Source organism: Haliotis rubra, unplaced genomic scaffold (assembly GCF_003918875.1).
Source record: "Haliotis rubra isolate DU_JTF1 unplaced genomic scaffold, ASM391887v1 Scf230, whole genome shotgun sequence".
Lineage (NCBI taxonomy): Eukaryota > Metazoa > Mollusca > Gastropoda > Lepetellida > Haliotidae > Haliotis > Haliotis rubra.
Genome location: NW_025766337.1, coordinates 353305 through 421509, shown reverse-complemented (window position 1 = coordinate 421509; position 68205 = coordinate 353305). Strand labels below are relative to the sequence as shown.

Sequence of the window (68205 nt, the reverse complement as noted above, 5' to 3'; positions counted from 1 at the left end):
GAGGTTGAACGGCATGAAGTATGGTCCTGGCAATTCTGGCCTTGTGACTACCCAAAAAGCATCAGGTGTTGGGGACCTTTCCTTAGCAGAACTCCCTGTATGGAGACGAGCGTTCTTGAGGCCTTTCGGATCCGGAATCCAACAAGGGAGACAAGCATGCCGACCTTCTGACCCGAAATCCCTAAAGAAAGGCAAGCATACCATAAAATCTAACTCGGAATTTCCATTGCAAAGAATGACAGTTGTGGAACCTGACAATACATTTACCTCCTTTTGTACCCTTTTGGTTGAAACCAAATATTGACATGAATAATGTTATCATACAGAAAATACCCGTGAAGATCCGGGTTAGAATTGATCTTCAGTAACCCATGCTTGTCGTAAGAGGCGGGTGGTCAGGCTCGCTGACTTGGGTGACACGTGTCATCGGTTCCCAATTGCGCAGATCGAAGCTCATGCTGTTGATCACTGGATTGTCTTTTCCAGACTCGATTGTTTCAGGGCGCCGCCACATAGCTGGAATATTGCCGAGTGCGGCATAAAACTAAACATAAAAGGAACTCTTAATTTTAATAAGTTTAGAGTCAAGCTATGCTATAACCCGAACGTAGCTAACCCACCTGGCTGATTGGAAAGTCCTGATGACTCCATGTTAATTTTGTCAAGTCAACAGCTGTAATTTCATCTATTTACCGTATAGTTTGGGACTTTTAAGGTCAAGGTCGCTAGCAAGCAATACAGTGGTTGAATCAGGTGTTTTCAGATAGTGCTGTGTGCAGTATCTTCTGCTTACCAAGCGAACAAAACCTGCTTCAGTGACATGTGAGAACAGAGCTTTGTGGTGCATACTTCAAACTCTCACAGCAGAACCCTGTGAACATCAGTGAATAAAAGCGGACGTACTCTGGTGATTTGTGAAGAATTTGCATTCGTAAGAATATTTGTAGGCAGCATAAGCGGATCCAGAGGGGGGGTGCAGGGCACCCTTTTGTGCTGAAAGTTTGTTAAATGACCATTGAAACTCGGGTAAAAATGAAGTGTGCACACCTCCTTTTCTCAATAGTGTCTCGGATCCTGCTCCAAACACCAGACCATAAACACAACTCGGATCCTGCTCCAAGCGACAGGCCACAAATAACTCGGATCCTGCTCCAAACACCAGACCATAAACAACTCGGATCCTGCTCCAAGCGAAGATACTTTTCAGTAAACTGTGTGTCTTTCTTCAACCCCTGACCGGGAGTAGGGGGAAACTTTGGACAGTCCAAGAATCTGACCAGTTTCTTTTTATAAATTCTTAACATTTCGGTAACACTGTACTTACCGGGATGTCTTTCCTCGCCCCGGCAGACACAATATACAGCTCACAAAAATAAAATAATTTTTCCTACAACTATAGCTCTTCATGTCATAATCATATGAAGAAATCGTCTTTGAGTAGAATAACTGGATGTTAACTAGTGACCCTGGGGTCTATATACAGGAAATACGGTATAATGAATGCATCATCGGTAGACATTGTCTTACGTGCACAGCGACATGTGTGAACGAATTTCGGAATCTTGACTCATTTGTTCCGAGTTGGTTAAGTACACGACTGTTTGTCTCTTCCCTTAAACACCATTTAATTCGGCTTGTCCCGGAAATACACATAATATAAAGTCCCAATTTCCGTGAATATATGTTACATGTAGGAGCGGCTTGACAAACAGCTTGTACAATCACATGGTTGTGTCACCACACTCATACCTAATAAAGGACCGTTCATACTTTATGGGGGCGGTGGGGTAGCCTAGTGGGTAAAGCATTCGCTCGTCACGCCGAAGGCCCCGGTTCGATTCCCCACATGGGTACAATGTATGAAGCCCATTTCTGGTGTCCCCCGCCGTGATGTTGCTGGAATATTGCTAAAAGCGGCGTAAAATCAAACTCACTCACTCATACTTTATGGTTAGGGGAGGTGATGTTAGGTTTGGTGTGCGTGCGCGTGGTACACATGTTGTTGGATGGGGGGTGGGGAGGGGGTCGGCAATTTAGTATTTATATACATTAAAAAAGTTATGCTTAAAACTATGGGATAGGGGGTCATTGGTTTTCTAAAAACCCAGGGTGGGGGGTGTCATTGCCTGTGCCTTTGGGCATGAATTGTAGGGGGGTCATTGACATTGTACATGCTTTTCCATAAAGATCGTCATCAGACGTGACATGTGTGTGACTATTGACCTATGCTGGTGCGGTGCAGTGTGTATGACAGTCACGCAGTCACCGGCTGCCCTAACCGCATTGTGGACATGTGCAGCATGTCTCAAATAGTGATCAGGGTGTTGAATTGAGCAAGAGACTCAATGGACTTGGCACACACACACACACACACCACCTCAGATATGTAAACTTTTACCAAGGCACGTGCGAACTATGCGGTGATGTGCTCTGGCTTCGGAAAAAGACAGACTAACCTGTCTCTTTGTATCTGTACCTGTATTAACTGTCTCACCTGTGCCAGTATCAGCTGTCTCACCTGTATCTGTATCAGTTGTCTCACCTGTATCTGTATCAGTTGTCTCACCTGTATCTGTATCAGTTGTCTCACCTGTATCTGTATCAACTGTCTCACCTGTATCTGTATCAGTTGTCTCACCTGTATCTGTATCAACTGTCTCACCTGTATCTGTATCAGTTGTCTCACCTGTATCTGTATCAGTTGTCTCACCTGTATCTGTATCAGCTGTCTCACCTGTATCTGTATCAGTATCTGTATCAGTCTCACCTGTATCTGTACTCTGTATCAGTATCAGTTGTCTCACCTGTATCAGTATCAGTTGTCTCACCTGTACCTGTATCAGCTGTCTCTCCTGTATCTGTATCAACTGTCTCACCTGTACCTGTATCAACTGTATCTGTATCAACTGTCTCACCCGTACCTGTATCAACTGTCTCACCTGTACCTGTATCAACTGTCTCACCTGTATCTGTATCAACTGTCTCTGTATCTGTATTAACTGTCTCACCCGTACCTGTATCAACTGTCTCACCCGTACCTGTATCAACTGTCTCACCTGTATCTGTATCAACTGTCTCTCCTGTACCTGTATTCACTGACTCACCTGTATCTGTATCAACTGTCTCACCTGTACCTGTATCAACTGTACCTGTATGTCTCACCTGTACTGTATTAACTGTCTCTCCTGTATCTGTATTAACTGTCTCTCCTGTATCTGTATTCACTGTCTCACCTGTATCTGTATTAACTGTCTCACCCGTACCTGTATCAACTGTCTCACCCGTACCTGTATAACTGTCTCACCTGTATCTGTATCAACTGTCTCTCCCGTACCTGTATTCACTGACTCACCCGTACCTGTATCAACTGTCTCACCCGTACCTGTATAACTGTCTCACCTGTATCTGTACCTGTATTAATTGTCTCACCTGTATCTGTATTAGCAGTTGCGCACAATGTGTCGGTCTTGACGGCGTGATGTTACTAAAGGTCGTCCACTGCGTGGACGGTATTGGATGCTGTTAGTGGCCTGATACCGCTCTTGCAGTCGGTAGATTGTCCGAACATTAAACATATTTGGCTACCCATCGTGCAGTCTGGCCACCTTGCAATCGTCCCAAGGCTTGATTCCTCTGATCTCTCTTCAGTCGTGGCATGGCGATTGTGTTAAAACAAGAGTGATTTCAGGCGAGTAAGGGACACGCTTTCATTGGTAAGGTTGTCACATTATGCACGTGCATTTTCATTTTCACGAATGTCATACAGAATATTTTACCACGTCTGCCGTTTTAGGTGCGTTTGGTCGATATGCTTTTTCATCAGAAAAAGAACACACTGACGTTGGTAATAACTGTCAATTTGGATTGAAAACATGTTAACAAAACGGTACAATCATAATAAAAACACCACCTTGTACGAACCAAATTGTGCATTTGGTTTTGTAAGGTGACGTTTCTTTTGCGGTTCAGTATATATGTATATTGTCACACATTGGATGTAGAACCGGCCTGCCATGTAGGTGACGCATATTTTGGCGAAATATGTCAAAAACTGTTGTCAGGTGCTCACGTGAATGATTCGTTTACGGTTTAAATGGCTGCATACATACATAATTGTTCAAACTGTCTGACTTAAGCATTCATTACACACACGGTGCCATAATAAATGATGGGATCCTATTTCTTTCAGGAAATTATTCATAATCACTCACATGGATGCCACAACTTGCACCGTTAACCTCATATACTCAGTTCCAAACGAAACGCAAAATCACATACAATGCGATACAGTGAGTGAGTGAGTTCAGTTTTACGCCACACGCAGCAATATTCCAGCTATATGGCGACGGTCTGTAAATAATCTGGACCAGACAATCCAGTGATCAAGAGCATGAGCATCGATCTGCGCTATTGGGAACCGATCACATGTGCCAACCAAGTCAGCGAGCCTGACCACCCGATCCCGTTAGTCGCCTCTTACGACAAGCATGGGTTACTGAAGACCAATTCTAATCCGGATCTTCACGGGTCAAATGCGATACAGTGGTGTTTGCTTACGAAAACAAGCAAAGATAACAACGTAAGTCCATACAGTGAACACAAAAATGCAAAGATAATAACAACGAGTAAGTCCATAAAGATGAACACACTCTTCTTTATGGAATTGTTCTTTATTCATAATCTTTATGGAATTTGTGATGTATAACAAGAGTAGGCCTATTGGCTCTTCTTTAGGGAATTTGTAATATATAACAACAGGAGTATTGACTATTCTTTATGGAATTTGTGATGTATAACAAGAGTAGGCCTATTGGCTTTCTTAGGGAATTTGTAATATGTAACAATAGGCCTATTGGCTCTTCTTTATGGAATTTGTGATGTATAACAAGAGTAGGCCTATTGGCTCTTCTTTATGGAATTTGTATTATATAACACGAGGAGTATTTAATCTTCTTTAGGGAATTTGTAATATATAACAACAGGAGTGTTGACTCTTCTTCGGAGAATTTGTAAGATACAGTCGAGCACCGTTGTCTTGATATCCATGGGACCAAGAAGAAATATCGAGTTATCCGAACTTCGAGACATCCGACCAGGTCATATCATCACATATCACTATGAAAGAAAACAAAACAAAAAGGAGATTTCATATATATATCTTATATATGTACTACTGTACGCTCGGTATTCTCATCACTTTCTTTATATATATGCATATACATTTTTATTCACAGGGATCGCAGTCACACACGACACAGCTCATGTTACAGTGTCCATCTTGAATGATACCTCATCTCGCCCTCCATCTCTCGACTCCACAAATCTTGTGAACGCATCTGCCGTTCTCAACTGCGATTACACAAACCCTCATTGGATTCTCAGTATGTTTTGATTCGAAACTATAATCCGTTATCAGTAGAGTTTAGTCGTAACAGTGAGTACTTCCTAACTAATTCCTTCTTAATTAAGATATAAGAATACTATTAATGACACGATTTGTAATATATAACAATGGAATTTGTAATATATAACGATAAGAGTATTTAGTCTTCTTCATGGAATTTGTAATATATAACAACAGGAGTGTGTATAACAAACACCACTGGAGAGACCTAGATCTATGTGCACATACCTAGGAACACAATGGCGGAGTCCACGGGGAGCGTGAGACTGTTCACGTCATCCCTGGAGCTCGTGTGACCTGGCGTGACACGGGAGATGGTGTTATTGAAGCACTTGACACATGCATACATTAATCCAGATTTATCGAATTTTCATTGGGCTGTTTTTTTATGACTTTTTGTTCCTGAATTTTATTTTGAAAAATATAAGTTATGACCCGAAATATTGTTGATTCCCAAAAATATGCGTGAAATATGCGTGAAGCCCTTTTGTGATGTCCCCATGTCGTGTTATTGCTGGAGTATTGTTAAAAACTGTGTAAACCTTAACTCACTCACTCACTCTACTGTTTTTAAATGCTTTGTTCCTGGATTGTTTTAAAAAATATAAATTATGACCCGATATATTGTTGCTCGATATGATAATGTCTTGAAAAAACGTGTTCCGAAAAATCATTTGCACGACTCCTTTTTTCCACCCCTAAAAGGTGCGTGCGTGCGTGCGTGCGTGCGTACATGGGTACAATGTGTGAAGCCAATTTCCGGTGTCCCCCGCCACGTTATTGCTGGAATAACCCGTGAAGGTCCGGGTTAGAATGTACCTTCAGTAACCCATGCTTGTCGTAAGAGGCGACTAAAGGGATCGGGTGGTCAGGCTCGATGGCTTGGTTGGCACATGTCATCGGTTCTCAATTGCGCAGATCGATGCTCATGCTCTTGATCACTGGATTGTCTAGTCCAGACTTGATGATTTACAGATCGCCGCCATATAGCTGGAATATTGCTGAGTGCGGCGTAAGACTAAACTCACTCACTCACTCACTATTGCTGGAATATTGTTAAAAACGACGTAAAACTAAACTCAGTCATTCACTGACTCTACTGTGTGGGGGGACTCTATCGCCTTCCAGTATGACCTGACTCACACACCATGAGCTTTTTGGGGGCGTGTCCTATCACAGCACTATAGGCAAACTGGCTGTTGTCGACGTGAACCTTTTGAATGAACTGTTTAAACAATCTTTAACCTTTGCATACATTAATCGAGTTTCCTAAAATAAGCCCAAAGTATGCCGCGTGGCGCTTAGTCCATAAAACAGTTCAGCAAGTTTCAACTTAACATTCGATCATGCACCGTAATAGTTTAAAAGGGACAGTTTGGGAAAGCTTAAAAGTATCAAACCGCTGAAGCGCAAGACGGGTGTTCTGTAATGTTACGTGTTTGTAAAGGATACTAGTAATCATTTCAACTGTGAGTAGTTTGGAGGTGAAAGGTATCCGCAGTACTACAGCTGACACAATAGTTTCGCGTCCTGAGATTATTTTTTAATTTCATTAAATTTTGAAACAAGTTTCAGTTGCGTGTCTTGCGGTCACCTTACTTACAAAGTATTTCGAGCGTTTGTGTGAAGGTATTCAATACTTTCAGCACGATCACAGTAACCTGGATAGTCTGACCTACGGCCAACCAGGACCTCACAGCACGATCACAGTAACCTAGATAGTCTGACCTACGGCCAACCAGGACCTCACAGTCTCACAGTAACCTACGGCCAACCCAGGACCTCACAGCACCTCACAGCACGATCACAGTAACCTGATAGTCTGACCTACGGCCATAGGACCTCACAGCACCTAACCACCAGGATAGGACCTCACAGCACGATCACAGTACTGACCTACGGCCAACCAGGACCTCACAGCACGATCACAGTAACCTGGATAGTCTGACCTACGGCCAACCAGGACCTCACAGCACGATCACAGTAACCTGGATAGTCTGACCTACGGCCTGGATACTGACCTACGGCCAACCAGGACCTCATAGCACGAGTCACAGTAACCTGGCACGATCACAGTCTGATAGTCTGACCTACGGCCAACCAGGACCTCATAGCACGATCACAGTAACCTGGATAGTCTGACCTACGGCCAACCAGGACCTCACAGCACGATCACAGTAACCTGGATAGTCTGACCTACGGCCAACCAGGACCTCACAGCACGATCACAGTAACCTGGATAGTCTGACCTACGGCCAACCAGGACCTCATAGCACGATCACAGTAACCTGGATACGGCCAACCAGGACCTCATAGCACGATCACAGTAACCTGGATAGTCTGACCTACGGCCAACCAGGACCTCACAGCACGATCACAGTAACCTGGATAGTCTGACCTACGGCCACCCAGGACCTCATAGCACAGCACGATCACCCAGTAACCACACCAGTAACCTGATAGTCTGACCTACGGCCAACCAGGACCTCACAGCACGATCACAGTAACCTGGATAGTCTGACCTACGGCCAACCAGGACCTCATAGCACGATCACAGTAACCTGGATAGTCTGGCCTATGGCCACCCAGGACCTCACAGCACGATCACAGTAACCACCAGCTGGATAGTCTGACCTACGGCCGACCAGGACCTCACAGCACGATCACAGTAACCTGGATAGTCTGACCTACGGCCAACCAGGACCTCATAGCACGATCACAGTAACCTGGATAGTCTGACCTACGGCCAACCAGGACCTCACAGCACGATCACAGTAACCTGGATAGTCTGACCTACGGCCAACCAGGACCTCACAGCACGATCACAGTAACCTGGATAGTCTGACCTACGGCCAACCAGGACCTCACAGCACGATCACAGTAACCACCGGCTGGATAGTTCTCCGTAGTAACCTGGAGAGCTGTGATACAGTGTCGGAACACGGCGCATTCTCATCCCCTGGAATGGTACCATCGGCAGAGGGGTGGGGTGGGGTGGGGGTGGTGGTGTTTGGATGCAATGCAGCGGAAGGAACCGTTGACGTGTGTTGACTCGAAGTAGGCAACCAGGTCATCTAGGGCTTCTGGAACTTGATCCTTGATGTATACACCCGTGCATTAATTAAGCACCACCCTATTTTGAAAACAAGATGTGATGCTACAGAAAAGTTAGGGTATAGCCATAATTTAATCAACCTGTAGTTAAAAAAAAGCTTTATCCTCTGACAGTTTTACATATACCATAACCTTTCTATTCTTTATGAAAGAATATGTCGATGAAAATGTGATGGGACTGAATTTTTACCCAACATAACTATTCTTCTCCTGCTCAAACTACACAATTAAATTAAGTTTTGACTAAAAATAACAATAACGTTATATACCAAGATTACATTTACACATCAAGTAAGCTTTAATTATGCCTAATCAGGAAGAACCCGAATGTCAAAGATTCAGACCTTTTCCCAACAATTCAGATTGCTAATTGACAAAAACCGAAAAAGGCCACAATAATAAGATTTTGGAATAATTTTTTATGATTTTGAGTTTATTGTAGTAAATAAACTCTTCCCCTTTCCGGATATTGATAATTACAGCTAAAATATGTTTGTTTTGTTTGTAAAGCACTTTTTACTGCATTTTAAATTTTCCTTTTTTTTCAGTTTGACTGTAACTTTTCCTAAATCTCAGTTTACAGACTTTCATCCATTCACAATAAATTACGAACTTATAGGCCACAGAACAATCGATTATTACTTTCACTTTTCAAAATAAGGTAACTTGTTTTAGAACAGAAAAACACCTGTTTTAAATATAGCCAATTATCCTAATTAAAATACATGGTAATTTCAATGATGTTTTCGTTTTTGAAATGTTAAATGCTTGGCTTATCAAATTATAAAGGCTTGGCTTATTTTTGGAAAGAGTTAAGAATTTCATTTCAGACAAAATAAATTTGTAAAAATACAGGGTGGGGCTTATTTTATGCACAGATGTGTAGTTCATGCCAGCAACAACACCTTCAGCTGGTGAGGAGGCCAGAGCGTCGAGCATAGCAGAGAATTTACAGATATCATCGTCTTCTTTGTACAGTGAAGATAGTCCCAAATTCTGGGGTTTGCGCCATGCGCTGTGTGTCAGGTGGTAGAAGCAGCCCTACAGCCTAACGTGATCACCAAACACAGAAGTTAAATCTCGTAGGATGCCTTGCTCAAAGTCAGAAACTATCACTGATGGGTCAGTATCAAATCCAAGTTCCTGGCACTTGTTGGTGATAGCTCGGACAAGTTCTTCATACAAAGTTCTTCATACAAGGCTTGGGACTTGCCGGTAAGACATCCATATGCACAGGTGATAGCACTGTTGCCCGATGGAGCTCGGATACTGAACAGCTGCTGACACAGATGGAGCTGAATCGAACGTTCCATCCATGAACCAGGTTTTGGCATGAGCGAGGTGCAGCAAGGCTTTAGAAGTGGCATAGACAACAACTCGATTGCTGGATTCGGAACCACTGTCATGGATGAGGAAAGGCTCTGGCTCTGATGCCCCTGTTGTAGTCCGGTGTCCTTGAGTCTTTCAGACTTGCTGGAGTCTTTGGGACAGGCACCTGTTGACGGCGCATAATGGCTCCGAAATTCTCCACGAACAATTCAACGGTATTTCTAGATTTTACATAATGAATATTTCACATTATTTACGGTAACATGGATTAGCTAATAGCGCATTGTCGGGAGAGCCACATTCACACGATCACTCAACCATCACCATTGCCGGGAGAGCCACAACATTTTCAACTCTTTTTTTCTTACACGTGGCTTTCACGGGCTCTAACAACTCACGATCTACAAAACCGCCTGAACCTGCTGTAATAGTGAACTGACAATACTTTATCTGCAGCAGGTGCGTATCATATATCGTGCAGGGCTATCAGTGACAATTACCTACGCTGTGTTGCGTGGTTACCGGTTCTACCTCGTCTCCCAGAGTTTTTCAGCATTTGTAGAAGTTTATATCTTGTAATGCGTCATGACTTTATATGTCATTAAAGAATAGTTGCCTCATGTTGTGCTTCAGTGGTTGTGTTTGACACAGATGAACTGCACGGGATAACAATCACTACTTGTAGAACGTCAGCAGGTCAACGACGAGTCTAAAGTTACTGTGAAGTTGAAATCTACCTGTAAATGTTTAAGAAAACCGAAAATGATTTTGCGAATTCATCCAGCGCAAGATAAAAACGTCAACCCATGTTCAGGGTACGGAGGCATAAGTTTATTCAGTGAAACAACTCTTATCCTCCTGGCTTCTAAAAGGAATGTCCATCGTGTTGTAGAAGTTTATGAGCAGCCTCCGTTCTCGATCTTCGGTTGTCTTCATATAATTTTGTATATATAAATATGCTGCTCTGCTGTAATTAAACAAAAGTACATGTTGTTGAAAGAGGAAAAACAATGCCAGGGATAAGATTCCTGGCGTGACGAACGAACGCCTTAACCCATAGGCTACCCCACCGCCCCCGTGACGAACGAACGCCTGAACCCATAGGCTAAACGCCCCCGTGACGAACGAACGCCTTAACCCATAGGCTACCCCACCGCCCCGTGACGAACGAACGCCTTAACCCATAGGCTACCCTACCGCCCCCGTGACGAACAAACGCCTTAACCCACAGGCTACCCCACCGCCCCCGTGACGAACGAACGCCTTAACCCATAGGCTACTCCACCGCCCCCGTGACGAACGAACGCCTTAACCCATAGGCTACCCCACCGCCCCCGTGACGAACGAACGCCTTAACCCATAGGCTACCCCACCGCCCCTGTAACGGAAGAGGCGACTAAGACGTGGATTGGGTGGCCTAAATGGATGACCTGTCGTGCATCGGAGTACCCCACGTAGATTGTGGTGTATGCTGACGATCGTGGAATATTGCAGGTATGTAACGGTAGTCTGTAAAGAGTCAAATCTGGGTCAAACAGTCCAGTTATTGACATCGTATCGTGTTACGTAGTTGTACCCAAAAAACAACATTCATCTCGCAAAATACGGATGGACCGCTGAGTGAGAAACTAAAGTCCAATACATATATGATTGTGCATTAGTCCGGGGCGTAGCTACCATTATAAAAAAGCCCGGGCTTACACATGATTGTTGCTATAAAGGTTGGGCAAGTCCTCAATACTATCTACATAATAAGCTTTCCAACCTATCGGGCTTACACGAAACAAATGGCTTGATACGCGCCTGTTAGTACGAGTGTTACACGACAGGTTTATATTTTTAGCTTGACGGGGGCACAGTGTCACAACTCGGAAGTCAGTATAAAGAATACGGATTGTTAACAATTTAGACATTTCATTAGATCTTTTTGTCAAAGTAAAATCATAGTAAAATCATGTAGATGTAATACTGAGGGTAACGCTGGAAAGGAAGCTACCGTTATAGGTATGTCTCCCCAGGTTCCCCCACGTACCACGGTGCATACATGTATACTGCTGCCATTATCAACTAGGGCTGGGACGGGTCCAAATTTTCTACCCGGATAGCCGTTATGTGAATTCCTGACATCAAATTTGTAAGAAATGGCAATATGTTCTTCAGATCGGAGGCTATAATATCGAGTTTATTCAATATCACAACTATGTATTAAATCCAGACAGGTGACTGCACAATCATGTGTTAATCCTCAAAGGCAATACAACCCTTTAATCTTAAAAGAATAACATATTACATTTTTTAATCTGTTAGTCACATGATCATAACGGGTCGGGGTAATGAGATGGGTACGCGGGTCGAACTTATTACCCACCCGTCCCGGTTTTCGGGTTACCCGTCCCAGCCCTATCATAAACTAATTAATTGATATTCTCTGAAACATGTGTTTCCACACCACACTGTATTAAAACGTTACAGGTGAGGTGAGGTGAGGTGAAATTGGGTTTAACGTCGTGCTTGAGAATATTTCGCTCATATGACGACGTGCATGCGTGTGTATGTGTATGTGCGGCTGCTTGTACTAGCCCAGACTTAAGCTGGTTTTATAGTGCTAGCCCACTGAGATACCATGCCGCAGTGAAGCATGAATACCCCACTCAGACACATTATACTGACTCTGAGCCGACCAGTCCTTGTTGTACCCATTAATGCCGAGCGCCAGGCAGGGACCAACAAGTACCATATTTTAACGTCTTTTGGTATGACACGGTCGGGGATTGAACCCGCGACCTTCCGCTCTCCGGGCGGACGCTCTAACCACTACACCACGGAGGCGGTCCTTTTTAAAACGTTACAAACAAGACGATGTAACATATCTGAAGAGTTGACCCACGACCTACAGTTCCTGAAACAGGATGCTATTCACTAGAGGTCAAAGAACACCAGATTCTTTCATATAACTGTACTTAATCTGCCTTCTGTACAGGATACACCATACGAGTACCCTCCTTCACGCGATCTTTTTAACTCCGCGCCGCGAAACCAAACCATTGAAAAGGATTTCTGTGAAAAAATCCAAAGAAAGGCTTAGTTGACTCAAATACCACGAGGTGTTTGAATAATTCTTCATTTCCATAAGCCTGTTCTGTCGGTTGTTGTATAGAAGGCCCTCAACAATCCAGCGCCCCACTTCATTTGTTGGTTTTAAATGTATACTCTCGCTGTTTCTTGTTACATATCACCCCCGTGTCCAAGTCATTCTGTGCGGGTTCGCAACGCTCACTGGTCGTGAATGACGGTGGACCAGAAAGTCGACAGGGTGAAGGACATGAAAGAGAACTATGTCACAGGTGAGTGTAGGCTGCAATACCACGCAGCCACACAGTCGTAACTAACACGACACCGGGTTAAAAGCTAAGTGTGTTTACCTCCTGTTTATTTTGAGAAGTAAGGCGACGACATATTCGGTGACAGTAAACAGGTGCTATAGGTGACACGACTGGAGCTGGGCTGTGCCGACAGTGTTAACGTTCCTGAGCTGATTTACATTTAGTCCCAGAAGGAAGGGCATGGTATTTACATATATATATCTACAAAAGAAAAGGTAAAATCCGATTGGAGAATGTTAGCAAACTTTGATGAGGGGACACCAAAGTTTGCGAGAGACATAATAACCAAGAGGAGAATGGACTCAAGCCTTTAACTCAAAGAGTGACGACTTTTACCACCAGGCGCCAAGATGACATCCAAGATGATATCCAAGATGATAGTAATGAGCATGCGTGTTTGTGCGTGTGTGTACGCATTCGTTTGAGTTGTAATCATTATGGGACCCTTCATAATTTATGGCTTGGGGGGTGATGATTTTTTTGCGGGGTTACCCATTTTGTTCTGGGGAGCTAGGGGGCATCAATTTTGTACACATGTTCTAGGGGTCAGCAATTTTGTACATAAAAATATTGTAAACTATGCTTAAAAAATATGGGAAGGGGAAGGGGGGCTCATTGATTTTGTACATGACATACAAGGGGGGGTCACTTATTTTGTACATAAATTTTAGGGGGGTCATTCACATTGTACATGCCTCTCCATAAAAATCATCATCACCCCCCTAGCCATAAATTATGAACGGTCCCCAAGTTTACAACTCATACGTTTCATATGCACTACGATCCTGGTTGGATGTGCTCCTCAGTATCCTGTAGCTGTGGAGGGAGGCAACTGATGGGTTTAGCTGATCAAGACTCATACTTCCTTGACGTATGTCATTGTGCCCCAATGTCCTAATTGCCTTGATCAGCACCCAGGATGTCAACCAGTACACAGTCTGGTCCAAACTTGATTATTTACAGACAGCAGTCATATAGCTGGAGAATTGCTGAGAGTTGTGTTTAACTAAAAACACCTGTGTTGGTAGGTTTGTTGTTTTAGGCCGCACTCCGCAATATTCCAGCTCTATGGCCCTGGTGTGTAAATAAATCGAAACTGGACCACACAATGCAGTGATCAACAGCATGAGCATCGATCTACGCAATCGGGATACGATGACACGTCAACCCAGTCAGCGAGCATGACCACTTAATCCCGTTAGTCGCCTCTTACGACAAGTGTGGGTTGCTGAAGAGCAATTCTAACCCAGATCTTCATGGGTCCTACTCTGTTCAAAGACAGGGCGGTGGTTATGGCTCTGAAACACCAAGCATCTGATCAGATTTTTCCTGGGATAGATTGTCACACAGGGCGTGTCACGCTTAGAAACAGCGTTAGAAAGACATATAGGTATATAGACCCTACCCTAGTACTATCCTCTTATATAGTACTAGGGTAGGGTCTATATACCTATATGTCTTTCTTACGCTGTTTCTAAGCGTGACACGCCCCTTTGGATTGTCACACCACTGCTAGATCTATACTCTAGACTGTTCACATCTCATGTCGACTCTGCATTTCATAAACACTACAAAAACCTAAGATAAGAATCCCAGCTCTATCCTGATTGTTGGTTTGGTTTGGTTTGTCCGAACGAAACCTTCAGGATTTAATCCATGTGGTCAGCTTCCTTCACATCACTTCCGATTGTCCCCCTCAGTCACCCCACACCTGCCACTGTACAGTAAGCAGTAAGGTCAAATGACTGCTGGAAAGTTCAATGATAGATACATGTTTATTCATTATTTACAAGGAACAATATATATATAAACTGGTTTTCAATGAAGGTATGTACACATGAAAACAATACTGTCTGGAGGACTGAGAGGAAACAAACAAAACCGGCAACATATCTATACAACAAAACCCATTGCAACACAACCAAAGTAGGAAACAAAGGCATCCTGTACAAGCCCTGGTGCTCTGGGGCAAAGTTCCTAAAAATAACCTAAAAATAACGTGTCACAGCTGATTTCCACAAAAAGCAAATGTTCAATTGCCCATCATGTCAGACATTTTTAAACCTTGGTTACAAATCTGTTAAACTTGAAATGTGAGAAAAAACAACCTTTAAAGCAGAACGATTCTATTCCTGAAATAAAATATAATGTTAAAAACAAAACAAAACCCATTCCTGTTTCAATCAATATAAATTATTCAAAATACTACAAGTGTAACCTTTGTTCCAAACACTCCCATCTTGATTCGATATATTTTTCTTGCCTACTTTAAATTTTGAAGAAAAAAAATCATCATTCTTGCCTTACATAAATGATGATGCTGCCAATGAAATATCTAAACAACCAGTATCTAGGACCAGTGAGTTTGGCACCAATTAAATGGACACATTATTATTATTATTATTAGTTGTAGTTGTAGTAGTACTCTTAATGCACAAAATCACAAATATTCTAATAATAGAACAGACTGTGCTGGCTTGCAGAGCATGTCCTCACGGTCGTGATTTCATCATTTAAAGAAGTAATTCTCTTCATATGGTTAGAATAATTTTTATGTATATTGTGTAGAACTAGCTTTCAATGGCACAGGTCTGGCTTACGTGGATTTTCAATTAAACACATATTCAGTCATTTGTGCTAATTGGTAACTATGGTTACTTGGTTGCCATGGTATCAAAGGAGGAGGTGGGAAGAAAGTAAGTGTAACCATGAATAATAAGCACCGATGTAATAACAAAATATTTACCACTAAAATAGAACATTTTTAACCCAAGAAGCAGTTAACAAGATTCACAAATAAATGTGACAATCATATAATTTGCACCACTATCCACCATCTTGTACCAACATTCCCGATAAGCAACAATACCAGCAGGAACACCCCAGATTGGATGGGGTTCCTTAATTCTGCTTCAGATTCAACAGAGAAAAGAAAGACTGAAACTAAGAAAAACATACCACTTTGGCAGTAGTCTCCCCAGGGAGTTGAGAATGAAAACTTAGTAGACACTGATCCATTGCATGATGTAATAAAAAGCCCTTTGAGCATGCCATTGAGCAATGTTCATATACCGTGCAACATAATTATACTTAATATTAATTGGGTTTCTGGAAAACAAACAAAAAATGACCAAAAATACTAACATCAAAATGGTGAATTTTAACAATACAGAAAAGAAATCTTTGGTTTAAAGCCAATTGAACACAAATTTACAACATTTAATATATCGGCCCTACATGTCTGAAGTAGTGGAAACTGATGTCCCGGAACTGATTGTCAACACAGTAGCATCGTCAGTCCAGTGTAAGACCTGACTTACATTTGTAAGTCTCTACATCCCATGTAAAGGTATCCACAGACACACTAGCGCAAGTCTAAACTACAGCCTACCCTTGTCAGAACACCAAACTGGATGTACTCCAAAGGCTAATTTTCCAGTACAGATTTCCCACCATTAAAATTCCCCATATAATCCTAAACTTTAAATAATGCCACCACCAATCTTTCTCAGACTGACTGAGTGAGTGAGTATGGGACTACGTCGCTTTTAGCAACATTCCAGCAATATCCTGGCGGGGGAAACCAGAAATGGGCTTCACACATTGTACCCATTGGGGAATCGAACCCGGGTCTTCTGTGTGACTAGTGGATGGTTTAACCATAAGCCTACCCCTCCGTCCCACATGGTTGTCTTGCTTCAGCCCACCAGGTGCTGTGATTAGGGGATTGATTATTGAGTAGTGCAAAGTTATGCAAGTTGCTTAATCCTTCCTTAAGGTGATTAAGGGTTAATCCTTCATTAAGGTGATTAAGGGTTAATCCTTCCTTAGGGTGATTAAGGGTTAATCCTTCATTAAAGTCATTAAGGGTTAATCCTTCATTAAGGTCATTAAGGGTTAATCCTTCATTAAGGTCATTAAGGGTTAATCCTTCATTAAGGTGATTAAGGGTTAATCCTTCATTAAGGTCATTAAGGGTTAATCCTTCCTTAGGGTGATTAAGGGTTAATTCTTCCTTAAGGTGATTAAGGGTTAATCCTTTGTACTTGTCTCACTTGTAATGTTTACCATGACTGACTCAACTTGACACAGGAAACAAGAATATGTTTCCTGGTTATGCTGCCCATGACTTTGTGGAAAAATGTTGGCAGGGTTAACTTGTACATGGCCCTGGTGTACATGCAGCTGCACGTGCACACGCACACATGCACACACAGAGACCCACATGCAAGCACGCACGCATGCACGCACACACACTCACACATGCACATGTGCAGGCTCACTTACTAAATAAGTGTAACAATCTTAAAGCCAGGTTATTAGCCATGTCAACTCAAATGACCCTCTGTAATAGACTAGGTCCCCTCTGTGCTTGCACTGCATCACATTTGCATACATGTGGTCAAGATGGAATCTGGGAAAACGATCTAATTTATCCTTTTTGTTACAAAAAATATGGGGATTTCCTTTTCAAAACAAGTTGGTTAAAAATTCAAAAGACTGGAAAAAATCAGATCTTGTTTCTTTTACACTGGCTTGTTATTCCTACAAATACACAATAATAGAAGCGAGAATAACATCTAGGTAAGTACTAAATGATCAAAGTGGTATTTGCAGATGAATAATGGTAAGTGTAATATATATTCAAGTCACAGGGAAAGGTGTCTGTGGTTGAAGACAGAGCATACAGAAACTTAGATAAGTCACAGAGAAAGGTGTCTGTGGTTGAAGACAGAGCGTACAGAAACTTAGATAAGTCACAGGGAAAGGTGTCTGTGGTTGAAGACAGAGCGTACAGAAACTTAGATAAGTCACAGGGAAAGGTGTCTGTGGTTGAAGACAGAGCGTACAGAAACTTAGATAAGTCACAGGGAAAGGTGTCTGTGGTTGAAGACAGACCGTACAGAAACTTAGATAAGTCACAGGGAAAGGTGTCTGTGGTTGGACATATTACAGCTGATAATGTCTCAAAGTTATGTGAAATAAATGTGAAACACACACTGACCTACACTGGGGATGAACAGGCTTCCTGATTCACTACTTCCAACTTCATGACAGGCTGATTACAGGCAAATTGAAATTTGTAAAAACTATTTTTATTACTAAATACACTACAAAGCCATGCATGACCGACCATGCGGATACCAGTAATCTCCTGTGAGGTTGTAGCACTTTGAATACTGTTTGAATTAACTCATTAGAATAATGATAAGATGACAAATGATGATATCTTCACAATATGCTTTTACTACTTCAGTTGACAACATCTGATGATGCCCAGTGACAAATCTGGTTTCAACTTCCAGCAATAGGATGTACAGGTATACCTATCATCATAATGAAGAAACACTCATGACGCAAACCAAGAGATAGTTTTATAAGTGAGCGAGTGAGTGAGTGAGTGAGCGAGCGAGTTTAGTTTCTGTATACAGAAACATATCCAAGCCAAGTTCTGTACACAGAAACATACCCTAGCCAAGTTCTGTATACAGAAACATATCCAAGCCAAGTTCTGTACACAGAAACATACCCTAGCCAAGTTCTGTACACAGAAACATACCCTAGCCAAGTTCTGTACACAGAAACATACCCTAGCCAAGTTCTGTACACAGAAACAAACCCTAGCCAAGTTCTGTACACAGAAACATACCCTAGCCAAGTTCTGTACACAGAAACATACCCTAGCCAAGTTCAGAATACAGAAACATACCCTAGAACGGGTCCATTTCGCATTGTGCCGTTTTTCTTGATCGGAACTGATACTGCTGTGTTAAATGCATTTGACTTCGTTATATAAGTAACAAGCAAACACAGTAACAAATATTTTGTGATTCATAATACCACTCGCACTCAGCTGAACAGGAACAACTACAAACTGTTTCAGTTTAGGGCCTCGTCTGACGTTTGGGGTACCGGGGACGTTTCTGTATTTTGACTTTGTTTAGGTTACATACATGCATACAGAAACATACCTGGGTACATATCTGTAGTACCTGTGCCTACAACGACGCCTTCAGCGTCACAAGCATGTAAAATCCTGAGTCTCCCTGGAAGTGTGTTTTATGATACAGACACATTTATTGGTTACGTATGTACACAGACAATCTCCGGAACACGACTTTCACTGAATAGATAACCAAAGTTCCTACCATCAAAACTGAGATAAAGAAACATGTTTATTATTTAAATAGTTTCAAGTTACCACGGTGATAGAAACTAGTGCAATGCTATGCAAAAATTGAAACCATGAGTCACAAACACTTTACCCACGAGGCCAAGGGTGGCCATTACAATCCATAAATAGGCCCTGGGCCTAGATTTTCATAGCTCTCTTAGCGCTAAGATAGTCATAAGTTAATGTATGGTACTTATGACTATCTTAGCACAAAGAGAGCATAAATAATCTTGGCCCTGTAGCATTGTTTTCATTATCGTGTAGTATTTGTGAAGCTCCCTGCATATACTTGTTCTGGGCCCTAAAATTACATAGTGTGCCCTGGAAGTAGTGTAGATATCGTCAACCCTTATTCCCTCTCTGATAGCAGGAAAGTGTACTTGAACCAATTTGTAGACTTGTTTATTGTTTTAGAGCTCCACTGACCCAGAAAAAGCAGCTATATCTGATAAAACTCTTCACTTATACATATCACTGGAGACCCATGCACTACCTGCCTGTATTCCACACAGATAATCACAGGTAATACACACCAACACTGCTATCTGGGTCACACAACATGTGCATGTCAACATATACTACCCAGCATAAGTTTAGACACACTAGTGCAAATATAGCCACTTACTTAAGTCAACTGTTCTACACCAGATTTTGCAAAATGTTCCATACTGTTTAAAGGTACTGTTTACACATGAACTGATGTATTGTAAAACAAATTCATAACGTTGAAAAGATTATTGTCATGAGTTCAATAAATGATGAAACTCAGTGAAAATTGGCGAATTCTTAACAAAACTTTACACCAAAGCGCAGCTGTTCACATGCACGATATTTACACATGCATTTCAGCAATTTGATGATTGATCCTTGTGCAATTCATCTGCATAAAGTTTGCAGTTGGTTCCCCCAAGTTAGTGGAGAAATTCATCTTCGATGTAACCATATAAATATACATAACATATAGTGAGTGCTTTAAGTGAGTCTAAACGTTTCATGGGTAGTATAAATAACTGTTGCATCAATAACTATTCATGGACATGTGAATTAATAATTTAATGGATTCTGAATGTTTTGGCTGTCTCCCCGTCTCTATACTAATGGCTTATGGGGATGGAGGAATTAGTTATGAGTAAATATGTAATATGCTCAAAAAGTACAACTGTCCTTGGAGTGTATAAGTACATTTTATTGAACACTGACATTCTTCATGGCATCCATTATACGAGAGATGACACGCGATTACAGGAACATTAGGAAGAAACCTGGAAACCATATTTATATATTCCGTCTCAGCAGTATATTTAAAGACATGACTGACTGACTGAGTTTGGTTTTACGCCGCTTTTAGCAATATTCCAGCAACATCACGGCGGGGACACCAGAAAAAATGGGCTTCACACAATGTACCCATGTGGGGATTCGAACCCGGGTCTTCGACGTGACGAGTCAACGCTTTAACCACTAGGCTACCCCACCGCCCCTAAAGACATGAAAGGAGTAGCATTTTCAGATATCAGATAACATATTCAAAAGCCTGTCTCCTATTTTCATAGGATAGTCATGTCCATTGTTTCTATGTTGATATGTCCCTCATGATCAACTCTAATCTCTATCCTAATCTCCCACGTTCTTCTACTCGACCAGATACTGGCTGTGATGTATTAATTAAAGGAAAATTTGCAAGTAATGGTAAGTCAAAACCTGGAATCTATGGTTACCATATTTATACTTTCAATTTCATCAGCTTTTGTGAAGAAATGAGAGGAATAGCATTTTCAGATATCATTTAGAAGAACTATAAGTTGTGTGATTCTATGTAATTCTAAACACAGGTATCAAATCCAAGATAGCACATTCAAAATCTACAACAACAAAAGCCTGTTTATTAGGATTGTCACATCCGTTGTTCCCATGTTGATAAGTCCCCCACGATCAACTCTAATCTCCCATGACCTTCACATGACCAAACACAAGCAGGTGATATCATGATATCAGAACAAATGTATAAACCACATCAAACTGAGCATTTGTACAGGTGATGAATATATTTCAACACAAGTTATTATAAATATTATTTAAAGTTCAATTTAGGCATAAAATAAATATAGAAATGAAACAAAAATGAAGAAATGGTTAATGTAACTGTTTTTTTGTAAGATCACATTTAAGCACATGATGCTAAGGTATTAGTGTACAAAAAATATATCTTTTTCTTTGACCAGCTGTACATTTTACTAAACGTTACTAAACCTGGCAAGATTAATTGTTGTTTTCATCTTTTTTCATGATATTTATATTGCTTGGCTGCATGTCTCTCTGAATCGCTGTAACATGTCTCTCTGAATCGCTGTAACATGTCTCTCTGAATCGCTGTAACATGTCTCTCTGAATCAACATGTCTCTCTGAATCGCTGTAACATGTAACAGAGTCTAGTTTACATGGAGGACGACCATGAACTCCATGAACCTCTAAAAAAAGTGAGTGAGCGAGTTTAGTTTTACGTCGCACACAGCAATATTCCAGCTATATGGCAGCGGTCCATAAATAATCGAGTCTACACCAAACAATCCAGTGATCAACAACATGAGCATCGATCTGCATAATTGGGAACCGATGACATGTGTCAACCAAGTCAGCGAACCTGACCACCTGATCCCGTTAGTCGCCTCTTACGACAAGCACGGGTTACTGAAGATCCGTTCTAACGTTAATTGGATCTTCATATGTTTCTGGAGTACAAATTGTCAGGCAACATGTTTTGTTCTTTTCACAAATTATTGGGAAATGTGTTTTTGTCATACACCACAAGAGGTCTACTGAATTTGGATAATAAACTGATTGTGATTGTAATCTTTTCTTTCATCTTAAATTCACTTGTGTCCAGCATCCGAGCATCTGTCTCGACATAGTCTGTCTTGACCAGCAGTAGGGAGTATACGCTGGTCAACAGGTTCAGCTAGACAATGTCCATATCAGCAGAATTAGAGCCAATTCTCAGCTCAAAATACATTTACAAGATCAGGTATTTCTGCCTTACAACATAAATACTCAAAGTACATGATTATCACAATTATACTCATTAGATGAGTAAAATAACTTCAAAATATACCTTCCAGGCTGTACAATTACTGCCATCTTGTGGAATGGCCATCTTATTAAAGCACACGGCACCACAACCCACGTACAAGGTAATATATGTGACATAAGTGACATCCTTGCCATCAATGTCATTATGGTCAAGGTAGTAAGTCACAGGAGAATATCCAGTACCATAATCATCATAATACATGTAATACAGGAAAAGCAAGTTCTATGGATAGTCAACTTCTTTATTGCAATGAGTGTGACGTTTCAGTATAGGTACTAACACTGTTGTCAATGCATCACTTGCGTGATAACGGTGTTAGTGCTTACACTGAAACGTCGCACTCATTGCAATAAAGAAGTTGACTATCCATAGAACTTGCTTTTCCTTCATCTATACAACTTCTAAAATGCCTCTCAAAGAGGATAAAAATACCTTTGGGTTTCGTTTGATTTTTATACCTAGTATACCATACCAAATTTATCAAAATAAAATTCAACACAAGAATCATTACAAAAAGTCTTTTCCATTATTTACACTATCTAAATAACCTTTAAAAAATCTCAAACAGGATAATATTTTCTATTTCAAGAAATAACAACTGGAAAAGTCTTTACCCAAACCACCAATCTTTTTTTTTCTCTTTTAAATCAGTGAAAGTTGAAACTAGTCATAAGTAAGATCTTACAAACAAAACTACGAGATGTTTAACAAATTGCAATCTATTCTAGCAGCAACATTAAAGCAGGTGGGTTAGGTACCCCAGGGACAAATCTTACTCTTGTGTGCAGGTTACCGAGGTAACAGGGCAAATCTTTGGCTTCTTCAAGCATCAGTTTGAACTTGAATTATGAAAATATACTTGAGCATTGTAAACAAAAAGTGACATTTTTTGTGTGCATTAACAAGCACATCAAGGAAGATGTTAAAAACAACGCTATCCAATTATTTCCGATGATTGATCGAATGTAATGAACCAATCATCAATTGTGACATTCAAAGCAATTCCAGGCCCTAATTGCAACCCTTTATAAAGATCACTAACTGCCATGACAGAAGTAACTACATCTACATGGTGCTGTATATACTAATACATGGTAACTATAAATAATGGTAGCAATAATGTTTTATGTGAAACAGACAATCCCATGATCCAAATCTAGTAAACAAGGGTTGAAACCGACGTATTTCTATTTTTATATTAATTGAGTATTGAACAGAAAAGTTGCTTAAACCGTTACAACAACAACGTGGCATAACCCAGTAAAGGTTGTACGGGGTAGATGGGAATGAGTATGGTTTACACCGAGTTTAGCAACACTCATGGTGCTGGGCTTCATACATGGTACCCTAGTGGGGAATTGAGCCCTGGTCTTCGGAGTGACCAGCACATGCTTTAACCTGAAGGTTACCATGACGACCAGGTAGATGGGAACTGCTGGAACACAGCCTTCAGGACACCCAAGTCATCACACAATCCAGCACGCCACCCTTGCACACCACTCAGCACGCCACCCTTGCACACCACCTAGCACGCCACCCTTGCACACCACCCAGCACATCACCCTTGCACACCACCCAGCAGGCCACCCTTTCACAACACCCAGCACATCACCCTTGCACAACACCTAGCATGCCCTCCTTGCACACCACCCAGCATGCCACCCTTGCACACCACCCAGCACATCACCCTTGCACACCACCCAGCACATCACCCTTGCACACCACCCAGCACGCCACCCTTGCACACCACCCAGCACATCAGCCTTGCACACCACCCAGCAGGCCACCCTTGCACAACACCTAGCATGCCCTCCTTGCACACCACCCAGCACGCCACCCATGCACACCACCCAGCACATCACCCTTGCACAACACCTAGCATGCCCTCCTTGCACACCACCCAGCACGCCACCCATGCACACCACCCAGCACATCACCCTTGCACAACACCTAGCATGCCCTCCTTGCATACCACCCAGCAAGCCACCCTTGCACAACACCTAGCATGCCCTCCTTGCACACCACCCAGCACGTCACCCATGCACACCACCCAGCATATCACCCTTGCACACCACCCTTGCACAACACCCAGCACATCACCCTTGCACAACACCTAGCATGCCCTCCTTGCATACCACCCAGCACGTCACCCTTGCACAACACCCAGCACGTCACACTTGCACACCACCCTTGCACACCACCCTTGCACACCACCCAGCACGTCACCCTTGCACACCACCCTTGCATACCACCCAGCACGCCACCCTTGCACACCACCAAGCACGCCAACCTTGCACGCCACCCAGCACGTCACCCTTGCACACCACCCAGCACGTCACCCTTGCACACCACCCTTGCATACCACCCAGCACGCCACCCTTGCACACCACCAAGCACGCCACTCTAGCACACCACCCAGCACGCCACCTCATACAAAATAACGGACGCAAGACAATGAAGACCAAACGCAAGGATCAACCACAAACCAATCAGTTGAAAACAGGATAACAAATACACATGTATCCAGCTCCATTTTCGGATCCATAAAGTGCTACCCAAATCCAATCAATACTGTTTCATGCTATAGATGTCAAAACAGCATTTGTCTTTCCTGAAATGTGATAATGGAAATTTCCAACCTAGACAAGAAATAATCTGTAAACAATTACTCCCCCGAACATCCAATGGTTGGTCCAAGTCAACGTCCTGGTCACTGAGGATATGAATGAGTGAGTGAGATATTCCTTGATCCAGCGAGATGTGATTCCATAATTTAAATATCTCCAAGATATTGTCACATGACTTGTGGTGCAACATGATGGTTCCTCACAGAATACTAGTCTTCCCACAATGCAAAGTCCTACACATCGTGATATTTGAGGAACTCCTTCAACTTGATGGGGATGGAGAGATGGTCTATCTTGGGTGTGGGCAGATTTTTCCTGATTTTCATTCTTGTGAGATGCAGTAAACTTGTGACCTCCCGATCACTTCTGTAGAACGTAACTTCGCCGTTGCGTGTCCTGATAAATAGAGAGATAGAAGCTTAGCACAGGGTTTTATCTCAACTGATAAATAGAGAGATAGAAGCTTAGCACAGGGTTTTATCTCGGCTGATAAATAGAGAGATAGAAGCTTAGCACAGGGTTTTATCTAGGCTGATAAATAGAGAAATAGAAGCTTAGCACAGGGTTTTATCTCAACTGATAAATAGAGATATAGAAGCTTAGCACAGGGTTTTATCTCGGCTGATAAATAGAGAGATAGAAGCTTAGCACAGGGTTTTATCTCAACTGATAAATAGAGAGATAGAAGCTTAGCACAGGGTTTTATCTCAACTGATAAATAGAGAGATAGAAGCTTAGCACAGGGTTTTATCTCGGCTGATAAATAGAGAGATAGAAGCTTAGCATAGGGTTTTATCTCGGCTGATAAATAGAGAGATAGAAGCTTAGCAAAGGGTTTTATCTCAACTGATAAATAGAGAGATAGAAGCTTAGCACAGGGTTTCATCTCGACTGACAAACATGGGGGTCCCAGAGACCCCTAATTATTACTTTTAACTGTCCCTAATGGCAATATAAGGGTCCTGTGAAGTAGCGGTGTAGAGAACTGTATGTTTTGATAATTTCTTTAGAGCCTGGAATGAGCCATTGATTATGTGGACTGATTGATGAAATGATACATGTATCTGCTCTGAAAGAAACAACAAAACACTTAGCAAAGTCATAAACAATCTAAAAAAGTTTTCTTGTAAGGTTACATTTTTGGCCATTTTTTTGGCCAATAAAATAATTCATTTTTATATCTTTCTTATTCTTGAAAAAATACGACCAGCGGATCTGTAAAATAAGAAATAAAATTGGTCTGGCCTGAGTATGTTTTGATACAACACTTATCTATCACTCAGTGGGGACTCCAGCAACCTGTCCTTGTTTGTCATTGTTTACATACATTTAGATGGAATATGATGAAAAACCATCAGAATCAACTGAGTGAAGGAGAGCTACAAACAAGCTGTCTTCAGAGGACAACCGGATGACAGTGTCAAGGTGTGCTACAAACAAGCTGTCTTCAGAGGACAACCGGATGACAGTGTCAAGGTGTGCTACAAACAAGCTGTCTTCAGTGGACAACCGGATGACAGTGTCGAGGTGAGCTACAAACAAGCTGTCTTCAGTGGACAACCGGATGACAGTGTCGAGGTGAGCTACAAACAAGCTGTCTTCAGTGGACAACCGGATGACAGTGTCAAGGTGTGCTACAAACAAGCTGTCTTCAGTGGACAACCGGATGACAGTGTCGAGGTGAGCTACAAACAAGCTGTCTTCAGTGGACAACCGGATGACAGTGTCGAGGTGAGCTACAAACAAACTGTCTTCAGTGGACAAACGGATGACAGTGTCGAGGTGAGCTACAAACAAGCTGTCTTCAGTGGACAAATGGATGACAGTGTTTAGGTGACGAATTATCATGCCTACCCCACTGCAAGGACGGCACCACCGGGACTGTATGCACAACAGAGGGCGTTGGTGTTCTCGCTGATCACGGGGGGATCACCCAGAGTGTGGAGGTCCCAGAATCTCACATACCTGCAACAAATCCAGCACTCATGAGATCGGATCTTTCAACCGTTATGTATAACTTACTTACACCTTATCACAACTTACTGTAAAACCTCAGGGGTAATAACGGCAGTGTTGAAGCTATCGCCTGGTTCCCACAGCCCCATCTTTAGTGAGTGAGTATGGTTTTATGCCACTTTTAGCAATATTCCAGCAATATCATGGCGTGGGACACAAGAAATGGGCCGCCCCATAAGAGCTGTAATGTACATGGTGTTCAAGAAGTGTCTGTAGTACCTGTTACCATTGGTTACACAATGGCATAGTTGATGTGTTGGGTTTACAATGGTTTGCTGTTCAAGTTGTAAAACTGTCATCCTACTGGCTATATTTCACTTCTTTATTAAAACAATATATTTTCACAATTTAAAAAAAATTCCTTAAAGCAATTTTCAAGAACTAAAAAAGACAGGCCTAAGATGTGTGAGGTGCATTAGTCAATGGGAGGTATGGCTATCACAGACCAAAATAACATAATGGAAGGAGGCCTAGCTCTCTTCTTGTCTGGCTTTCCCTTACTGGTACTACAGGTAGTTATGTTCAACAGCTCCAGATGATATCAGTTTGTTTGATATCAAATTGGTTTGTAACCATGGTTACCACAGTCCATATATACAGTCAACCCCTATCAGTCGACCCCCTTCAGTCAACCCCCATCAGTCGAACCTTCAGTCAACCCCTATCAGTCGACCCCCATCAGTCGAACCCTTCAGTCAACCCCCATCAGTCGAACCCTTCAGTCAACCCCCATCAGTCGACCCCCATCAGTCGAACCCTTCAGTCAACCACCATCAGACAACCCTTCAGTCAACCCCTATCAGTCGACCCCTTCAGTCGACTTCTTCAGTCAACCCCCATCAGTCGAACCTTCAGTCAACCCCTATCAGTCGAACCCCCATCAGTTGACCCCTTCAGTCAACCCCCATCAGTTGACCCTTCAGTCAACCCCGATCAGTCGACCCCCATCAGTTGACCCCTTCAGTCGACCCCCTTCAGTCAATCCTCCCTCATCAGTCGAACCCTTCAGTGAACCCCCCATGAGTCAACCCCCATGAGTAAACCCCCTTTAGGCAACCCCCATCAGTCAACTCCCTTCAGTCAACCAGGACACTTTAGGTAGTCAAACTGATGAGGAAATATGACCTCTGTACCCACTATGGTGTTCTGAACATGATTATCAAACATCTTACATAGATTTTTTTTACAAATTCGTATAGATTTTCTCATACCCATCATCTGAGACAGAAGCGATGTGACCGCCATCACCGGCTAGGGAGACACTTCGGACATAGTGGTCATTGGCGCCGCCAGCATAGATCGGCCTCGGGGGAGGGAACAAATGTCTGCAAACAGAGCAGTAAACTCACTCAAAGCATTTACCAAGATTCTCTTAAAAAAACACACACACAAAGCAACACATTATGAGATATTTGGTGTGGGAATGGAACACATCAATGACATCAATTGATGACAAACTGCAAAAAGGACATTCAACAGAAAATGACAAAGGTCAAGGTCATATCAACCACTACGTGTCCATCATTAGCATCAAGTACTGCCCAAAACCGATTCTTTTCAAGATCCATCAATGGAATTTATTTTAGCCATAACTTTGTTTGGATTACCCATTTGTGTTCCAGCCTGAATTTCTCCTTAGGCAGGTAACAGATATCATGATAGTATTTCCACTATGGATAATACAAAACCATGACAACTTGACTATGCGTCATAAACTACAAGTAACCAGTTCTCAATATAAATGATGCATATAAAACAGAGAAAATGTTATCAGAACACAGCAATGGCGTATATACATCAGGACTGTATATAACTGTGTCTTACCCGAATTCTCGGAGCGAGTCCCCAGTATAGGGGTCCCAGACAATGACCCGGGTGTCGTAGGACGCAGTGGCGAGGAGGGCACTGTCGGGGGAGAACTCACAGCAGACGACATCATGGTAGTGTCCCTCCAGTTTGCGCAGCACCTTCATGTCGTAGGGATCCTCCACGTCCCACAACACAACCTGCAGCGAGGAGTGAGTAAGTGAGTGAGTTTAGATTTATGCCGCAAGGCCGGAAGGAAGTCCATGAGGAGACATGCTGCAAGTTTACAGATACGATGACGAGTCATTTATGTCATCTCACTATGGAGAATTATCTCCCTTTGGCATTCCAGGAACCTATGATTATGGGTTGAGTGAGTGAGTGAGTTTAGTTTTACGCCACACTCAGCAATATTCCAGTTATATATCGGCGGTCTGTAAATAATCAAGTGACAACCAAGTGATCAACAGCATGAGCATCAACCTGCGCAATTGGGAACCGATGACATGTGCCAACCAAGTCAGCGAGGCTGATCACCGGATCCCGAATTGTGGGTTGATATCACAGGTACAGGTAATAATGTTTCTTGGTTTGTTCAGTGTACTGTGTTCTTGTGTTTCAGGCAAGTATTTGTGTGAGACATGGTCCGCCCCTACTGGCACCGCAAGTTGATGCGTCTGATGAAACTGGAATACCGTTCAAAGCCACATCAAACCAAACTGACTGCAAATTGATTTTTAAGCAAGTACATTTTCTATTTTCTACAACAAGATATGTTATCGCTTGACACTGGCACTTCTTTCACCGATATGTTATCATCAAGTGGTTCAGATGTTATCACTATTTGGTTCCTTAAATACTGAATTCATTGAAGGAAATATCATATTTTTGGGCTGCACTTGACTGAAACCAAACATGGTAGTACAGACTGTGATGACCCCATGCCATCTAAATAACAGTCTGACAGCAGCACCTACCAACAAGTATGTGAGAATGGACCGAATTTGAAATATGGAGTGCTATTTTGTTGCCCCTTTACGTTTCGAGGCATACACTTAGCCATTCCAGGAGTAAAACGTGGTCTGTCATGGTCTTAAGCACTGAGTTCCACATGATAAAGAAGCTGACATCAATGAGTGAGTGAGTGAGTTTAGTTTTACGCCGCACTCAGCAATATTCCAGCTATATGGCGGCGGTCTGTAAATAATCAAGTCTGGACCAGACAATCCAGTGATCAACAGCATGAGCGTCGATCTGCACAATTGGAACCCGATGACATGTATCAACCAAGTCAGCGAGTCTGACCACCAGATCCCGTTAGTCGCCTCTTACGACAAGCATGGGTTACTGAAGGTTCATTCTAACCCGGACCTTCACGGGTAGTGACATCAATGAATTCTCCCCGAATGTGTATCACACATATACGTTCCCATGACATCTTAAAAAGGCAATTCTTTAAATAAAATTCTAAAACAGCAAAAGGCATCAGTTAAGATCATGTGCAATGCTTGTACAAAGTTTTGTTGAAAAAAATTGCACTGTGTTCAGCAAAAAGCAGCTAAAAAACTAAACTCACTCACTCGGTTAAGGTGCGACATTTGTCAGGAACATCGACACCACAGACCAACAATGTCTCCTTCCCATCTTGACATTGTTAAAATTTATTGAAAGAATCAAATACAGAAACATATCAAATTTCTAACATGCAACGGATCAGTGCGTTAGTCTAGTGGTTAAAGCGTTCGCTCATCATGCCGAAGACCCGGGTTCGATTCCCAACATGGGTACAATGTGTGAAGCCCATTTCTGGTGTCCCATGCCGTGATATTGCTGGAATATTGCTAAAAGCAGCGTAAAACTAAACTCACTCACTCACTCACTCTAACATGTAACATTTAAAGATAGCAGAAGGTATTACTCAAGAAACCAAACAACTACACTACTGAGATATTGATAAAGACCACACGCAGTCAAACTGATGCTCACATAAAACAATGCTTTCATTGTCAGCATCATCCATGAGGTCTCCGCTAACTGCTTCAGATACATGTATATATAGGTCACGAGTCTATGTATGTCACATATCATATTCCTCTACCGAAGATGTTTATCAGACTTGTGTCCATGAAGTTGTCTTCTGAGTCTTACATATACAAAAATTTAATGGAACCTTTCAGCAATTACATAGATATATTTAATTTCAGAATATGCATAATAATTAAACATTTCAATCAAAACAAAAATATACATTAGAGTAATTAAGCTTTTGTCTTTCACAAATTTGAAAAAATCTTTAAAGCATCTTTGAAAGTGTCTTAAAACCGAACTCTTTATATAATTTACCAAAATTTACTCGGTACAAAAGTAGAACCTATTTTCATAACAAGCATTATTTCAGTCAAGCTATGTAATGTCATATTAACATTTATACTTATTTGACATATATTTTTCATATTTTCACAAAAACTTGGTCAAAAAAGTAAAAAGGTGTGTCTCCTTTCCAGGAATTATCTTCGACCTGGTCAAAGGCATGTCTGTTATCTCATGTGATAAAGAGGGCATTGTTGTTAAATATTAGATTACTGAGGTCAAATTGTTTGGGCTAAATATACACATAAATGTTCTCATTTTTCATTTCAAGTTAATTCCTCCTAAATAGTGCCTCTGTTCACCAGCAGGAAATGGGTACCCTGTGGGATAAGTCATGTGATAAGTCAACCTTCTCGCACCTCACAGGCAGCTTGAGTTATCCGGGGTAATAATAATCAGATTGTTATTCCACACTTTGAACAACCACAATGGATAGAAAATAGCGCATAGCAAATACACTTATTATAACATTATTACTGAACAAATAAAATTGTCTTCCAGTACAGTGTAAATATTTGTAAGCTTATTGTTAGTTGGATGACCTTAACCCCTTCTCTGTCATCAAACACTTGAAGGAGCCACTCAGGCCAGCTTTCACATGTCGAAACTCAGCATGAAACATATACTGCCTACCTAACAACAAATCTTTTGATCAATGTTTTTGAGCTTCCTATTCATTCCCACTGACATATGATACAGCAGGTCTTCAATGCACCAATATGTTATTACCTTAGGGTAGACTTGAAAAATATCCAAACATACACTTGGTTAAAGGTTAATACCAAATTAGGTCTACAAACCTGTCATCTACTTCTCATGTGACAAAGAGTAGATTGTACCAGCGCTGACAACGACTTTCAAGATTCACAAAGTCTCTCGGCTACCAAACAAACCCGCTTAGAAATCATGGAATATATACACTCCTTAAATATGAAATGATTTTGAATTGTTTGTTAGTTTACTGTTATGTATCGAACCCATTTGCTGGTTGGTTGGTTGTTGTTTAAAGCAGTGCTGAGCAATATTCCAGCTATATGGCAGCAGTCTGGACCATACAATCCAGTGATCAACAGCATGAGCATCGATCTACGCAATTGGGATACAATGACATGTGTAAAGCAAGTCAGCAAGGCTCACCACCCGATCCCGTTAGTCACCTCTTACGACAAGGATAGGCTGCTACCAATTCTAACCTGGACCTTCATGAAGACAAAAGTGGGCTGCTGAAGACCGATTCCAACCCGCATCTTCACGGGTTAAATATGAAATAGCCACACAAATTACAAAAAGAAAATTCTCCTAAAGATAGCATCATACCAAGAACATGGCACATTGTAGTCATCGGTCTGATGTATTTATTCCATGTCATACGAGCTGGGTTGTTGTCAGCGATGCAGACTTCAATTGTCTGGTTTGTAATTTGTGTGGCCATATCTATTCAAAATGTGTCTATCGGCATATATTCCACAGTTTAGTAGCTCACAACGGGTTTTCATTGGTAAGCCAGAAGCCGTAAAAACTAAAAATGGCAATGACATTTATATCTATATCTATATTCTTCAGAACTAATGTCATTTTTTCATCAATATTTAATACCTATCATGCATTAATGTACCAGTACAAAATTGATCTGATCATTTTTCCTTGATGTATTTGAAATATTCCAGGCAGCTTGCTCATACTGCCATAACCTCTGCTGATGCTTAATTCATGACCTCAAATTCATGTCATGATAGACCTTGTTGGAGTGAACTCATCGCTTGACTACCAAACTGACATATTTATGTTAGTGACTTGCGCCATCTGGTGTTGGGTGAGGTGAGGTGAAATTGGGTGTAACGTCGTGCTTGAGAATATTTCGCTCATATGACGACGTGCATGCGTGTGTATGTGTATGTGCGGCTGCTTGTACTAGCCCAGACTTAAGCTGGTTTTATAGTGCTAGCCCACTGAGATACCATACTGCAGTGAAGCATGAATACCTCACTCAGACACATTATACTGACTCCGAGCTGACCAGTCCTTGTTGTACCCATTAATGCCGAGCGCCAGACAGGGACCAACAAGTACCATATTTTAACGTCACATTGGTATGACGCATGGTCGGGATCGAACTCACATCTGGTTCCGGTGTACTCTCTCGGAGGCGACGCTCTAACCACTACACCACGGAGGCGGTCCCTGGTGTTGGGTGTACTCATGGGAGGCGACCAGAATCGCATCTGGTGTGGGGTGTATCTACCGAATTATATTGTTAGTTGGGAGAGGTGTTGTCTGTACCTTGTGAGTGAGTGAGTGAGTGAGTGAGTGAGTGAGTGAGTGAGTGAGTGAGTGAGTGAGTGAGTGAGTGAGTGAGTGAGTGAGTGAGTGAGTGAGTGAGTGAGTGAGTGAGTGAGTGAGTGAGTGAGTGAGTGAGTGAGTGAGTGAGTGAGTGATGAAGCGGGGGAGGGAGGGAGCGACACAAGGTGCATTCTACTTACACATTTGTAGTTCCCGCTGCTGGCGATGAACTTCTTATTGGGTGACCAGCTACAACTGTAGACCCACTTGCACTGAGGACGGAGAGTACGGTACATGTTGCCGTCCATGTTGAGATCCCACAGCTTGAGCGTGCCATCACGTGACGCGGACACGAGGTGGAGACTGCCGTCAGGGGCGAAGTCCATGTCTCGGACAACATCCTTGTGGTCCAGCAACTCCAGCAGCAGGTGCCCTGTCAGAATCAACAACACAAAATTATGTGTTTGAATGAAATAACATACGTTTACAAAATTGTTTGGTGTACAATGTTATTTCAGTAATGACAATCCATGTTCACATAAGAGCTGTCAAGTTAACAAGAACACAATTTGTCTGAATTTTCGAAAGGAAAACTTACTTATATATTTTACAATCATTCAGTTAAATTGAAAATATGATATATAAAATCAAATTTCAAATAAATACTGTTAATAAAATCAAAGTACCGACTCAAATTGGAGAGTGTGGTTTTACAACGTTTTCAGAAATATTCCAGCAATTCACGGCGGGGACACCAGAATTGGGCTTCACACATTGTGCCAATGTGGAGAATAGAACCCGGGACTTCAGTGTGACGAGCCACGCTTTAACCTCTAGGCTACCCCACCGCCCATTAAAACACAGTGAATCAGGCCAACTAACAGAACCTGCTGTTACACAGATACACCAGAATGATAAGGTGAGGTGAGGTGAAATTGGGTTTTACGTCGTGCTTGAGAATATTTCGCTCATATGATGACGTGCATGCGTGTGTATGTGTATGTGCGGCTGCTTGTACTAGCCCAGACTTAAGCTGGTTTTATAGTGCTAGCCCACTGAGATACCATGCCGCAGTGAAGCATGAATATCCCACTCAGACACATTATACTGACTCCAAGCCGACCAGTCCTTGTTGTACCCACTAATGCCGAGCGCCAGGCAGGGACCAACAAGTACCACATTTTAACGTCTTTTGGTATGACGCGGTCGGGGATTGAACCCGCGACCTTCCGCTCTCTGGGCGGACGCTCTAACCACTACACCAGGGAGATGGTCCAGAATGATAAGGGTGATGATTAGGTGATGATTAGGTGATGATTAGGTGCTGAGATGTGTCCGAAACATCAGCTCTGTATGAGGTATATATACTGTAGGGGATCTTGACTACAATCAGTGATTGGTTAGCTGTCAGTGATTTGATTGAAACATTACAATAAGGTGTTGTAGCTCAAGTAATGGGAGCCATGTTTGCAGTCACATCAAGATATTCTGTGCCCTCTTTTAGAGACCCTTTCTCTGATCATTCATAAAGTTTCAAAGTTTCAGCCCAATAGTCCTTGTAGTTCTCAAAATGAGCGGATGTCACAAATGCAATAATATAAAAAAAAGGTCAACAGTCAAAGCTTGATCAAAATTAAAATCTGCCAATAAATGAATTATGCTATACCACAAACACGCTTGTGCCAGCATTTAAAATTCCCGCCTGGTTGACCGTCCGGAACGGTCTGACGAAACGGTCTGTTTCATCTCGGACAGTCAAATTTCAAAAGTAGCCTGTCCGGTGGTCTGGTAGATATTTTTACCCCAAACAGTAAATATTTCATAATATCAGACAGGTTCTCTTGTCGTCAGTTTGAGGTGTTTACGGTATTATGATGATTATGTTAAACTACTTACAATTGGACAGTTCATGTTAAGATAACCAATCACAACACATGTACTTTCAGTTTACCTAAACTCGGTGCATTGCCTGTTAGTGCTATGTTGTTCATTGCGATGCCTACAAACAGTAACCTGACTAACCTGACTTTGTTTGTTTTTTGATTGTTGAAAAACGGACAGGCAAGTTTGTATCCGGCTGTCTAGCTTGGAATTTTGGGAGTTTTAAACACTGCTTGTGCCAAGGTAAATTTCATAATGAGACATGTGAGAAATGTGTAATGATAAGAACATGACATTTTCAATATGGCTGTGATGGCGGCCATAATGAATTTGTATGAGTCCAATGGAATCATTATTCTAATGTTGAAAGTGAGTACAACATTTTTAACTGCTCTCCACAATTAGTTCTCTTAAATCAAGTTGACCGAGACACTGTACCACCTGTTCTGACTGTACTGGAGATGACCACTCATCCTGCCAGTCCTGACCTACAGTAATAATCATACCATGACTAAAACAGGCTCTGTAGTTCACCTTTCACCTTTCTGGAATATTTGTAACATAAGATCATAACGATGCATGTTGAAACAGCTGCATAATGGGCCAGATGACAATATGGCTTCCATGGAGGACATGTTTGAATGTTAGAGATGCCACTGACAGAATTATCCATGCTGAGGCCCAGGTTCTGCTAGAGTTTATCAAGAAACTGCCTCAACGTATAAGCTCTCTAAAAATTGTCACTAAAATTAATTTTAGGTGTTATAAAAACTTGGAAAGCAATGAGGCAAGGATATATTATGTTAAAAGCAGACCTACAAATAAACAACAAAACATGGAATATTGCGACCTGTTGCTTATTGTGATCAGCACAAAGGCATGCATGCTTACAACAAAAATCTAAATACTGAAGAAAGGTTAACTACAAAAGCACTTCATATCTTGAAGTAAAACTTACATTCAGATTCTGGAACCGATATTTGGGAGTAAAAGAAAAGAACTGTGTCAGTGTCTCAACACAAACATGAGCGATGGTGATTTAGGATGAAGATGGACCAACATTGTATGAGTGAGTGAGTTGGTTTAACACGTCTTTGAACTCTCCATATGGGAAGAAACCCAGAAGGGATGTTACCATGGCACCCAAAGAGAATAAGTATGGTGCTGACAAACAAATTTATGATTCAAACCCATTATCATTGGTTTCCGGCACATCAAAGGGAGGCAACTCAGTACTCTAAGTAACATCAACTATAATACCTCACAATCATTTCTCAGGCAGGAGAGTACCACAGTCACCTACTGAACATTTCCATTTCTTGACAAAACCATAAATACTTTCAATCATGAAAATATGGAAACACGTGAAAATCCACCCACCTGTTCCGCAGTTCCAGAGCTTGATCCGGCCACTCTGCAGACCAGTGGCTAGGATCAGGTTGTGGTCAAGTTTAAGCCTCGTCCACACGTGAGCGTTGTCAGTCTTGGAAGTCCCGGACCCAAACGCAACTGACCACACAAGTTCCCCACAGTCGATTGTGAGAGTTTGTCGAGTCTCGTGGCATTCCTGGTCATCTCTGCAGAAACAGAAACAATCAGACATCAGACTTCAGACATCAGACAACAGACAACAGACATCAGACATCAGAAAACAGACAACAGACACAGTAGAGATCAGATATCAGATCAGAGAGTGCAGTAGAGATAAGATATCAGATCAGAGAGCGCAGTAGAGATAACATATCAGATCAGAGAGCGCAGTAGAGATAAGATATCAGATCAGAGAGTGCAGTAGAGATAAGATATCAGATCAGAGAGTGCAGTAGAGATGAGATATCAGATCAGAGAGTTCAGTAGAGATGAGATATCAGATCAGAGAGTGCAGTAGAGATGAGATATCAGATCAGAGAGTGCAGTAGAGATGAGATATCAGATCAGAGAGTGCAGTAGAGATAAGATATCAGATCAGAGAGTGCAGTAGAGATAAGATATCAGATCAGAGAGTGCAGTAGAGATAAGATATCAGATCAGAGAGCGCAGCAGAGATAAGATATCAGATCAGAGAGTGCAGTAGAGATAAGATATCAGATCAGAGAGTGCAGTAGAGATAAGATATCAGATCAGAGAGTGCAGTAGAGATAAGATATCAGATCAGAGAGTGCAGTAGAGATAAGATATCAGATCAGAGAGTGCAGTAGAGATAAGATATCAGATCAGAGAGTGCAGTAGAGATGAGATATCAGATCAGAGAGTGCAGTAGAGAGATAAGATATCAGATCAGAGAGTGCAGAGAGATAAGATATCAGATCAGAGAGTGCAGTAGAGATGAGATATCAGATCAGAGAGCACAGTAGAGATAAGATATCAGATCAGAGCGCGCAGTAGAGATGAGACATCAGGCCACATCTTTTGACAGTCAGTTTCATGCATGCCTACACAACTGCCAAACTGTTCGGTCACTGACACTGATGGGGCTTAAATGCATTAAGTGTTGCAAAGCATGTTTCTTAACTTTTCTTGTAAAGATGTGATACGATTTTGTCACGATATATCCAAACACAGTCTTTCAAGCTCCTCTTGCACTTGATTTATTGTGTCTTGCCCTTCATTATGACACTGAGGCCATGTAGGGAGTACCCAAACATGTATTAATCCTTACTTGTTGAAAACAACATTCGTTTATCAAACCTTGATCCTAATCAAAGTTAGTTAGTTAGGTATACTTGTTAAATTCTGTACACTAGTGTTTACTGTTTACAAACTGAAATAGGTGGGAGAAAGATTTTGGATGATAACTAGAACCGCAACTCTGTGTCGTTCAACATAAATGCCAGGTTAATAGGGAATATAAATGTTTACATACCGGGCATACAAACATTTATGCATACAAGAAAAAAACCAAAATTCCCTACACATCATGATTATATATTCGTGGAGTGAGTAAGTGGGTTTGGTTTTACACCGCTTTCAGCAATATTCCAGCAACATCACGGCGGGGAACACCAGAAATGGGCTTCACACATTGCACAATGTGGGGCTATGAACCTGGGTCTTCAGCGTGACGAGCGACCGCTCTAACCACTAGGCTACCATGCCGCTCCTGCTGGTGGAGAAAATAGGTTCAGCGGCAGCAGTTGTTGACCAGAAAGCTCGAGTAAGTAACGGTATCGTATACCGACCACAATGAATATTGTGATGATGTTGATGCTGTACACCAGCTGCTGGTGCTGCCACCAACTGTCACCTGGTCAGAGTGCCGGGTCCTGGGCTGGGAGACTGACGAGGGCACTGACCCTGCAGACCGACACCTGCCACACACTGAGGGCAAGGTCTGAACCTGGTGGGTGGCCCTTTAATTAGTAGATTTCTAATCAAACTGACCACCACCATTCGACAACAAATTAATAACTATACTACTCAACTGTTTATAAGGATAATTAGATATGTCATTCTGTTGAAACATACATATGGCATATTAAGATAAAAACATCCCTAACAAAATAACAGCAGTATATTTTACAAATTATGACAAACGTGAGTATAAAAAGTATATTATTTTACTTACTTTCACAGCCCCATGTTTTGTTGAATGTTTATGGGACTAAGTATACAGAGCATCAAGTACATGTATCAACATAGTAAAAACTAGTTCCAAAACAACCAGGATTTTTTTTATACATTTCAGTACAAACATTTGATAAAATTCTACAAATCAGGATATCAGAGAGAGTTTCTCATGACTGATGCTATTTCCAAACGTTTTCGGTATAATATGAGTGAGTGAGTGAGTTCAGTTTTACGCCGCTTTTAACAATATTCCAGCTATATCACGGTGGGGGACACCAGAAATGGGCTTCACACATTGTACCCATGTGGGGAACCGACCCCGGGTCTTCGGCGTGACGAGCCAACGCTTTAACCACTAGGCTACCCCACCGCCCCGGTATAATATGAAGTGTAAAGAGTGATCTTAGTGAAAAAAAAAGTCTTTAATGGTCAAAAGGAACGGTCTGTGTTGATGAACCCTCAATATTGATATGATTGAAGGAAAAAACATCCGCAGAAAAAAGTCCTTGGTTAAAAACTACCAGAAAAAATTCCTTTTTTTAAAAATAGGACTTTTTTTTCCAGAGCACTTTTTTTTCTAGGCAAATTTAGGACTTTTTTTGGTACTTTTTTTCCGAGCACTTATTTTCCGCACACCATTGATATAATCCCTGATATCTCAGGTAACACCTAATTGCTTCACCTGTGGGTACTTCAGGACATGATGAAAGGCGAACTTTTGACAGTGAGGCCATAGATACAATCTTAACAACGACTTTATTATGGCTAGTATCCAGCATGGTTGGCCGAGATACTGTTCAGAGAGGTGTTAGTGAGTGAGTGAGTATGGTTTACACCTTTTTTTGCAATATTTCAGCTATATCACTGTGGGGGACACCAAAAATGGGCTTTACACATTGTACCCACGTGGGGAATCGAACCTGGGTCTTCAGCGTGAGGAGTGGACGCTTCAACTATTAGGTTACCCCACCGCCCCCAGAGAGGTTTAATCAGTTATACTATTTTTATAACCCACCCATCCGGACATCGGAAATGAGTCAAAGACCTAAACTTTCAGAAAGACAATATAAAACACCGTATCCATGGAAACACTCACTGGATGCAGTTGGCGGACCTATTCCAGGGTAGGAGTTGAACTATCCGGTTTCCACACGACCAGGCAAAGTAGGAGTAGTCGGGAGCCCATGCACACGCCCATGTCTCGTAGCCCTGGCGGTGAGACTGGTTCCCCAAAGATGATTGCAAATGTTCAACTACTTGGGCACGAGCTGGAAAAACAAGTTTCATCATTAAAACATCTGTTGTAAAACTAAGGTTCGTTTGCTTTGGTTCTCCTCTGTGTCTAAATGTAATATTTTGTTGATTACTTCCCAATGAAGACTAACTCTTAGTGTCTGAATATACCGTATTTTCTGCACTATTACCCGCATCTTTTTCCCTCTAAAACTGTGGGCTATATGGCAGTGCGGGTTATAATCCAGAGCGGGTTACGTGTGGATTTTACACAGGGAAAACAAGAGTTTTTTAAGGAAGTGTTATAAAATACCCTGAGAATGTAGTTGTTGTATGTGCTATTTAAAACGTGACTTTCAATTTCAGGTATGGACAAAACTGGGGTGCGGGTAACATTCAGGAGCGGGTAACATTCGGGAGCGGGTAATAGTGCAAAAAATACGGTATATAATTTTGATAGCTACAAATAAGCCCATTTGAATTGAAAAGGAGACCCAGTCAAATGGGAAATTCAGAACCTGAGGAAATCTAGACTTGCTTCATTTAGGACTTTAGCACTGCAGGGAGGGCTTGGCAGTAGGGGCAATAATGTGGTTGAGGGACTGTCAGACAGACAATTAGCAATATAGCAATTGCACTTAGCAATATTCCAGCTATATGACATCAATTTATAAATATTCCAATCTGGGCCAGACAATTCAGTGACTGACATCGTAGCCATCAATGAACACAAACGGTATACGTCACAATGTGTTAGTCAAGTCAGCAAGCTGGACCACCCAATCCCATCAGCACCTCCTGGGATGAGCATGGGTTGTTGAAGAAATTCTACTTTTTCTTCAATTTGATATTTTTCTACATCATATACCATGTTTATTTGACGTTTCATTGAAATGTAGTTGTTTGGAAATATATACACAATAAAGTTGATTTTTCAGTTGAGGTGACTGAGAAGAAGAATTCTATTTCACAGCTTATTATTTTTATCAATATGAATATAATTTATTATTGTATTTATAGTTGATGGTTATTATTTTATCAATATGAATATCATTTATTATTGTATTTATAGTTGATGGTTATTATTTTATCAATATGAATATCATTTATTATTGTATTTATAGTTGATGGTTATTATTTTATCAATATGAATATCATTTATTATTGTATTTATAGTTGATGGTTATTATTGTTCTTGTTGTTATTATCTCGGAAGTTTTCTGCCTGCATTTTAAAGCTGTCATCTTCAAGAATTGGAGATAAATGTACTGCATCTTCCATCCAAAGCTTTTCAACCATTGATTTGATACCTATAAACTTCATATGAACACATTTGGTTTGTAAAACTCTAAATAGGAAAGAAAGCTGACAACATGAGCACAAACAGTTTGGACATAGCAGGAATAACTACTGACATGTTCATCAGATGTTTTATGTACCCAAACTTTCACCAGAATGCTCAAACCACTTAACTTAAACCAGTGTATGAAATACGCCAAAAATCCAGCCAGACATCAGGGCTGGTAACTTCAAAATGTTACCAGCCGAAAATGGATTTAACCAGACCAAATATGGTAAATTTACTCAGATGTATTGAACATCTAAAAGTTTTACCGGACCATCGGACTGGCTTGCTGTAAATTTCAACTCAACTGCACAGATCAATACTGATGATGTCAATCACTGGATTGTCTGGTCCAGACTCAACTTGTTACAGACAGCTGCCATACAGCTGGAATATTGCTGAGTGCATGCACCGATAAACAACCAACAACTATAGAGGGGGACAGATTTCCTGTGAGCATTATTTACACTGACATTCTTAGAAAAAACAACGTGACCTGTACACTGTTTTTGTCTAAAGTCCACACAACAATAATGTCATGAGACCTCCCAGCCTTGCGTGACAGACAGCACGTGACACATCAGGGTCAAAGTTCAAACCGTGTTGATGTTACTGAATTGTACAATACACTCAATAAGAATTTGGTGCTCAAGGTCTTTGTCTGGTATACATCGTCCCACTTGCTGCCAATAATGTGCAACTACTCCAAATTATTTAGCAACATTAAAAAAATGAAAACAAAATCGGAAACTGTCAAACAGGAAGTGAAAAAAGATCCTGATGACATATTTTCTTCTACTGTAATCATCATAATCAATGTCTAACAACATTCGCTGCTGTGGGGGAAATAATCAGATTCTCAAATGCCTCGGTGGAATGGCTAGTTCTTATGATATGAAACTGCTTCCCTGTATCACAACACAACTAACACTATGTTACCACTTAAAGTAATTCTTCCCAATACCACAGCAGTAATTCATGTCAAGTAGCAACGTTAGTGACCTCTTTCCCTGGCTGTGACGTCTCACTGTGTGGGTGCTTCGTGGCTTCATTCGTATTACATGGCCACTTTTAATTTATCACTATGGTAACAGAATAAACTTACAAAAATATGTTTGCTGTTGTACTTATGTATTTGTATGTGTTATATTTGTACACAAGTTGTTGCATTTGTATCCAGATATTGTTGCATTTGTATAGATATTGTTACATTTATATAGATATTGTTACATTTGTGTATACATTGTTACATTTGTTAATGTATTGTTGCAGTTGCATTTGTATATATATATATATATATATATATATATATATTGTGTTTTTCAATAAATGTTATATTTTCAATTATTAACCTTAGATAAATTCAATATGAACATATGTTGCATTACTGTACATGTTGTGTTTCTCTTTGTGTTGCTGTATTACTATACATTATAATTTGTATGTTTCTCTCGAGGGTAATACGGTCTGATGTACGCCTCTTTGTAGCAGTGTTACCCGAGTCAGGGAGGTGCGGTAGTCTAATGGTTAAAGCGCGCTGGCTCGTCACGCCGAAGACCCGGGTTCGAATCCCCACATGGGTACAATGTGTGAAGCCCATTTCTGGTGTCCCCCACCGTGATGTTGCTGGAATATTGCTAAAAGCGGCGTAAAACCAAACTCAGTCAGTCAGTCAGTTACCCTAGTCAGTAGGCGAGGGATGACACTGCTACAAAGATCCATACATCAGACCGTATTACCCTCGAGAGAAGTTTACGACGTATTTATCTTACCGCCATGTTGAATGTACAAAATATCATGTTATCTTATTTTGGAGATCGACAAACTCGCTACCAACTATATGAAATGTAAACAAAATGGGGCCCACCTCAATTTTGATTTTTAAAATCAGTGAAACATATTCTGACAAACTTAAAACATGTATAAAAATGGTTAATTAAGTTTAAGTTGAGTGTGCAAACGATTCAATATAGAAAATAGTTTAAATATAGCAGTGAAAGTTGGTAAAATAAATGTTTGCATAGTGAACTCAAAAACAGCTCCGGGCACTGCATGTGTCATATTATGATGTCATACAATTGTTAGCAATTTCTGTGGAGAGTTTGGCGGTTACCGTGGCAGCAAGTAATATTTTTTCCACTTGTCACCTTCCTGGAAGGGGCGACACGGAAATTGTTAAAGTGTCATTGACCAATGAAATTAAAGAAATTTACATGAAGGTAAGATAAATTGTTGTATTTCTGTACATGTTGTTGTACTTCTACACACATCTACACAAATATGAAGTACTGGCTGAAACAACCTTGGTTTATATGACTCCTCCTTTAAGTCATCTGCATGAATAGTATGGCCTGATAGTAGCTCACTGATGTTGTCCATCTGATCTAGTACATATAAACACATTATGGTAATCCAGGTTACTGTATGAGAGATTATCGAGGAAGAATATACCGATAACAAGGAGCCAGAGAAGCACCATCTGCTAGGCTACCACTGCAATTAACATACATGATCAATGAGTGTACTAAACTTCATTTATAGTAAAACATTACCAAACTAATTATATATACATGCATTCGTATTTATTCAAATTTTTGCCAACAATATGCAAAATATGTCATGGAAGAAATGGAACCATTCATGTGAATTATGTGATCAGTATTGGACAGCACTTTGTTTTTATCAGTTCAGCCATTATGGCCAGACTTAGACACAAAAATAAAACATGTGGAGTGAGTTTGTGAGTGAATTGGGTTTTACGCCACTTTTAGCAATATTCCAGCAATATCATGGTGGGGGACACCAGAAATGGCTTCACACATTGTACCAAAGTGGGAATCGAACCCGGGTCTTCAGTGTGACAAGTGAAAACTTTAACCACTAGGCTACCCCCACTGCCTCGAAAATATGTAGAGGTCATCCTTCTGAAATATTTGATAATATAACTTTGACTATGTAATGAGTAGTGTTGGTTGTCTTACTTGATAAACAGACCATAAACTTCAATACAATGGCATCTGACAGATTTTATGAAAATGGAGTTTAAGTTATGTGGATAAATGGTTTTAAGAAAGCACAAACATACATGTTTTCAAACAAGTTTCTCCATGTACAAAAAGCAGCAGGTCTTCAAATGGGATCAGTTGTAAAATATAAAGTAGCATCCAGAAGTTTATTCATTTCAGCATCTGAAGGACAGAACTGCAGAAACACACATAGACATGTGTTTATGGGGGAATATCACGTGTTTATATCATGTCTGATGAGCCTCAAGAATAAGCCTAAGAAACAGTGAACATCATCTGTTTATATCATGCTCTAAGTCAGAACAGTGAACATCATCCGTTTATATCATGTTCTAAGTCAGAACAGTGAACATCATCTGTTTATATCATGTTCTAAGCCAGAACAGTGAACATCATCTGTTTATATCATGTTCTAAGCCAGAACAGTGAACATCATCTGTTTATATCATGCTCTAAGTCAGAACAGTGAACATCATCTGTTTATATCATGTTCTAAGTCAGAACAGTGAACATCATCTGTTTATATCATGTTCTAAGCCAGAACAGTGAACATCATCTGTTTATATCATGTTCTAAGCCTGAACAGTGAACATCATCTGTTTATATCATGCTAAGTCTAAGTCATGTTCTAAGAAACAGTGAACATCATCTGTTTATATCATGTTCTAAGCCTAAGCCATCTGAATCATGTGAAACAGTGAACATCATCTGTTTATATCATGTTCTAAGTCAGAACAGTGAACATCATCTGTTTATATCATGTTCTAAGTCCTAGAACAGTGAACATCATCTGTTTATATCATGTTCTAAGTCAACAGTGAACAGTGAACATCATCTGTTTATATCATGCTCTAAGCCAGAACAGTGAACATCATCTGTTTATATCATGTTCTAAGCCAGAACAGTGAACATCATCTGTTTATATCATGCTCTAAGCCACAACAGTGAACATCATCTGTTTATATCATGCATCTAATATCAGTGAACAGTGAACATCATCTCTGTTTATATCATGTTCTAAGCCAGAACAGTGAACATCATCTCTGTTTATATCATGTTCTAAGCCAGAACAGTGAACATCATCTGTTTATATCATGTTCTAAGCCAGAACAGTGAACATCATCTGTTTATATCATGTTCTAAGCCAGAACAGTGAACATCATCTGTTTATATCATGTTCTAAGCCAGAACAGTGAACATCATCTGTTTATATCATGTTCTAAGCCTGAACAGTGAACATCATCTGTTTATATCATGTTCTAACAGTTTATATCATGTTCTAAGCCAGAACAGTGAACATCATCTGTTTATATCATGTTCTAAGCCAGAACAGTGAACATCATCTGTTTATATCATGTTCTCAAAGCCAGAACAGTGAACATCATCTGTTTATATCATGTTCTAAGCCAGAACAGTGAACATCATCTGTTTATATCATGTTCTAAGCCAGAACAGTGAACATCATCTGTTTATATCATGTTCTAAGCCTGAACAGTGAACATCATCTGTTTATATCATGTTCTAAGCCAGAACAGTGAACATCATCTGTTTATATCATGTTCTAAGCCTGAACAGTGAACATCATCTGTTTATATCATGTCATAAGCCAGAACAGTGAACATCATCTGTTTATATCATGTTCTATATCATGTTCTAAGAACAGTGAACATCATCTGTTTATATCATGTTCTAAGCCAGAACAGTGAACATCATCTGTTTATATCATGTTCTAAGCCAGAACAGTGAACATCATCTGTTTATATCATGTTCTAAGCCAGAACAGTGAACATCATCTGTTTATATCATGTTCTAAGCCAGAACAGTGAACATCATCTGTTTATATCATGTCATAAGCCTGAACAGTGAACATCATCTGTTTATATCATGTTTTAAGCCTGCAGCGTCAATATCTTTTGTTCATATCATGTTATTAGCCTGGGTCCCAATTTGTAAAGGTTACGTTGTTACGAGCTATCGTAACTGTAAAGTTTGGCATTGGCTTACAAATGACGTAGAGCTACGAATGCTTTGAGGATCGGCCCCTGACAGTGAATATCATTTGTTTATATCATATAATAGCCCCAAGTGATGAATATGAGGTCATATGCATTGTAATATTCAACAGGGTGAAACGCTGGTGCGTAAAACACAACATGTAACAGGTGTGCAGGATACACAACATGAACATGTACGTATCAGAAGTAGCCGATGTAAACATCAGGTGTTATATCGGGTATATCAGGTGTTATATCAGGTGTTATATCAGTATATCTGGTGGTGTATATATCAGGTGTTATATCAGCATATCCGTGTTATATCAGTATATCCGGTGTTATATCAGTGTTATATCAGTATATCATGTATATTATATCAGTATATCTGGTTATATCAGGTGTTATATCAGTATATCAGGTGTTATATCAGAATATCCGGTGTTATATCAGTATATCTGGTGTTATATCAGTATATCAGGTGTTATATCAGTATATCCGGTGTTATATCAGTATATCTGGTGTTATATCAGTATATCAGGTGTTATATCAGTATATCAGGTGTTATATCAGTATATCTGGTTATATCAGGTGTTATATCAGTATATCAGGTGTTATATTAGGTATATTAGGTGTTATATCAGTATATCTGGTGTTATATCAGGTGTTATATCAGTATTTTAGGTGTTATATCAGTATATCAGGTGTTATATCAGGTGTTATCAGTATTATATCAGGTATATCAGGTGTTATATCCGGTGTTATATCAGTATATCCGGTGTTATATCCGGTGTTATATTAGTGTATCAGGTTATATCATGTGTATTAGGTGTTATATCAGTATATCAGGTGTTATCTTAGGTATATTAGGTGTTATATCAGTATATTAGGTGTTATATCAGGTATTATATCAGGTGTACCAGGTGTTATGTCAGGTGTACCAGGTATATTAGGTGTTATATCAGGTATATCAGGTGTTATACCAGGTAGATCAGGTATATCAGGTGTTATATCAGTAGATCAGGTGTTATATCAGGTATATCAGGTGTTCATGTCAAGGACAACACCCTCAGGATAATCACCAGGCCTCTGTACAACTCTATTTACATTATGTACAAGGTCAGGTCACTAAGGCTTCCATGAAATGTTCTGGAGGCAGTGAGTTTTAGCTTTTACACCGCTTTTAGCAATATCACGGCGGTGGACACCAGAAATGGGCTTCACACATAATTGGCCATGTGGGGAATTGAACCCAGGCCTTCGGCGTGACAAGCAAACGCCTTAACCACTTGAGTTACCCCACCACCCCTCTGGAGGCAGAGGACCCGTGAAGGTCCAGGGTAGAATGAACCTTCAGTAACCCATGCATGTTATAAGAGGCGACTAACGGGATCGGGTGGTCAGGCTCGTTGGCTTGGTTGACACATGTCATCGGTTCCCAATTGTGCAGATTAATGCTCATACTGTTGATCACTGGATTATCTGGTCCAGACTCGATTATTTACAGACCGCCGCCATATAGCTGGAATATTGCTGAGTGCGGCGTAAAACTCACTCACTCGGGAGGCAGAGATTATTGAGGAAGAAAATGAATTGGACACAAACCCCTTGCAAACTGTGGGATATATATGCCAACTATAAATGAAAATCTTAACATGATCAGAATTATGAATGAAAAATAAAATTCTTTGTTAATTATTTTATTCATGAGATAATCATCCTAAAAATGAACACAATATCTTCAGTTGATACTACTAAGAAAGATTCGATATACCCATTAATCTTTCATAGCATAACACAGTTATTACAGTAATGTGAAAAAGTCCTTAACATCTTTTGAGCTGTATAGATTGTTGTGTTTTGCGATTGCATGACACCAGGGTCGGTGCTAGTAGTGTGTCATGTGTTACTGATTACTGGTCCCAGTCACCCATCACCATGTGTTATTGATTACTGGTCCCAGTCACCCGTCACCATGTGTTACTGATTACTGGTCCCAGTCACCCGTCACCATGTGTTACTGATTACTGGTCCCAGTCACCCGTCACCATGTGTTACTGATTACTGGTCCCAGTCACCCGTCACCATGTGTTACTGATTACTGGTCCCAGTCACCCGTCACCATGATTACTGGTCCCAGTCACCCGTCACCATGTGATTACTGGTCCCAGATTACTGGTCCCAGTCACCCGTCACCATGTGTTACTGATTACTGGTTACCCGTCACCATGTGTTACTGATTACTGGTCCCAGTCACCCGTCACCATGTGTTACTGATTACTGGTCCCAGTCACCCGTCACCATGTGTTACTGATTACTGGTCCCAGTCACCCGTCACCATGTGTTACTGATTACTGGTCCCAGTCACCCGTCACCATGTGTTACTGATTACTGGTCCCAGTCACCCGTCACCATGTGTTACTGATTACTGGTCCCAGTCACCCGTCACCATGTCTGATTACTGGTCCCAGTCACCCGTCACCATGTGTTACTGATTACTGGTCCCAGTCACCCGTCACCATGTGTTACTGATAACTGGTTCCAGTCACCCGTCACCATGTGTTACTGATTACTGGTCCCAGTCACCCGTCACCATGTGTTACTGATTACTGGTCCCAGTCACCCGTCACCATGTGTTACTGATTACTGGTCCCAGTCACCCGTCACCATGTGTTACTGATAACTGGTTCCAGTCACCCGTCACCATGTGTTACTGATTACTGGTCCCAGTCACCCGTCACCATGTGTTACTGATTACTGGTCCCAGTCACCCGTCACCATGTGTTACTGATAACTCGTCACCACTGATAACTGGTTCCAGTCATCCGTCACCATCACCCACATACTGAAGGCCAGTCACACATGCTACACTGGAACAGGTATTGCTAAAGTACATTCGCCAGGTAGTCATGTTTACATGGTTAATGATTGATTCATTACTACAATTCTATTGAACTTGAAGTGACAAAACAACAATCACCCCAATATTTACATACTTAACATAAGGTTGCATGGGATTCAAAACAACAATCACCCCCAATATTTACATATTTAACATAAGGTTACATGGGATTCAAAATAATCATTTCACAGCTACTAATCATTTTACATCTTTTTATTCTAACAATTTAGGGATGTTCACAACAGATCTGGGTTGCATGGAGTGGATTACTTGAATTGTTGTCACATGAATAGTATTCAATACTTCCATGGCCATGAAGGAAACGATACTTGTTCAGATGCAATAACATCAAACATTTCTGGGTCAGGTGGTCTCTGAGTCGCAACCACTCAATCTGACTTGGCTTGGTGCCAGTGCAAGGTATCACTCACGATATTGGACTGACTGACTGAGTTTAGTTTTACGCCGCTTTTAGCAATATTCCAGCAATATCACGGCGGGGGACACCAGAAATGGGCTTAACACATTGTGCCCATGTGGGGAATCGAACCCAGGTCTTCGGCGTGACGAGCCAACGCTTTAACCACTAGGCTACCCCACCACCCCCACGATATTGGAGATGAGCAATCGATCAATAATCGAATGTAATCATACATCCCCACCACAGAGTGAGTGAGTGAGTTTAGTTTTACGCCGCACTCAGCAATACTTCAGCTATATGCAGCAGTCTGTAAATAATTGAGTCTGGACCAGACAATCCACTCATCAACAGCATGAGCATCGATCTACGCTATTGGGAACCGATGACATGTGTCAACCAAGTCAGCGATCCCGACCACCCGACCCCGTTAGTCGCCTGTCACGACAAGCATGGGTTACTGAAGATCAATATTCTAACCCGGCCCTTCACGGGTACACCCCACCACAGAACTTATGTGGGCAGTAACAGGACATAATTGTAACATTGTGCAAACAAAACATGCACTGCTTTATACCGCCAAGAAGAGAGAGGATACTTCCTGTTGAGACATGAATGCAAGTACTGTACGTTGTTGTTATTGCAGTTTCTCGAGTCATGAAACTCTATCAGTTGTTTATATCCTGATTTAACAAACCTAACGATAACAAAAACATGTTTCATTTTCTCCTGGCCCTTCAATGTTCGCTGATGCAAATGAGATTGATCGATTAGTACTATAACAAGCCCTCCTCTTTGTCAGTTGTCTAAGCACTCTGGGTGCTTACTATGTCAAATACGGTACACAGTATGAAAACTCCGAGCCAACAGTCCTTTGATTCACCACATTAATCCCGGTGTAACGGAGGGGAAGAACCAGTCTTATGGTAAGACTACCAGGCATTGAACCAATGACTGACTGACTGACTGACTGACTGAGTTTGGTTTTACGCCTCTTTTAGCAATATTCCAGCAACATCACGGCGGGGGACACCAGAAATGGGCTTCACACATTGTGCCCATGTGGGATTCGAACCCGGGTCTATGGCGTTACGAGCCAATGCTTTAACCACTAGGCTACCCCACCGCCCCTTGAACCAATGACCTTCTGATCTGTGGGCAGACGGACTCAGGGCCCTACGTTAACCTACAAAACTTGGGTCCTAAAGACCCCCAATCTCTCAATACAAAGATTCACACTGATGCATTGTTGAAACACAATGTCAAAATTGTTTCTGAATACAATGGAAAAGAGCTTAAGAAAAGAAACCTATTGTGAACAAAATATAGATTACTGCCAAGGTACTTATCTTGGAAACCTAGATAACTCCCCAGTGTACATAATAATCTGGTAGATTACACCATGCTCCAGGTAAACACAATGTTGCTTATTAAGGGAGGTGACAGGAATGGCAGCCATGCTCCTTGTAAACACAATGTGCAATATTGAGGGTGGTGACAGGAATGACAGCCATACAGCAAGTAACAAATGTGTAATGATCTGAAGAACAGTCTGTCAATTATCCAGTAAATACAGGCAGCTATTAGATGTCATACCGACCCAGATTTCAATCAACTCTGTGATAATATGATATACAAACAATATGAACCATTCTTTTCAATTACCCTTTTCGATGAAACTGTGTTTATTCATGTATGAATGTATGCTGTACAACAAAAAAAGCGGCATAATAATATAACTCTGTGATGTACAAAAACCAACAGCATTTATTTTATCATCCAATGTCCTTTGTTCTGTTACTACCAAAATCTGCTGTCACATTTCACGAAAAAAGGAAATCCATTTAATTTATCGATGTACATAATATACACACCAGGTATATATTAATGTTGTTTGTCTCTCATATCTCACCACAGTGGCCCTACTTATATAATATCTCCTATATAAATTGTTGTATTGTATTGGGTCGAGCATTCATAATAACAAACTTTCTGTCTCTAGAAGCATGTACTGCGTCTCGTCTGTCTCCCATACTCTGGAGAGGTGGTGGAGTAGCCTAATGGTTAAAGTGTTAAGCTCGTCCGCTGAAAACTGAAAACCCCAATTCTAGTTTCCCCACAGTTCAATTCCCCTCACATGCAAGACTCTGGTACAAAGAGACAGCAACTGTTAGACTATAATTGTGAAGCCCAATGTGTCTTCCCATACATTATATAAAACTTTTGCATTAAATAATAACAGATTGTCACAGACATAATAGTTAGACAGAGGGGCTAGATTCTTTGAACAACATGTGTAAAAGATCAAAGGCACAGACTTTTCCAATGTATAATAACAGATTGTCACGTTAATGTGTAAGTGTAGTATGTCTAGACCTAGCACCCCCTACTGATCCCCAACATAAAGCATCAGCAGAAAATGTCTGTATGTCTTGTTTAGTAAGACTACCCATCACTTATCAGGGTACAATGTCATATTTCCTCACTAGGTGAAACCAGGTGAATTAAACAGGTTATATCATCCAAGTATTGTACGCCCGATGAACAAACCTTTAGCCATCGCTGACAACACAGGACCTTTTCATCAACACCGGGATATTCATAACCAACTTCAACATCTCCAGAGGAGCTATCTATACTTCATGTCTGACAGGATGTTCTGATACAATGTTGCTTTTTTATTAAACTGACATTTTCACTGGTAATTTAATTTCTGTTCCACTTGGCAAAATCAACTTGCCGACCATTACAAGGGATGTGAGTGAGTTTTCCGCCGCTTTCAACAATATTCCAGCAACATCACGATAGGGGACACCAGAAATGGGCATCACACATTGTACCAATGTGGGGAATCAAACACAGGCCTTCGGCGTGACGAGCTAAGGCCTTAACCACTAGATTACCACCGCCCTTCTGGTAATTGATTCACCTGAGACAAATGATAAGAGATTTAGTTTATCCTTGAAATTTCTACCAAAAAACCACTGCCATGTCCCTGTGTTGGGAAATGTACCTGTACTAGGTGCAGCCTCTCTCGTGACAATCAGTGCTACCTGCATCAGTGATAATTTACCTGTACTAGGTGCAGCCTCACAATCAGTGCTACCTGCATCAGTGATAATTTACTTGGTGCAGTCTGGATATCGCAAAATCAATAAACATGTATCCCTGACTTACCAAGACACCCAACAGCACAACAGCTATATGATGATGATGATGATGCTGAGTGGGGAGTAAACAACACACACACCAACCTTCTATATAATAACAAGCATTGTCACTAAGGTGACATAATCCCTCGCCGCAAATTATCAAATCAAACATATAAAGTAATGAAAGTTTAAGATGAAGTTAAATGTCAACAAAAAACATTATCTTGCTCTTTAGTTGTTCAAACACACACATATTTTCAAAACTGACTTTGACCTTGACATGAATGTCATAAGGTATGAAATATGCAAAACAAGTACTAAAGAAATTGCTTATTGAAAAACATTCAAGGGAGGTCTTGCAAGTCTGTGAAGAAAAAGCCAGTGAACCGTTCCTAAAATATCTTGCTGACAATTCAGGTTAACATTCTGAAATATTCATAGTGTCGCCGTGACCTTAAAAATTACGTGAAGGTCACCAAAATTGACTGGGCCCTGGGCCTTCCCTAGATGAAGCTTGGTCTCAAATATGAAGAAAATCCACTGAATATTTTTTGCGATATCTTGCTGACTATCTTAACAAACAATTTAACATTCTGAAATCTTCAAAGTGTCTCTGTGACCTTGAAAATTAAGTGAATGTCGCCAAAATCGACTGGGCCCTGCGTCTTCCCTGGATGAAGCTTGGTGTCAAATATGAAGAAACTCCAGTGAATGGTTCTTGAGGTATCTCGCTGACTATCTTAACAAGCAATTTAACATGCTGAAATCTTCAAAGTTGAAAATCATGTGAAGGTCACCCAAATCGACTGCGCCCTGCGCCTTCCCGAGATAAAGCTTTGGGTTGAATATGAAGAAAATCCAGAAACGGTCCTTGAGATATCTTAACATGCAGGTGAAATGTTAAAGTCCCCTTGTGACCTTGACATGAAGGTCAAGGTCACCAAACCTGACTTGGACCTTTCTTACAGTGTGATAAACCTAGGTACCAAATATGAAAAGAATCTAGTGAACAGTTCTTAAGATATTCCAATTTGTACGTACTGACGTACGGAGCCTAATACTATATAATAATAATAAGGCCACTTATATAGAGCTGAACTCTTGAAGGTTAGTAGTCACATGACTTATCCCGCCGGGGTACCCATTTTCTGCTGTGTGAACAGCGTCAAGTTTGAACATACTCACTTGCCTAAGACCACTAATGTGTTTCATTGTGGGGCAGGACTGATGTCCTAGAAACTATGGAGTCAAACTGTCCAACACAGTCATCCATCAGTACCGTTTGTGTCCAAGGCTGCCTGATTTGTAAACTTACTCTATGCACAGGGCCACACACCACCATGGCAAGGGACCAAAGATAACAGACAACGGGCCGCACACAACCAGTGATTGATATTGTGAACAAAAATGGGGGTACAATGACACATATATAATCAGCCAATGACACATATATAATCAGCCATCACAGAGTCCCACTTGTGTTAATGGCATTGTGTGTATTGAGTGTCTGATTGAACTGAACAGGACTGAACTTTACTTACACTCCGGCCGTGTTCTGCGGCATTAGAGGTACAAGTTTACATCATAATGTACAACTTAACTACATGTATGAAACATAAGTTGGTCGTATATACATATCGCTTGGTTGCAAGAGTAAACTGACTTTACATACATTTAAAAAGCTAAATGGACAATGTTACACTCATGCGTTATTGTGGGTTATCTTTTGTGGTGGCATCGTTTAGAATGAGACATTATTATATAGCAAAATATTGCTAATTTCCTAATTGTTCCTAGTTTGTTAGAGTGGAAAAGGTGGCTCATATTCGGGTTTCTACAGAAATAGTTGTTGATATATTCATTCATTTCTTGGGCCAAGGTAGGGCAAATAAACAAAAAGTGAAATTCATCTCCACTAACGTTTGCATTACAGGGAGTACACAATCTTTCATTTGGGGGGACTTTTCATCCATCGTCCTGTTTCAATTGGTAGATAATGGTTTGAAGTTCTGAAATTAAGTAACGCCCTCTGATTATTATAATGTAATAAATTCAGATTTATACCACACCTATAAACTGGCTATTATTCTAAGCCATGATCCAATTTCTAGAATTTAAATCCATTCAACTGTCTTGGGTTCATGCCGTAATCATTCATATGAATATTGCAGAACATTAACTATTTTAGTTGTTGATGTCCAACTGAAAACTGCCTTCACTATTTCTCAAAATATTTTATTCCTAATTCTGTATGGCCAAGTTGAACCTCAAGAAGGACAACTGTATTCAGCAATATGTCACCATATTGTTATGCACATCTGAATTATAAATAATAATTCTAGTACCGTTCAAACAATTCATAACTATTTCATAGAATCCAACAGGTTTTCATTATCATTACAATAGAGCTTTAATTAAATAAGTTAATTAAACATGTAACACTGAATAATAGTACTGTATTTTGTTACACTATTAAATGGTACATTTGTATTTAGTTTCCCGGATGAAAAATACTACTAAAAACTATGTATGCATATCTAATTACATTTAAATATTATAGTTCTCATGATGCACAAATAACTTGTTTCCGTGTGTATATAGAGTAAACAAGGTCTAAAACAAACTAACAGATGTAACACTAGACTGATTACGTCACTTGCGGTGTATCAGAGGCCAAGATAAGCTGCGTATCCAGGTAAAATACGCATAGAAAATTTCCAATTACGCATTGAAAAATAATTGTTGCGTACCAATTACGCATTTAAAATGTTAGATACGCAAAAAGTTTAAAACAAATGCGTATGGAATACATTTATAAAAATCGCTTGCGTAATGAAAAAATACATCCATTGCTATCAAGTTGTACTGTTAGTATAGGACAAGTGTCGTACTGTCAGTATAGGATTAGTGAATTTTTCTGAAATCATTTCCATTATCTTTAAGTTGGTTTTGATTAGGTATGACATAAGGCAGAACATACCTGCTTAGTAAGTTTGCTTCATGACATAATACTTAGGTGAGTAAAATGACTGAAATATGCACATATTTGAAAGCAGTGGGTAACGGAAAATGAAATACCCACTCAACATTCATAATACCCACTCCAAAAAAATACAGTGGGTACAGTACCCACATGAGCTAAATCTTATCTGGAGCTCTGGGTGTATCTTATTGAAATTCCACACATCCAACTATTTTAATAATGAATTAAAATCAGTGGCTCCTTTGAGCAGGGACCATATAATACATAACTCGCACCACATACAGTGTACTCTGTCAATACCGGCATCAGTCGGGACCAAGTAAAAATGCCGGTTTTGACAGAGTGCCGGTTTAGCTAGGTTCGCTTATGACGCCTGCGCACACGGAAGTTCGCTGTCGTACTGTCACGTTAGCATTAACAAGATGTTTGAATAAGAAACAAGGCAGTGTCTGAATGCACATTCATGTTGTTTAAATCAAATAAAAATGTCTGAAATCTCTTATTGAATTTCAACTGATCATATATTATCGGCAGAATTAAAATTATAAACTATTCGTCTTTCATGTGCCGGTTTTTACAGATTCGTTTTCATAACAACTTGTTCGTTGGGACTGAAAAACAATGCCGATATCCTGAATAGACAGATGCCGATGTTTACAGAAGTTTCTAAATGATAATAACGTGCATTTCTGCCGGGACTGAAACTTTGTGCCGATGTAGACAGAGTGCCGGTGTTAAGAGAGGCCGGTATTGACAGAGTCCACTGTATATATAATTTATTAATGTTTGAAGGGAAAGGGCAGATAAGTGAGCAGCTTTTAGCCAATCCTTTTGTATGAACTGTTAGTTCTAAAATGTAACATCTTCAGTTAAAACAGTCTATGTGTGTATGGAAACGTAAGTTGTTATGGTGTCCTCCCATTACGCAGACACCCAGTTCGCAGACACCTTAAAACAACAACATTTACGGTTCAGTGAACAGATTATCTACTACCTGTTACCTACACATTATTATGGAATAGTCCAAATAAAAACACAGGAACTATCTGAAGCTTATTTATTTATTTTAAAAGATGGACGAAAAGACAGTAATTTGAATTTTTATTGCTGCAATATAAACACAGTTTATTTTAATAAACATTTCGGTTTAACCTTCTTGTCTAACGGGAGTCGGCATCATCATATTGAAAACACTAACTTAGCTATTAGAAATTGCGACACTGTTGTATGACGCATCATGTGAATGTGACCCTGGATGTGAGAATGTTTTTTATTACTTCCTTGAATGTCCATTGTATACTACTCAAAAACACAAACTGTTACAATCTTTAGAAAGTATTGTTAAAATTAGAACACTGATTGGTATTAATCGTATCTTACATGGCAATGCAGGTGTCTCATTTACTGCAAATCAGAATGTTTTTTAAATATGTACATATCTATATCTCTCCAACAAAACGTTTCTCAGTTAACTTCTGTTGTACATATGCTATTATTGGGAGGGGTCTTTTCTATCAATAAACACAATCAAACCTCTCAGTGACAAACCTGTTTGTATATTCGACAGTAATTGATAGTAAAATCAATTTTGAGAAGAGAAACCATTTATCATTTAATCACAACAAAGTTCTATTTGCCCACCATCAAACTTCTCAGTAACGAACCTGTTTCAGGCTCACCCTGCTCTGCTCACTAGACAGTGGACTGTTCCATTATACCCGTAGGTGTCACCCTAATTAACCTTCTAGTTCAGTGTCTGCCAATTGGGTGTCTGTCAAATGGGTGTCTGTCAATTGGGAGATAACCGTTGTTATAAAATACAACTTCCCATTCATGGGTCTTAATTTCTTGTTAAAACCCACACAAGCAATTTGGCAGCCATTTAACATGTGAGAAAGAGTAGAAGCCAAAATGATATCTCATGAATTGTCTTAATGGCTATAGACTTGGTCTTCAACAACCTATGCTTGTCACAAGGGTTACAAATGGGATTGGGGGCTTGCTGACTTGGTTGATACATGCGTAGATCAATACTCATTCTGTGGATCACCGGATTGTCTGGTCGATTACTCGATTATTTACAGACCTATTGCCGGATGTGGCATCAAACAAAATGCAAACAAATAATCTAAATTGCTAAACGATGTTAACATAGAGTTGAAAAAATAACCCACCGACCATATCTATATGAAATGGCGCTACTTAAATAGAAAGTATTTTGTCAACCTCAAAAATTTGCTGTAGAAAATATAATTTAGGGACAGTTCATAATTTATGACCAGGGGGGATGATGATGGTTTTTATGGAGAAGCATGTACAATGAAAATGACCCCCCCCCCTAAAATTTATGTACAAAGTAAGTGACCCCCCTGCATGTCATGTACAAAATCAATGACCCCCTTCCCCCTTCCAATATTTTTTAAGCATAATTTAAAAATATTTTTATGTACAAAATTGCTGACCTCCCCTAGAAACGTGTGTTCAGAATTGATGAGACCACCTACCTCCACCAGAACAAAATCACCCCCACCCCACCCCACCACCCCAAGCCATAAATTATGAACGGTCCCTTAGTAGCATCTTTTTAATCTAATTGTGGTATGTTTTATCAACAGAAAAGTGTACTATGTTCTTTATTGTTTTGACTATGCTTTTATAGCATTACTATTACTTATATTTTGACATCTTATTGTGAAGTTTTGATTAAGTACGGGCTAACTGCACATGTGTTATAACGAGGAACAACCTTCAACAATAGATTCCACTATTTGGTCTCGTTATACCGCGGTCCATTGACCCATTTCGAAAAGTCAATACACAGAATTTACCTCGAAAACATGTTCGTGAATAGCCTCACGTAGCCGCGCGTTGTTTTGAACCAACGCGTACGCCTAGCGTGCTTACACTATCCCGTAAGTGTTGGCTTACGATCCTTTCGTTATTGAGAAAGGAAGTTGTAAAACGCTGCAAGAACATCAACGCCACACACAACCTATCTCCGTAACCAATTACGTCAGAGCATGTTGTGGCTTCACTTTCAGACATTCGTTGTAACATATCGCCTACTTACCTATATCATCCGGCTCCGAAAATCGAAAGCTGTTGGACAGTATTTGTCTCATTGAGCTATGGCCCGCAATTTTTGTATCCTAAAGAAACAGAGCGATGCCAAATCCGTGTTGTCTCAAGAGTTGACAGTATCGGGCTCTTGCCAAAATAAAACTTCCGCACGGGTTTTACTCGTGCGACTGATGTCTCCGTTCAGGTGGTTGGTTTTGTCATTTATAGTTCTATAAATTATCAGAAATGTTCATATTAGCACAACACAACGACAGTGTACACCGCTACATTCGACACACCGCCGACTCCAAGCGAACTCACGAGACCGCGATCTCGTAGCGACCATCAGTCTGGGTCAGCGAGAGAATGCTATGTACAGCGATTCTGATTGGCTAGCGCTCTCACACCTTCTGTCAATCAATATAAGAAGTGCGATTGTTGTTACGCTTCAGCTTGGTAGTTGTGAATGAGATATTTCCTAGATGACAGCAGTCAATACCGGGTAGCCGGCGAGGTTATCTCCGGTGGGATTTTCTTCTGAAGGATGCAGTAACGGGAATAGATTACCCGTCACTTTAGCATCTGTGAATATTTGACCGACTTTTCAGGGTTGTCACGCCCCATATAAGGACGACACGTGTCTCGATGGATTATACGGTATTTTGTTCCCCGTCAACCGTAAAAAGTAAACACAAATACAGCCCGTAACATAGTAGTCGACCACTCGTGCACTTATCAGGTATGTAGAGGCGCTGCGATAATTGCAGTTTACGTGAAAATAAAGAGTCGCATATAAAAAAATGATCCATTTTTCAAAGTCCAGTTATATAATATAGACTGAGTCATGGAAATGTTCACTCAATTAATTTCTGAAAAGCAAGGCATACGTTTGGAAAAAAAATGGTCGACACGAACTTTCAACACATTGATCCTTTTGCGCTGTATATAGAGTATACATACATGCATAGCGGTGGTATAGAGAGATCACATATATAGAACCTTTTCATATCAAATGACACCAGTAGATAAAACTCATAAAACCTGAATATACTTTTATCGACAGGCTCGTAAAACCCCACTTATTTATTACTCAACCGTTTAAAGTCAGTAAACCACTGATACATTGCCACCCGTTCTCTATGTCAACAGCATCTTTTTCCAACGTTGACTTTTCAGTAATTATAATTAATAGATAATTACATTCGCCCCTGTTTGATATCGTTTTATTAAAACTCGTATATTTCAAAACGTAGGGTACAATATTCCAGCAATATCACGACGGGTGACCCCAGATATGAGCTTCACACACGTGCGTGTGGTCCTGTGCACAGAGCTCAGGTCACGAATCAGTTGAAGTTAAGCAACCTCGAACTCGGACAGTTCTTGGATGGGTGACCGTGTTTGGCAGCTTGACTCCTGAGAGTTTCTAGGACTTCAGTCCTGCCCCACAACGAAGCACATGACTTTGTGATGCATGTGGTCTCACCCCAGGCAAGTGAGTTTGTTCCAAATTGCCTCTGTTCACCCAGCAGAAAATGGGTACCTGGTTCGATAAAGTCATGTGGCTATAACCTTCTAGAGCCTAACAGGCAGCTTGGGTTATCCGGGGTAATAATAATCAGATTCTGATTAAGCGCCGCGAGCAATCACTTGGTGTTGGCGACTGTGCTATAGAAGATGACGTATTATTATGATTACCCATGCCGGGTCTTCGGCGTGAGCGTGACGAGCGAATGCTTTAACCACAAGGCTACCCCACCGCCCCATATCCACTCGAAGTAATATAAACATGATATCTAACGGGAACTCGTCCACAAGGGGATATGAACATGTAATACTATGCTTCGATGTATATCTCATGCTGTGCATGTTGCAGCCCATCGCTACTAGACTCTAACCCTCTAGGTGCTACTAATGGTGAGAGGGGTCTTAAACAGAAATTATTTTTTAATGAATGAAAGATGTTGAAGGCCCCGATGATGATGATGATGATGATGATGATGACGATGATGATGATGATGAACGCCAACCAATTCAGTATCTTCACACTGAAAGCAGACAATCTAGACCAGACAACAAACGAGAGAGACTCCTGGAGCAAAAAGTATGTCACCAAAGCCACGTGCGGTATCACTTTGAAGTGAATGCATGTTATTGCAAAACATTAGCATTTCGTTACGACGAATTCTGCTGATTATTATCACAGTGATTAAACGCCGGAGGTGAGAAGTGTCTGAAAGTGATATGCCCTCGAGCGTTTCATGGAGGAAATACGGCTTGCAAACAATATAGTCGTCGGAATTTTATAGATCTTTTATCCACTAGTAAATCTATAGAGGTAATGAGGTATACATTTTATTACACCAGTAAGTGTGTCAGACTTACAATTTTGCACGAGTTTCGTATAAGTCCTATGACACACTTGTTCGAGTGTAATAATTTCTTTATTATCCATTTTATTCATGTACATTTGTGCAGTAAAACACGGTAAGCAAGTGTGACTGCCCTCTTCATTGACGTCTTCTCGTTCAACTGCTTAAAGACGCCACTGACGACGAAATACAGAAACAATGGTTGCTAGGCAAACGTGATATGTGCACATGTGCACATGTGATATATATATGACACTGGTTATGTTTCACCATATCGGTAATAAATGTCCACACGAAGGCCATGTGACAGATCCGTCATGCACTCTGTACTATTCTTGACGTAATGCGGAGATCATTCGTGATGACGTCACAATCATAATTGAGCAATGTATTTTATTACTCACCCGTTGAATACATATAATATGTGGTGTATAACTGTTTTATCCAGATGTTTTTAAAAACTGTTTCTATTATTCCGGTCTGGCGTATATATAGTCCATTGTATAATGCATTTTCGTTCAAAGAAATTGGAGATTAGCAACAGTATATACATATTCTTAAACCACTCACTACACTTAATTTAATGGGACAACCGTGGTTTAGCATGTATGTGACTGATAGTTATGCCTGACTGGGAGAGGTGGCAGTCACATCGCCCGAGAAAAACGTAGCACCACACAATCTATGTCAACGTCCTGTTGCAAGGTAATATTGCCGTTGTGACACTGATTATGTAGCGACGAATGAAGACAAATCTTGCTGTTATAGGGGTAGCCTAGTGGTTAAAGCGTTCGCTCGTCACACAGAAGGCCCGGGTTCGATTCCCCACATGGGTACTATGTGTGAAGCCCATATCTGGTATCCCCCGCCGTGATATTGCTGGAATATTGGTAAAAGCGTTGTAATGTAACAGCTTGCATCCGGACACATCGATGTGGCGGAGACGACATACTGTGAGTTTGATTCGTGGTTTAGGTAACTGATCAATGTTGGAAAACTCACTGTGGACTAAACAAACATAAGAAGATGTAAGTAATACAAGAAAACTCTGTATAACTTACGTTTTGATATCAATTTACTTTTAGATTCTCCAGGAGATAACATGAGAGTTTATACGTGATCCACCTAAGCTCGCTGTAGAAGAACACTCGAGCCTTGTTCAGTCTAGCTTGGTGTAACACTCTGGTCTGTCACGTGACCCAACCCATGTAGATGTCACTGATCACTGTGACGTCACCAGGACGTCATGATACCTTTGTTTATATTTGTTTGTTCGCTTGCCGAAGACACCCAGATTATATCACCGAAATCTACTTGGACACCAGGGCGGATACAGCTTTTTGAGAAAGGGGGGGTGGGGTGGGGGTGGGGTGTGGTGTGCACACTGAGAAAAGGGAGGGTGCACACTTCATTTTCACCCGAGTTTCAATGGTCATTTAATAAACTTTCAGGAGAAAAGGGGGGGTGCGCACCCCTGCAACCCCCCTCTGGATCCGCCTATGGACACAAACCATAAGCGCATTTACAATATATTGATAGTAACTGTCCTTTCGTCGCAAAGGTCAATAACAATGAAATATTGTCTTGTGTTGGGGTTTGTGTGGAACTCTGGACATCTTTGGAGAAGCACTGGAACAGGAGAGTGTATTGTACGAGTTTCGTGTACACTATTTTGCACTTGTAACGTATACAAACGATTTTACTTGAGCACTGCTTATCACATCGAGGGTATATATTACAGCCTATGTTGTCATAGCAATTTATTCACGACCATTGGTCAAATGCACATTTAATTCCAAAGGCTAAATACTTTGTAGCCAAGACATGTACAAGTTAATTACAATAATTTATATGACGCTAATCTCCATTCTTAATCTCAACCAACACTGCATTGGATGTTAAGCCAACACGTACCACTGTGACTCTCGTTAATTACTGTTATTTATATTCTGACATTTAGACTTAACTGTATATACCCCGGGTTCATGCCCAGTGTCCAGCGCAACGTCCTTGTATCTCCATCTGCCCATTGTTTCTATTGTATGTTTACAATGACTATAATGGTAAGTCCTGTCCTTCAAACATCTGCCCATTGTTTCTATTGTATGTTTACAAACATCTGCCCATTGTTTCTATTGTATGTTTACAATGACTATAATGGTAAATCCTGTCTTTCAAACATCTGCCCATTGTTTCTATTGTATGTTTACAATGACTATAATGGTAAGTCCTGTCCTTCAAACATCTGCCCATTGTTTCTATTGTATGTTTACAATGACTTTAATGGTAAATCCTGTCTTTCAAACATTTGCCCATTGTTTCTATTGTATGTTTACAATGACTTTAATGGTAAGTCCTGTTCTTAAAACATCTGCACATTGTTTCTTTTGTATGTTTACAATGACTTTAATGGTAAGTCCTGTCCTTCAAACATCTGCCCATTGTTTCTATTGTATGTTTCTATTGTATGTCATAGCGATTTATTCACGACCATTGGTCAAATGCACATTTAATTCCAAAGGCTAAATACTTTGTAGCCAAGACATGTACAAGTTAATTACAATAATTTATATGACGCTAATCTCCATTCTTAATCTCAACCAACACTGCATTGGATGTTCAGCCAACACGTACCACTGTGACTCTCGTTAATTACTGTTATTTATATTCTGACATTTAGACTTAACTGTATATACCCCGGGTTCATGCCCAGTGTCCAGCGCAACGTCCTTGTATCTCCATCTGCCCATTGTTTCTATTGTATGTTTACAATGACTATAATGGTAAGTCCTGTCCTTCAAACATCTGCCCATTGTTTCTATTGTATGTTTACAAACATCTGCCCATTGTTTCTATTGTATGTTTTTACAATGACTATAATGGTAAATCCTGTCTTTCAAACATCTGCCCATTGTTTCTATTGTATGTTTACAATGACTATAATGGTAAGTCCTGTCCTTCAAACATCTGCCCATTGTTTCTATTGTATGTTTACAATGACTTTAATGGTAAATCCTGTCTTTCAAACATTTGCCCATTGTTTCTATTGTATGTTTACAATGACTTTAATGGTAAGTCCTGTTCTTAAAACATCTGCACATTGTTTCTTTTGTATGTTTACAATGACTTTAATGGTAAGTCCTGTCCTTCAAACATCTGCCCATTGTTTCTATTGTATGTTTCTATTGTATGTCATAGCGATTTATTCACGACCATTGGTCAAATGCACATTTAATTCCAAAGGCTAAATACTTTGTAGCCAAGACATGTACAAGTTAATTACAATAATTTATATGACGCTAATCTCCATTCTTAATCTCAACCAACACTGCATTGGATGTTCAGCCAACACGTACCACTGTGACTCTCGTTAATTACTGTTATTTATATTCTGACATTTAGACTTAACTGTATATACCCCGGGTTCATGCCCAGTGTCCAGCGCAACGTCCTTGTATCTCCATCTGCCCATTGTTTCTATTGTATGTTTACAATGACTATAATGGTAAATCCTGTCTTTCAAACATCTGCCCATTGTTTCTATTGTATGTTTACAATGACTATAATGGTAAGTCCTGTCCTTCAAACATCTGCCCATTGTTTCTATTGTATGTTTACAATGACTATAATGGTAAATCCTGTCTTTCAAACATCTGCCCATTGTTTCTATTGTATGTTTACAATGACTATAATGGTAAATCCTGTCCTTCAAACATCTGCCCATTGTTTCTATTGTATGTTTACAATGACTATAATGGTAAGTCCTGTCCTTCAAACATCTGCCCATTGTTTCTATTGTATGTTTACAATGACTATAATGGTAAGTCCTGTCCTTCAAACATCTGCCCATTGTTTCTATTGTATGTTTACAATGACTATAATGGTAAGTCCTGTCTTTCAAACATCTGCCCATTGTTTCTATTGTATGTTTACAATGACTTTAATGGTAAGTCCTGTCCTTCAAACATCTGCCCATTGTTTCTATTGTATGTTTACAATGACTATAATGGTAAATCCTGTCTTTCAAACATCTGCCCATTGTTTCTATTGTATGTTTACAATGACTATAATGGTAAGTCCTGTCCTTCAAACATCTGCCCATTGTTTCTATTGTATGTTTACAATGACTATAATGGTAAGTCCTGTCCTTCAAACATCTGCCCATTGTTTCTATTGTATGTTTACAAACATCTGCCCATTGTTTCTATTGTATGTTTACAATGACTTTAATGGTAAGTCCTGTCTTTCAAACATCTGCCCATTGTTTCTATTGTATGTTTACAAACATCTGCCCATTGTTTCTATTGTATGTTTACAATGACTATAATGGTAAGTCCTGTCCTTCAAACATCTGCCCATTGTTTCTATTGTATGTTTACAATGACTTTAATGGTAAATCCTGTCTTTCAAACATCTGCCCATTGTTTCTATTGTATGTTTACAATGACTATAATGGTAAGTCCTGTCCTTCAAACATCTGCCCATTGTTTCTATTGTATGTTTACAATGACTTTAATGGTAAGTCCTGTCCTTCAAACATCTGCCCATTGTTTCTATTGTATGTTTACAATGACTGTCATAATGGTTATTCACGACCATTGGTCAAATGCACATTTAATTCCAAAAGGTAAATGTTTGTAGCCAAGACATGTACAAGTTAATTACAATAATTTATATGACGCTAATCTCCATTCTTAATCTCAACCAACACTGCATTGGATGTTCAGCCAACACGTACCACTGTGACTCTCGTTAATTACTGTTATTTATATTCTGACATTTAGACTTAACTGTATATACCCGGGTTCATGCCCAGTGTCCAGCGCAACGTCCTTGTAAACCATCTGCCCATTGTTTCTATTGTATGTTTACAATGACTATAATGGTAAGTCCTGTCCTTCAAACATCTGCCCATTGTTTCTATTGTATGTTTACAATGACTATAATGGTAAGTCCTGTCCTTCAAACATCTGCCCATTGTTTCTATTGTATGTTTACAATGACTATAATGGTAAATCCTGTCTTTCAAACATCTGCCCATTGTTTCTATTGTATGTTTACAATGACTATAATGGTAAGTCCTGTCCTTCAAACATCTGCCCATTGTTTCTATTGTATGTTTACAATGACTTTAATGGTAAGTCCTGTCCTTCAAACATCTGCCCATTGTTTCTATTGTATGTTTACAATGACTTTAATGGTAAGTCCTGTCCTTCAAACATCTGCCCATTGTTTCTATTGTATGTTTACAATGACTATAATGGTAAGTCCTGTCTTTCAAACATCTGCCCATTGTTTCTATTGTATGTTTACAATGACTATAATGGTAAGTCCTGTCTTTCAAACATCTGCCCATTGTTTCTATTGTATGTTTACAATGACTATAATGGTAAGTCCTGTCCTTCAAACATCTGCCCATTGTTTCTATTGTATGTTTACAATGACTATAATGGTAAATCCTGTCCTTCAAACATCTGCCCATTGTTTCTATTGTATGTTTACAATGACTATGATGGTAAGTCCTGTCCTTCAAACATCTGCCCATTGTTTCTATTGTATGTTTACAATGACTATAATGGTAAATCCTGTCTTTCAAACATCTGCCCATTGTTTCTATTGTATGTTTACAATGACTATAATGGTAAGTCCTGTCCTTCAAACATCTGCCCATTGTTTCTATTGTATGTTTACAATGACTTTAATGGTAAGTCCTGTCCTTCAAACATCTGCCCATTGTTTCTATTGTATGTTTACTAAATGGTAAGTCAAAACATCTGCCCATTGTTTATTGTATGTTTACAATGACTAATGGTAAGTCCTGTCTTTCAAACATCTGCCCATTGTTTCTATTGTATGTTTACAATGACTTTAATGGTGACTTTCATAATGTAATGTGTTTTTACAAACATCTGCCCATTGTTTCTATTGTATGTTTACAATGACTTTAATGGTAAGTCCTGTCCTTCAAACATCTGCCCATTGTTTCTATTGTATGTTTACAATGACTATAATGGTAAGTCCTGTCCTTCAAACATCTGCCCATTGTTTCTATTGTATGTTTACAATGACTATAATGGTAATCTGCCCATTGTTTCTATTGTATGTTTACAATGACTATAATGGTAAGTCCTGTCCTTCAAACATCTGCCCATTGTTTCTATTGTATGTTTACAAACATCTGCCCATTGTTTCTATTGTATGTTTACAATGACTTTAATGGTAAGTCCTGTCCTTCAAACATCTGCCCATTGTTTCTATTGTATGTTTACAATGACTATAATGGTAAATCCTGTCTTTCAGCAGCCTGTGGATGACCAGGATGTGCCGGTCATAGGCTACGCATACACCGAGGTTGAGTTGGAGTGAGTGAGTATTGTTTTACTCCGCTTTTAGCAATATTCTAGCAATATCACGGCGGGGATCACCAGAAATGGGCTTCACACATTCACACGAACACGGTCCGTCAGGCAGTGTCATGAAAAACTCCTTCATCATTGCCGTCCGACATCGTAGGTTGACCACGTGGATACAATGTTGACGTCCATCCAGTGCCCCGGGCGTGGCTGGAATCGTGTCCAGCGAGTCCACAGTCTCCTTGATGTTTAGCTGTTCCAAAGTCAAGTGTTGATTACTTCTATGATCGATCAACTGCAGCCTCTTAATATTCACAACCGCTAAAAAC

General features: G+C 40.3%; 1 protein-coding gene and 1 long non-coding RNA gene across 13 annotated transcripts; both read right to left on the bottom strand.

Moving 5' to 3' along the window:
* Positions 1-4950: 4950 nt before the first annotated feature.
* On the bottom strand, positions 4951-5697 carry LOC124278045. The gene is made up of 3 exons (XR_006898956.1): positions 5633-5697; positions 5233-5349; positions 4951-5115 (listed from the first exon to the last, which is right to left on the bottom strand). It is a non-coding gene; the product is annotated as an uncharacterized LOC124278045 (long non-coding RNA).
* Positions 5698-23111: 17414 nt separating this feature from the next.
* Positions 23112-59567, bottom strand: LOC124278033 (WD repeat and SOCS box-containing protein 1-like). Of its 12 annotated transcripts, none has more exons than XM_046713778.1 (11): positions 59162-59567; positions 40138-40309; positions 36855-37051; positions 36433-36441; positions 33794-34026; positions 28962-29143; positions 28349-28462; positions 26976-27086; positions 24785-25517; positions 24633-24734; positions 24384-24444 (listed from the first exon to the last, which is right to left on the bottom strand). In XM_046713778.1, exons 1-9 carry the CDS (start codon positions 59211-59213, stop codon positions 25355-25357), a joined length of 1233 nt encoding a protein of 410 aa, XP_046569734.1. In that variant the 5' UTR covers positions 59214-59567; the 3' UTR covers positions 24384-24444; positions 24633-24734; positions 24785-25354. The 12 variants fall into 12 exon arrangements, with proteins under 12 accessions (XP_046569729.1, XP_046569736.1, XP_046569731.1 ...); XM_046713776.1 differs by having other exon boundaries at positions 24385-24444; positions 24633-24721; XM_046713779.1 differs by having other exon boundaries at positions 24422-24444; positions 24633-24683.
* Between the last annotated feature and the right edge of the window lie 8638 nt (positions 59568-68205).

Coding starts and splice junctions, on each gene's coding strand:
- LOC124278033 (XM_046713773.1), bottom strand. CDS start 59,213: ATGAGACAAATACTGTCCAACAGCTTTCGATTTTCGGAGCCGGATGAT. Junction 28,463..28,961: donor GACTCGCTCCGAGAATTCGG/GTAAGACACAGT, acceptor CTCTGTTTGCAG/ACATTTGTTCCCTCCCCCGA. Junction 25,518..26,975: donor GGTGCCGTCCTTGCAGTGGG/GTAGGCATGATA, acceptor TCTATTTATCAG/GACACGCAACGGCGAAGTTA.